The following is a 72,089-nucleotide window of genomic DNA, read 5'->3' as shown; positions in this document are numbered from 1 at the left end:
TTTGTGCCCTCGAAATCATGAGCAGGTGCCAAAGTCGACCAATGTGCGGCCATTTTGGAATTCTTACAAGTCTGTCCTTAAAAAAACGTAAATACTACAGCTCAGACTATTTATGACTAGGTCATGGTGGTGATTGTGATTCCACAAAATAACTGTGCATTTTAGTAGTATCGCCATACCAATATTGATCGATGTGCTTCCTAGAAGAAAAAAAATAACAACAAACCTTGTGTGATCAACTGTGTGGACAAGTGCAAATATCTGTATCATTCACATCATCTGTCCAATTTGATACGGTTTGCAAAGGGTTGTGTTTAATGGTGTTTTTTTCTCTCTCATTCAGTGATGCGCTTACTGCTAGTGCAACCTTAACGACAACGGTGCAGTCAATTTAATATTCAGTTTTATATTTTATGTGGCAGTTTGTTGACAATATGGTCAACGATGCACTGCAGTAATTCTCGTGGTTAACTATCAGTTGAGATTGAAAAGTTTTATTTTTTGCTAAAATTGTAAGGTGTCAGATATGTTATTACTTAAATATGTTATGAAAGTTGCACATTACAGGTATCAACTTGAAATTTTCTGATCAACGTGCTAAGAGGTTACATCAAAAAGTGTTCAATCTTGCGGTGATTCCACATTTTTAATGCATATACCCTCAGGAACATAAAACCTCGCCCATGATGGCCGAGTGTTACATTTTCATTATTTTATGATGTGGCTTTTTGCACCACCATTTGTTGTGGTAGAATGTTCGGTCATATTTCGTTAGCTTATCCGCGGTTTTTGGATTGAGGGGCTAGGAGCAGAGACAACAGCAGAATTATTCGCCACTGCCCGAGCAGGAATGAATAACTGACACATAACTGCAGCATACCAAAGCCAGATAACATACCAAGACGAGGTATTGATCGGTTATCCAGGTATTGAAAATAACTTATTTTGCTATTTTCTAGGTATTGATAAAATACCTCGACGAGTTATTGGCTTGGTGTTGACGACTGTTGGAGGTATTATTCAATTATGGGAAAATCACTATTTGTATGAAAAAATCGCCCATTATTATTTAGGTATGCCATACCTGATATCATTATTCATGTGTTATGCACAGAATACACACCAGTTATTATTTTAGGTATTTTACCTCTTATGCAGGGCTTCTTAATACCTCATTCAGGTTGTGGGTATTTGGTTTTCCATACCTGAGTTTGTTATTCTTCAGATATTTTCTCATGCTCGGGTGCACTTGCAAGTAACCACCAAGTATTTAAAGCTTCACTGATGCAGCAATTTATACATGATGGAGATGAACCGTGGTGTCAAAACAGTAACACATCGTCTGTTTAGGCTTAAAGTTAGGTTTTGATCCGCATTAGAGAAGTTTGTCTGTACGCTCAGTACAATGCAACAATGTAGCAATTGTAACCATCAGTAATAATAGATCATGTACATAAGCGCATTCATCACACAGTACAATGCACCAAAGGGTTCAATAGTCAGCCAATCAGTATTTAACCACTGCCATGTTCTAGTCCAAGTCATTATCAAGTATCAATCTATCAGAGTATCAATCCTAGTATCAGTTTGTATATAGTACCAATCTATCAGTGTATCAATATAGTATCAATGTGATTAGTATCGTATCATAAGTATCCGTCCAAGAAACACGTCCCACGTCCGCTGTAATAGTTCCGTCATCGAAATACAAGTTACCGTGTTAATGTTCAGTTAAGTACTTGTGTAATATATCAGACCACTAAGTTCCGTGTAAACCAGACCCGATTATTCCGACCAATAAACGAAGTATTCAGACAGACCGCGTACTATTCAGTGATTATCATTTGTGGAACTCCAGTGATTAATCAGATACCGATAGATCAGTACAGACGCTCTTATGTGCGCGTTCCAGGACATTTACATAGCTGCTTAGAAGAAAAAAAAAAACAGGAATTACATTGATAATGCTGATCACAGCTTACAGCACAGAAATTTTACAGTGTACAGTGTTGAAATGAATGCTGATTATTAGCAGCTATACAATGGAAAGGTTCTCCAAATTTGCATTGCCAAAATTAGTAAGAGAGATGGCAAAAGTAGAACGGCCTCTCCTAGGTACCACCTTAAAGTGACCTAACTCGATGTCCTCGAGTTCGGACTAAATTTTGATTGAAATGCAACAGACCGGTTGTAATCTGTCGCGCGCTCTTGGCGACAGTCAGTGTTGTGGCTGGAATTTTTGATGAAGTGACTTTCAATGAGTTTGCAGTCTGTCAGTAGCAGCGCAAGACTATACCAATTTTAGCTGTGACATCTACATAGTTGCATGCAACAGATTCGTCAGAACTGCTCGAAGTAAATTTTGGTCGCAGAGTATGGTTCCTTTTGCCGCTTGGTTGGCAACTTGGTTGTTTGTGGGAGCATAAGGTAGAGCCATTTCGTCAGTTGAGTTTGTAGTTAATGGGATGCAAAAATGGTGACCACTGTTCAAGACCAATTGAATAGGTTTAGAGCTGGATTCGGAAACAATTTATTTGGAACCTGGGTTTCAACCAGAATTTGTGTTATAAATCTTCCCAAAGGAAGAAATTATAAAACTTGTATATTTTTAATTTGAATTTCCAATTGTTCTATGATTTCTGAAAAAAAAACTACTCTCAGAGAAGTTGGGTAAATTTCTGTTACAGGAGCTGGAAAAGCTGCATCCTTAAAAGAAAGTACACATTGTACGAGTAATTTTTACGCTGATAACACAACTGCAAAGGATCTCTTGGACTCATGTTTGAGACTCAATAGATTAGCGCACGTAACTACGTATATTGCGCACGTGGACAGATACGTATTTTGACCTCAACCAAATTTTCAATGTTTATTCATAAATATTATAATATCGTGAAAATATATACAAATTTACTATTTCCGCGTAACGGTTAATGGGAAACAAACACATTGGTCTAAATGCGTAGTAAAGCTGAAAACGCTTTTCCAAGATCAACAATATCTTTTCTCCATAGCGCTAGAAAAACTTCTCCCGGAAGAGCTAAAAATCTCGTTTTGAAAAATATAGATCATTGTTTTTTTTCAGGAAAGCTAGAAAAACTTTTCTTGGGAACACTTGTTTGGTTACTCTTAGAAAAACTACATAAAAACAATTCTGGAAAATCTCCTTTTAAAAAACGAAACGCGTTTGTCAGATAATCTGAGAAGTGTATTTGCAAAAAAAACCTTGTTCCCGAATAGTTGGAAAATCTTCTTGGAATAGTTGGAATCTAAGAAATGGTAAAGTTTTTCTCATAAAGTCTATTCATTTCAGAAATGCTAATAAAAGCTCTTTTTAAAACTGCTAGAACGACTTTAAAACTTGTCTCAATCCAACTAAAATTGCTTCTTCTAGAAGATCTGGAAAAACTTCTCTCGAAAGAGCAGAAAAGTTGCATTAAAAAAAAACTGGCAATCCTTCCTGCAGAAGGAAGAAGAGTATTTTCCAAGATAAAGCTTCTGGTAGAAGTTGAAGAAAGCAATTTCCAAATCATAAAACTCTTCATAAAAGCTTAAACAAACTTCTCTTTTCTAGAACAGAAAAACATGTGTATCAGATGAGCTGGAAAAGTTCTTCTTGGAAGATCAGAAAAAAAAACATCTCATTGAATTAATAGGAAAACACTTTTTTTAAGAGAGAAACCTTTCTTAAAAGAGCTGGGAAATCGTGCCTGGAAAAAAGATAGAAAAGCTTCTCTAAGAAAACTTATACCAGAAAAGAATAGAGAAGCTTCTCTTAGAAACTGAGACGAGCGGTTACCGGTTGAAGCTTCTTTAAAAAAGATCAGGATATGGAAAAGCATCTGTGGGAGAGCTAGAAAAACATTTCCATGGAACTCTCATTCTTTCTATCAAGTATGTTTAAAAAGCTGCTCCCAGAAGCCGCGAAGAGCAATGCGCAATATGCACAAAAATAGTGGAGTCATCGAGATTACTCCAAGTTACTTACGTCGAAAAAAGTCGGGCACAAGGTTACAAGGAAAATTCCGGGGGGGTTTTTGAAATCATAACATAACATCATGACGGAGAAGGGGGGATGGCTCAGAAATGTGCAGACTGCTAGGTCACAGATAACCAAGGAAAAAATCATGAATTCGGACAATATGTCAATGTCCAACCGAGGTAATCGAGGATCATCATGGTAGTGATCACTTGCCCATTATAACCACCACAAAGCATAATAGTGAAAGGTCAGACCAACCAATTCAGGTTCCTTTTGACCTTACAAGGAATATCGATTGGCAAAAATATGCAGAAGCGGTATCTTTTGGCATCGAATCATTCAACCCCCTCACACCTTTGGATGAGTATTGATTCCTGTCTGAACTGATATACAAGAGTGCATTAGAATCACAAAAACGACGAGTTTCAAGTGCAACCTTCAAAAGAAGACCAGCCACACTAGGCTGGGATGATGATTGTACCCAGTTGTATCTTAAAAAACCTGGTGCTTTTAAAGTTTTTCGTTTGCATGGTACTTCAGATCTTTATCAAGAGTATGCTAAGCTCGAAAGACAGCTGAAGAACCTGCTGAAAGCGAAAAAGCGTAGTTATTGGCGACACTTCATTGAGGGCCTCTCTAGAGAAACTTCAATGACAACGCTTTGAAGAGTGGCTCGCAACATGCGAAACCACTGTTCTTCTAATGAGAGTAACGAATACTCCAACCGTTGGATATACAGCATCGTGAAAAGGGTCTGCCCAGACTTAGTCCCAGCTGAACCGCTCTCTTGGGAAACTTCCTCAGGAGACGGCTCTCTGGACAGATCATTCTCCATGCTGGAGTTCTCTATGGCTCTTCTTTCTTCAAACAATTTTGCTCCGGGACGCGATATGATAAAGTTCAATCTTCTAAAGAATCTCCCAGATATCGCGAAAAGACGATTACTGGACATGTTCAACTCATTCATGGAGAACAACATCGTTCCGCATGAATGGAGACAGGTCAAAGTAATAGCTATTCAAAAACCTGGTAAACCAGCGTCTGATCATAATTCATACCGCCCAATTGCTATGTTATCATGTTTAAGGACATTGTTAGAAAAATGATCCTATCGTGACTCGATCATTGGGTCGAATCGAATAACTTGCTTTCAAATACACAGTTCGGCTTTCGCAAGGGCAAAGGAACAAACGATTGTCTAGCGTTGCTTTCAAGTTGAAAGTTTCAATAAAAAAAAACCGATATTCAACTGGCCTTTGCGGAAAAGGAGCAACTGGCTTCAGTTTTTTGGACATTAAGGGCGCCTTTGATTCAGTTTCCATAGGCATATTGTCAGAAAAACTGCACAATAGTGGACTTCCAAGAATTTTTAAATTAATTTCTTGTATAATTTGTTGTCAGAAAAACATATGAGTTTCAATCTCAGGCAACCGACAACTTCCCGAATTAGCTGCATGGGCCTTCTCCAAGGCTCATGTTTAAGTCCATTGCTTTATAATTTTTACGTGAAAGACATAGATAGTTGCTTGGAAGGACAATGCATGCTAAGACAACTTGCAGATGATGCTGTGGTTTCTCTAAAAGGCCCACATGCAGATATGTTGCAAAGACCATTGCAAAATTCTCTAAATAATCTGTCAATCTGGGCAAGAGATTTGGGGATCGAGTTTGCTCCGCAAAAAACTCAATTGGTTGTGTTTTCTAGAAAGCGGAACCCAGCCCAACTGAAACTCAATCTTTTGGGAATAGAAATCGACCAATCTTTGACTTCGAAATACCTTGGGGTCTGGTTTGATTCAAAAGGCACTTGGGGTACCCAAATCAAGTATTTGGTGCAAAAATGCCAACAAAGGATCAATTTTCTACGCACAATTACCGAAACATGGGGGGGGGGGGGGGTGCTTACCCGGAAGACATCATTAAACTTTACAAAACGACTATTCTCAATATCGTTGTTTGCGTATTGCCCTCGGCTGCATGCACTCAACGCATAATGCGGGCCTAGATGTCCTAGCAGGGGTGAAACCTCTCCAGAACCGTTTCTGGGAGCTCTCGCTAAGGTTACTTATCAAGTGTTTAGTGAGCAACACACGTGTTATTGAAAACTTCGAAGAAATGCTCAGTTTGAACACTCAGTCAAAATTCATGAGAATCTATCTGTTCTACATGTCGTTTGACATAAGCCTACCAAGTTATAACCCTACTCGTGTACACTTCACTAATGACAGTTCATACCCAAGCAACACACATGTTATATAACAGTTACGGCAGCGCAAGTTTTGGTTGTATAGAAGTTTATTTCACGTAATTATAACCAAGGTAGCGACCATTCATTTGCAAAGATTTACATTCATTTGCTATTTTCTCAGTTCAGAAGTATGCTATCGAAAAACAATGTATGGATGAATTTTACCTTGTAGTTTTATCTGAAAGTTTGCCGAATAACATTGGGGTCGCAAACGTATACCAAAGTCGTGAGCGAGCTCTGAAGGCAACTCTCCACGCGGTGAATGTAAATTTCATTCACGCTGTGGAAAGTTGCCTTCACAGCTCGCTCACGACTTTGGAAGGCGTGTGCGCCCCAATGTTATTCGGCAAACCTTCAGATAAAACTACAAGGTTAAATTCATCCATACATTGTTTTTCGATAGCATGCTTCTGAACTGAGATAATAGCAAATGAATGTAAATCTTTGCAAATGAATGGTTGCAACCTTGATTCTAACACAATGTAGAAATAACGTCGAATTAACTTCTATACAACCAAAACTTGCGCTGTCGTAACTCTTATATAACATGTGTGTTGCTTGGGTACCAGATCAACTTCGGCGTATATCCATTCCTCGCATGTTTAACGAAAAGTACCAAAATGTCAATTCCTGTAAGAGATTTTTCCCTGATGGGTCTCGAATAAATGCATCCACTGGCTTCGGTGTCTTCAATGAAAACTCCACCGCCTTCCGGAAACTTCAAGAACCTTGTTCTGTTTATGTTGCTGAGCTGGCAGCAATTGACTTCGCTTTGGGGATGATTTCCAACATGCCCGCAGACCATTTCTTCATCTTCTCGGATAGCCTTAGTTCTATTAAGGCACTCCGGTCGATGAAACCTGTAAAACATCCATCTTACTTTCTTACAAAAATAAGGGAGCAGATGGGTGCACTGGTCGAAAGATCATACAAGATTACCTTTGTATGGGTCCCCTCACATTGCTCAATTTATGGCAATGAGAAGGCGGACTCTCTCGCAAAGGTGGGTGCACAAGAAGGCGAGATCTATGATAGAAGAATTTCACATGGTGATTTTTTTTCCATTTAGTTCGTCAGAGTTCTCTTCAAAGTTGGCAACATGATTGGCGAGATGGTCAACTGGGACTGTGGTTACATTACGGTTTGGATGTATGTCGAGACTTCATACGCGTGATGTCAAGACTCATGTCCAACCTTTACTCGCTAGGCGTACATCTGCATAGAATAAATCATGCGCTCGACAATGTTTGTACTAAGTGCGGTTCCGGTTATGATGACATCGACTACGTAGTTTGGCAATGCCCGGATAATGACGCCTCCAGAGTGCTACTATTGGACACCCTTGAGGCCCGAGGTAGACAACCCTTTGTTCCAGTAAGAGAAGTGTAGGTAACCCGCGATCTCCCCTATATGCAATCCATTTATGAATTTCTCCGCTCATCTGGTATAAAACCTTAATTCGCTTGTGTTTTCTTCTCCAGTTTTTTTTTCTCTGTTTTGTCCTCCTCGTGTTATCGAGCTGCTCTTGGCCATCCGGAAGTCCAAGCCCTTCAACAAGCTGGTACCAACACCACAAAGCATCGAACACGCTAGAAAAATGCGATTAGCCCCCGGATGAGCTGCAGTGAAACCTTTGGTACAGTCCTCACCCTGTCCATCCTTCAAAATGTGACCTTCTAATCTCGAGCTGCCACGAGTACCCTGGCCTCTACCCATCACTAACAAACATGATTGAAAAGTTATTATCTTGTACATAGTATATTATTAAGTGCAAAAAGAGATCTTCGGCTCCGTAAAGCGTTAGAGTAAAGTGGGGCAAAAGTTCGAGTGGGGCAAGAGTTTCTTTTGAAGTTTTTGAGATCAATTCAAATTATTTCTTTTGGGTGTCAAGGTTGTTCGAACCAGGAAAAGAGCCTTTCACTCCAAAAATTATGAAAATTGATCAATATTTCGAAAAGTTATGACAAAATGTTGGTTTTTGATCAAAAAATTGTAACATGAGATGGTTCTTCCAACGCATGAAATGGAATTGTAATGAAATCGAATCCGATATTTTATTTTGGGGCGTAGCCAGGTATATTTTGAAGATGCTTTAGCATGTATAACTTTTTGCAAAAAATATTTGGAAATCATATTTTACACATAGTGGGGCAACCCGGGTAGAGGTAAAATACTGACGATCAAAACATGATATTGGTTTGATTGATATAAGAGATAAAAGATCTGAAAATAATATCTGGAAAATGTTCCTGGAACATCTGAACAATATCAAAATTTGATATTTCAAGATCATACGAATAGCTCGCTGCTATTGGTAAGATCTTACAAAATCTAAATATGATTTGATGATGATGTTCCAGGAGTAAATTTTTGATTTTATTTTTAGATCTTTTATCTCTTATGTCAATCAAACCCATATCACTTTTTGATCTCCACATCAAAATATGATATTATTGAGCTCTTTTCCTCTACTCGGGAAAAGTTCGAATTGTGGGGCAAAAGTTCGAGTCATGTGGCAACTTTAGGTATAAACCTAAACTTCTGCAAAATGTACATATTATCTCTAAGAGTGATGGAATTAGTGAGAAAATTCGATTAAAGTTAAAAAAATGTTGTTTTATCTGAATTTGGCGGAAAACTACTAGCTTTTGGTGTAGTAAATTTAACCCTGATTTGGGTAAAATCCAGATCGAATTTTAAAGTGTATTCCAGTTCCAGCATCAAATATTAAGTGGTTTCATGTATTCCTATTACCAAAGTGTCAAAATAGTGTGCTACGGTTAGAGAAATTCCAGAAACACTAGATTCGAACTTTTGCCCCAGTGGTGAAGCAAGAGTTCGAATAAAGCACACACATACAAAAAGTCTTGTAACTCAAAATTGAAAAGACATTTGGCGTAACTTTGTTCAGCAAAATTTTATCTGATTGATGGTAGAATCACCACACGATATTTATTTATTTTTATCTCCTTCGATTTTTTGAAATAGGTTGAATTTTCAACTAGGGTCGAACTTTTGCCCCACCTTACTCTATATGCGATTCGCGATTGAGCCTCAAATAAATGAACTAGATAAAAAAATAAGTACGTGAAAATTGCTAATGCTACATGACAACCAGAAACAATAGGAGTTGATCAGGATTAGGTCCATGTATAAACCTTTGAAATCATATGCAATATTTAATTTTCGGAGATTAAAATGGTAAATATTTGTTGAATATCAACTATAAACTCTAATGACGGGAAGAACAAACAACATCAGGGTTCACTGGTTTAAGCCCATGCTTTTTTTCAATAAAAATCATTTAGCTGTGGACAGATCATACAGTCGAACAACTTTCCACTGTTAACGGCAGCACAGTCCTATAGTTTCGGTTTGTGCGGAATGTGCGCGTGTTTAAATCACTGTTCGTGACTTTTACGCCGGAATGCGACCGCACGCTGATCAAACTAACCACCACCACCACCACCACCATCATATCAACGGGTACCTCCCTGTCAGCTGGACCGCCCCATTAGGGTTTTATTAATTTTGAATTTGTTTCCTGTCTGGTGAGTAGGTATGTTGGCGAGGTGCGAGGTGGATGAAGGCATGACTATTTTTTTCGCTTTCGCCGCCACAATGAATTGGATAAAACAGTCATTTCGGTTTTGCTAGAATGCCATTAAAAATATAATTATTGCGTTGTTCGGTTTTATGGTATAAGTGGAATACTTTATCAAGAGAGAGAGGCGAGCTTATATAATTCGTAAATCTTATAACCAACAAGGACTATACAAAACAAAATAAACAAAGCGTGATTCTTCTCTGTAAATTTGAAAGTATCAGCTACTTTATCTTGAATACCCAGGTAACAATTTGATGCTGTATAAAAGTTTCTCCAACTATTTTAAATCAGCCTTCATTTGATCAAAAGCTGAGCACAAGAGGTACAATCCTTTATTCAGCTCCTTAACATCTGATTTTGATGATTTTATTCAACCTTAAACCGATTTGAGGTTATTGGAAGGCTGATTTAAAGCTTAATATGCGCTCAATCAGTAATAAAATAAATTTATTAATTGTGTAAAAATAAAATAAAAAACACTTTCATGTGCCTATCTCTACCGTTAGCTGCGTCTATTTCCAGAAGATATGTTTAGGATTGTATAAATTAATCTGTGGGAAAACCGGGAATTGATCTCGGACCTCCTGATTTACAGCCACTCACCTTAGCACCTACACCAATTGGATTCACATCCTCGAAAACAAGAGCATCACTTGTTGTATCTGAATAGTCAAGAACATTAGTTGATCTTAGTCTGTATTGAGGCTGAAGAAGCGATGTGGACTTCACGGAAACCATGCTTGGATCAGCTGTCAAGAATTATTTGATTAATGGTTGAACAACAGATGATTAATTCTGCATATTGGTGTATGTTTAAAGCTGGTTTCTCAGATGAATAATATTCTATTCAACATGATATTCAGCCATATATGTATTGCTGATTAAAGAGGTTGAACAAGTCATACTTCAGACCAATATTCAGCTGGCATTGTGTTCAGCCATTGACACCATTAACCAGCTATTGTTCAGGTAATACTCTCACTGTTCAACATTCATTGTTACTTGGGTAATTCTCGTGAATTCAGTTGCCTCGCAGTTCAATCTGCACCGCATACAGATGCGCCAAAATACGCACTCGTTTCATTTACCGTGATAATTTAATTCCGAAAACATCACATCTACTAAATTTACCAATTAACGTGCATGAATCATGAAAATATGTCAGCAAAGCATTTGTTCCAATGTATCCAATTTACTCCCTGCGCTGCAAACGATAATTGTGTCGCCCAATGTGATCCTGCTTTGCCCTCCTTCACGCGGGCGGATGGTCCGACACTAGGTCCGCATTTGAACAAATGATTGGCCATTATTTTCACCATCCACCGGAGCTTTTCGCATTTCGCGTCATTAGTTTTAAGCCCTCGCTGCTGCCTTTGAACGCGTCGAAGGGGACCCTGCTCTATTATTTACTACGAGCTACTAGCGCGGGTGTTCATAGAAACTCGCTGCATAGTTTGCGTTAATTTGGGGGGAGATCGGGGTGAAATGGGCTTCTCGAAGAAGTTATGTAAGTAGAGAAGATGGCTCATTACCACATTTGCAAGTTCAATGACACATTTTACCCCATTCTACCTCTGATACAAAACTTCCAACAATAGGACCAAAGCGAGCGGACCAGGTTTTCTATTATTTCCCATGAAAACGGCTGCAGTTTGTCCGCATCCTGCAGTCCGGATAGAAAATTAGTTGCACTAGGCATAATTATTACAATCGTTCCGCGTTTGTTCTGACATTTGCTGTTGTTGTTGTTACAGGCTGGGGTTGTTGTCGTCGTTGCCGTTTGTTGTTCGGTTGATTGGATGGTGTTGCGTTGGTTGGTCTGTTCTGCATCAAAGCGCTTTTTGTTTTCTCTCGCTGTCGAATGGGGTACATTTGTACAGAGGCTTTGTACGAGGAAGGGGGGACATGTGTTTTGATGATACAAAATGTCCGATATTTTTTGAAATACATAATTATATTAATTGCATTCGAGGACCTTGTCAGGCCCCAAACTTGAGCCTGCAAGTTTATGGACTTCCCCTATCGCCGTTTGCCATAGAACCACATGCCTATTCATTCTACACAGTGTTCCTCAAAGCGTTTTACCGAAAAAATAATCAACCATGAAACCTCTGCTCATCAGACACGTTAATCATTATTTTTGAAATTCCAGTTACCCTTGTGGATAAGGCTATGGATAACACTTTCGTGACGAACCAACACTATTGTGCTGTTGAGCAGTAACAAATTTGCATATTTTTTTCATCTGTTTGGACTTTGTTTTATGTGATGTAAAATGTTTCAATAATTCAGCCTATTGTCACCTATTTTTTATTTTCAATTTATCTAGGTAGTCAAAACTAGAAATCGAAAGATTAAGAGTAGTTCTTTCAAATGAGGAATTATAACTGTTGTTTAGTTGGGAAATCTAAGAGTTCTGGAGAGTCAAAGTGGAGCCATTTTCATGAAGATATTAATTTTTTGCCCTCCGTCCCGAAAGGGATAAGGCTGTGATCCTAGGAGAAAATTATTGAGAGACTCCTAGAGAAATCTCTAGAGAAATTTCCGGACAGGGATGGCACTTCGTACTGAAAATGCGCATAATGCAGCTTAGCTTCATATTAAAATCGAGCACATTTGCACACACACTGAGCAGCATGCCATCCCTGCCTATGGAGATATTTGCGAAGGATTTCTGGAGGGCCCCTAGAGGAACTGCTAAAGCAATTTTCGAAGGAGTTTTTGAACGAATCTCTAGATAAACCTTAACCCTTTGGAGCCGAAGAAATGGCTGTATAAATTCACACATTCAATAAAACACAATACTATTTTTGACAAAGTTGTTGCAAATTGATTCCTTTATTAAGGAAAAATGAAAATATTTGTATTTGAGACTTCACTGAAAACCAAGAACATCCTAAACACCATAAATTTTGGAGAAACGAAGTAATTGACATACCAGTTGTTCTGAAAGCTGAATGTGGATTTGGGTTACGTTCATATGTATTCATTTAACATTCATCAGTAATATCAAAATGTGTTTTATATTCTGGGATTTTCTAGATGTTCAAAACTGTCCTGTAGTAAAGTACTTCAAATCTACAAGAATAGTTTTTTGCGTTTTCGTCATAAATAATAGCATTAAAGAATCTACTGGGATCTGTGAAGCTCTTGAAATCTACAATGTCACTATAGATATAGAAGTACCTTGGAGTTCAGAAGTTCAGGTTTACACTCGTAACAGTAGTCATATCTGTTATACTGAGTAACATTGCATAATCAATCACGGATACAGGACCCATCTGAAGTCTACTGGATATTATTACAAACTTTTGTGATATTCAGGGTCGTCCAAACTGTCTCATAATGAAGTCCTTTCAATATTAATGTGCTTTCGCCATGAATAATAGCATTGCATAATCTGCTGGGTTTCGTAAAGCTCTTGAAATCTCAAATGTGATTAAGATACACTATAGGGATATTCCGGATCAGCCAAAATATCTTGGAGTTCAGAACTTCAGGTCTACATTCGTAACAGTAACAGAGATGCCAGATAGTTTTCCGAAAAATCTGTATCGCACTTTTCCAAAATCTGTATGTATCCCATACAAAAATAAAATAGCCTCTCTTGCTCAAAAATCTGTATTCCATATAAAACGTAATCTGTACGGATGCTCAAAAATCTGTATAATACAGATAAATCTATATATATGGCATCCCTGAACAGCAGCCATATCTGAGTAACGTTGCATAATCAATCGCAGTGACTGGGCCAACCTAAAGTCTACTATATATTATCATGAAGGTTTGGGACATTAAGGGTCGGCCAAAATATCCTGAAGTTTAGCTCTTGGCAGAAACAGTAGTTATTTTCACAATGAACTGAAACAGTACACATCCAACTGTAATCTGTAATCCCCCTGGCATTTCATAAGTCATTCCAAGATAGTTTTGAGATATTCCAGGTCAATCAAACTACTTCGAAGACCATAGCTTCAGTTCTACACTTGTAATAATAGCTTTTGCCAGTACTTTAAATAGTGTTACATGTATTTACCATAGTAGTTCGAGGAACAATAAGCGTTGTTATATATTTTTGGGATATTATGGATCATGCTTACTGTTATGGAGCTTAGTTGATAAAAACAATTACTGTAAAATGAGATGGTTTCGTTTTAAATAGTACAAACCAAATAATATCCATAAACCTTTTAGCTCTCAATTATCACTTCATGATAAATTTGTAATAATTTAGGTCATCCAATGCTTTATGAAGTACACAACTTTATATCTCCACTCAATGCTAGCCTGCTTTACTAAATCCACCCAATTCTTTTTTTTTGCACGGGTCTGGTTTTTTTGCTATAACTCAGTCAGTTTTAAACCGATTCTCATGAAATTTTGTTCACATGTAGGCACGGGTAGTACTATCCGTGTACAAACTTTCAAGAGAATCGGTTGAAAATTAACTGAGTTATAGCAAAAACCAGACCCGTGCAAAAAAAAAAAAGAATCGGGTGTAATGATACATACATAATGAACCATATTTACTAATATTCTTCTAAGACTATTTGCATTGTTCCTTTGAAACATTCATGAGCACTTCCACATTTATTAACTGAGAGCTTCCTTTGCCAATGACCAACCGGGAGTTGAATCCGTCACCCTAACCCGAATTTGGTACTATTTGGGGTTCTCTAAAACCTTTTTGAGCATAGGTCATCTGATTTTCATGTTTAACTTGTGCGTTTAAATGAAATTCATGCTTCTACCACAGTCTTATGAGTTGAGATCATTGTTTGCTTGAGAATCTCTTTGAACTCCCTTGAGTATAGGTCATCACATCTATAAGCGTTATCAGTCTGGAACGTGATGATTCCCTTCTAAAATTGCCTGAAATGCGTAAAAACGCCTCTAAAATGCCCCTGAAGCTAAGAGCTGTGATCCAATTGTGTCAAAAAATGGCCCCCCTGAAATCCATCTGCAACGCTCCTGAGATCCTCAGATATCCCCAAAAACACATCTGAAAGTCGCTGAAAATTTTTTGAAACTTCCTGATATGCCTCCGAAAACCCCCTCAGACTCCTAGTAACGCCAATGGGATGATCAGTAACCTCAGAAAACTACCCTGTTACACCTCTGAAAACGTTCTTATTCTGTTTGAAATGCTGTCAAAAACTCTCTGGATCCCCGTTGGACCTCCTTCAACGCACCCGAGCTCTACCAAAACCCCCAAAAACTTCCTTGAAGTTCTCCTGTAACGCCTCTGAACCCCGCTAAATATGCTCCGAAATCCCATGAAACTCTCTCAGAACTTAATAATTGGGTTGCATTGGCTTTTCTCGGTGTGTACACACCAAAAATCGAAATGAGCTTTCAGCAAACTGATTTGCTGAAGATAAATCAGCAATCAAAATTTTTGCTGAAAAATCAGTGGTTTGCATTTATGTACTGATAATCAGCAAACTCGTGAGGAGTGCTGAAATTTCAGTGAATTCCGTCCGCCGTCAGCTCCATCGCAAAAAAAAGTCATGGCTGCTACAACATTGAATTTTTGAGTCCGCGAAAAACTTGGTGGAAAACGGCGATAATAGTGAGTATTCATCTACATTTCAAACGCATTTGTTACCGAACATGTGTGGTAAGTAGTTCCGTACAATTTAATGGATAAACTTTTATATTTTCCATTTTAGTGCGACAAATGACAGAAGCATTCTGGCTGAGTAAACATCGGGACATGTTCATCGTTCGTGCTATAATTTCAACTTAGACCCAACTAAATGCTGCTTAATATACTTGTGGAATGAACAATTATCAAAAACGATATGAAATAAACCGAATCGGCATGCTGCTTGATATAAAAAAGTATCTTTAACTAAAAATGTTTATTTTTTGTATTTCGATTGAATTTGCTGAATTTCATCAGCATACTGCTGTCAAATTAGGCGTCGCGACGCGTCGGTCGATTTTACTGGTTCTTCGGTAATGTCTACTGATGATTCAGCAAACACCAGTAAGCCAGTTTGACATTTGACATTGCTGAAAATTTCAGCAATTTGCTTTGCTGAAAAGTTTACTGATAATTCAGCTAGGCAAAATTCAGCAAAATTTTGCTGAGTTTCAGCGAAAAAAATTTGGTGTGTAATTTAGCTAGGCAAAATTCAGCAAAATTTTGCTGAGTTTCAGCGAAAAAAATTTGGTGTGTAGGACAGACGAAACGCATGCTGGAGGTACGGATGGCGGAACACCGCAACGACTGCAGGAACCGAAATCCAAAATCGGGTTTGGCGGTACACACCATCGAAGAGGGCCACGTGTTCAACTTCGAGAAAACGACAGTACTGGAGCGCATCGAACACCCGGAGGTAAGGATGATCGCGGAGGTATTTCACATAAAAAAGCAAGGCGATCAGCAAACAGTGAACCTCCAACGAGAATGCGGCAATTTTAACTCCACGTACAACGGACTATTGGCTCGGCTTCGTGAGGAACCATGAACACGAACGCAGACACGAACGGCGCAAAACACGAACAGTACCGATAACGAAACGAACGAAGTGCATGCTGAGTAGGATGTTCCCCTGGTAGTATAGTAAGATAAAATTAGTGACAGACCAAGCTGTAAGGTCGCATTCAGCATGTTGTAAGTGTCCCCCCTTTTTTGTAAGAATTTGACGAAAATTGTAATTGTCTAATAAATGTATTGTAGGCGTCTGAGGAAGGCTGAAGAATAGAAGGCCGAAACGCGTAACGTATAAAACGCTGTTTTAATATAACCTGTCACCGAGAAAAGCCAATGCAACCCAATTATTATATATTGCACGGTGATTACTCAAGTTTATTATATCTCTCTGAACTTCTCAACCTGAGCCCTCCAAAACCCATCCGAAAACCTCCTAAGACGATCTAAAATGCCTTGAAGCACCCTCGACTCTCCCTTTCTGAAATTCTAAATCTCCCTCCCAAATCTAAAACTTATAGGGTAAATGTACCAATAGTGGTGCTATTAGTAGCTCCTTGTACTAAAATAATTGAATAAAATTGATAATACCACAAAATAAAAAGTCTGAAAACGTTAATCGATAGTTTTTCACTTAAATTTGCTAAGAAAAATGTAAAAACCATTGTTTATTTCAGTTTTTGCTAATAAATCACTTGCACCAACTATAGGTACATGGTTCCTATTATGGAGGTAAAATTTAACATTGGTTCCTATAGTGGCGCATCCCATTGAATTCTTATGGCACCCACCACTATAGGAACACTACCACCAATATAGGTGCAAAGGAGCAAAAAAGTTAAGGAAAATAATAATTTAAAATAGGTTTTCCGCCAAATCCTGAACACAAAACTGAATTGATGTTATTAATTAGGTATGATGCATCTATTAAAAATGCCATTTGTAAGCTTTTTGGCCAAAATAGTGCTGAATTGCCACTACCACCACTATTGGTACTACCTCCACTAAGGGAGCTTTTACCCTATTATGGCTGGCCTTGTACCGACTTTCCGAACCCTGTAAGCAGCATACCCTCTTCGAATGAGTGCAATCAGTTTCGTACCTTTTATATATTTAAATGGGGTGGAACTGATTACACTCATTCGAATAGCGACGTTTTAACTAGCGTCGCTTTTTTCAGCACCGGGTGTACTGCGCTGTATGCGTTCAATGATGCACTCTCATATATTTATGTACATCACTTCCGATGTATGTTGTAAACAACCCAAAATTACAAAAAAAAATCTCAGAAAAAGTTTCTGATTTCCGAATGATTCCATTATATATCCTAATCACAAGCCCTTCTTAAACTTTTTTACAAACTTGCAATCCATTTGGACATTTTTCAATCTGTATTAACGAGATTTTCAGCCCTAGGCTAGTTCATTTCGGGACCCACGCTTTACTCCCATTCCGAAGGAAGAACTAACATTTTGCGAGTTTATCGGGATTCGGTCCTAGGTCCTCGGCGGGAAAGGCTGCGCTGTAACCATCACACCAGGGTCCGCTACCCATCACATTATTTTATTATTGAGTTTACTTTCGATCTCCAAGTAGTGTTCCGGAAGGATTTTTAAGTGATTTGCTTAACGAATTTAAAAAATTTAAAACACTTCCGAAGAAATCTTTGTAAAAATTTACGAATTTCGAAAAAAAAAAATCTTCAGAAAAACTCTTGAAAAAAGTTCAGCGAAAATCTTAGGCGAAATGCCTGGACTGATTGATAAATAAATGTCTACAAAAACTTCTGAGAAGTTCTGTGGAGTAGGATCTAGAGAGATTAAGAAATATTTCTAATAAATATCTTTAAACAAAATTTTGGAAAATTAACTTTGATAAAATCAGTTGTATTGATCGTCTCAGAACCTCAAGAATCTTTGGTATAGTTTTTGAAAAAAAAATGAAAAAATTCCTGATGGAATCCTTGAAGAAATTCATCAAAATACTGTAATAATATTTTTTAATGATTTCTGGGAAAATCATCAAATTTCTAAGGAAATTTTTGGAGGAATTACTAAATTCTCAAATTGACTTCCATTATAAATAAATAAAGTAGATTAAGAAAAAGGATAAATTAGAAGTAACTATATGAATATCTCGGTGCTTTTTTTTCGGAATCTATGAATCTGCAGGAATTTATAGGGAAATCTCAGCGACTGTTTCGTTTTCAAATACTGAGGACATAGAATTGATAAAATAATATTAGATTGCCACTGTTAGTAGACTGTGAAATTGGTCTTGGTGTAATTTCTTAAAGAATCTCGGTTTTTTAAAGGATTATTGGAGAAACTTCGGAATACATATTTGTATGAAGGAATTTTGATGGAATCTCCGGATAAATTTTTGAAAACAAATCACGGAAGAAATTCATGGAGAGATTTGTGAAGCAATATACATATGCTGAATCACCTAAAATAATTCTTGTGAAATTTATTTCTTTAAAAATTCATGAAGAGTTTCAGAAAATTCTAAAAATTTTAAAAGTATTTCCATGCAAAATAATCTGACACAGTTCTTTGAAATATTTCAGAAAGAATTTGTGGAGGAATACCTGAGGAATCCCTGGACGAATTTCTACAGCAAAATTTAAATAAAATTTCGTAATAAGTCTCATAAGGATTTTTTGAAAAAATCATTGATGAGAAGCTGGGCAGAAAATTCTGGCGGAAATCATGGTTGATTTTTTGAAAAAAAAAAGAATGAAAAATTTCTGAAAGATATTTTTAAAACTCCTTGAAAAATTCATAAAAAATATCTGGGGGAACTTCTGAAATAATCCCAATAATAATCATCGGAAGATATTCAAAGATTTTCTGGAAGACTTTCTTCTGAAATTTCAGAAGAAATCCATAGTGGAATTTTGGAAGAAATCTTTGCTGGAATTTCGTAAGCAATCCCTGAAGAAAATCTTAGAATGAATCCTTCAATTAAGTAAAAAGAAAATGGAGTTAAATACTGTTCCGTTTAGTTCCAACTATGTATTTGCATCTTATGACAGGTTGGTATTTCGAATTCAACTGAAGAGTCGCCTTCAGTATCTCGCACTAGATTCAAGTATCGAGTTGAGGTCGATCTGTCAAAGGATGCAAATACATAGTTGGAATCAAATGGAACCTGACTCAACTCAATGTTATTTTTACTTACAGGTATTCCACTTCCACGCTCAGGATCATCATCAGAATCGTTTGATTTTTTTTTTGGTAAGAATCCGTGAAGATCCTGGGGAAATTTGTGGAGGAATCATTAGAGTAAATTATGAATGAATCCATGGACGAATTTGCGAAGAAATTTTTGAATAATGTTCTGAAAAAATCTGAATGAAGGATTTTCTAGAGGAATTCATGGCAAAATTTTTGAAAAATATTCACAGAAATTTATGGACGAATTTCTAAAACAACACATGCACGATTTTCTAAAAGAATTGTTTTTTGTGGAATATCCCGAGGAAGCTCTGAAAGAATTTCTGAAGATTTTAGAGTTCTTCGTAAAATTTTAGAGGAACCCTTGAAGAAATTTCTATTGGTGCAGACAATTTCCGAATGATTCGTCGGAAGATTTTTTGTCTATTTCCTTGGATTCCTGGTAGAATTTCTGGATGAATCGTAAGTGAAATTTCCGAAGGAATCCCTTAGGAAATATGTGAAGAAATTTTTGGAAGATTTTCTGAGAAACTCCCAGAACTCCCAGAATTTTCTTAATTAATCACTGGAAAAAATCTGGATAAATAGCTAGAGCAATATCTTAAGGAATCCCTGAACGTATTCCTGTAAGAATTCGTGCAGGAATTTTTGGAAACAATTTATGCAGAATTTTGCCAGAATGAATGGTTGGAAGATTTTTTGCGAAAATAACCCGTCAAGGAATCCTTTTGGAAATTTTCGAAGGAATCATGGGAGAAATATCCAAAACAATCTCTGGAGGAATTTCTAAAATAATTTTTGAAATATGTTTGGTAAAACCGCTGGAAGTATCTTTGAGGAGATTCCTAAAGAAATCCTTGGATAAATTTGTGAAAAAATATCCAGAGGAATTTCTGCCGGAGACCCTATGAGAATTTCCCAAAAAATACCGGATGAAATATTTTTTTTAATTTTTGACACCATAGGTAAATCTTGAGGGGTCTTGGTAGAGTTTATAAAAAAAATCTTCAAAAAAAAAAACGCTGGAAACTCCTCCTAAAATACTTCTGAAGAGAAATTATTGAACGTATCATAGGTAAAATTCCTGATAAAATTAACAGAAAAAGTTCTAGACGAAATTGAGTCAAGTACGTAAATGAATAGGGGTCTCCAGTTTGCCTAGTGGTAAGGCTAAGGATCGCCAATCCGGAGACGGCGGGTTCGATTCCCGTTCTGGTCGGGAAAATTTTCTCGACTCCCTCGATTCGGCATGCAATGGCAGGCGAATATAGCCCTTCAACTGTGGAAGTGCTCAAAGAACACCAAGTTAAAAAATGGCAGGCCAAGTCCCAGTGGAAACGTAGAGCCACACAGAAGAAGAAGAAGAATCTGAATGAATTTATAAGGAAACTTAAGAGGGATGCAAATCTCTGGAGGCGGAGTTTTTGAAAATATCTGTAGGAGAAAGAAAAGTTTCATCAATCCATGGAGTAATTTAAAATGAAATTTATTGAGGGTATTCTGAAGAAATAAATCAGAAGAAATCAATTGTAAAACTCTCAAAAGAAGTTCTGAAGAATGTTTTAGGAGATTACTGGATAATTTCTTGGAGAATTGGAAGAATTCTAGAAGAAATCTCTTAAATGACGCATGCACTCTTGCAATATGTAAAGAAGTAATTCCTCCACATTAATTCATGGTTCAAAGATTATCTAGAGATATTAATGATATTTTTTTGAAGCGATTTTTAATTTCTACAACCGAGTTTCTTTAAAAACAATGTTAAAGCTTTAGAAGAATTCCAGAAGGATGCTGTTTAAGAAATTCTGAAGTGCTGTAAAACTACTAAAGGATCAATTGAGAAATCTCTGAATTTGTTCATACAAAGAAGTTACCGTAAAACGGGGTATCATTGATCGGCTTGACCGACCTCATGAAATGTTCAAACAAGCATATTACATTGAATCAGTTTCTGCTATCGAATGGTATATCGTAATCTGCTATTATTTAGGTATTAAAAGACATGCAAATTATGAAAATTGAATTCAATAAACATTGAAATAAATCGGTTTTTCCATAACTGTGTTTCATAACGCAATGGGATACATTGTCAAACATTCATGCTTGGCGTGAATACTAGATACAATAGGAGTTTCGAAATCACTGTTTTACTTTAATATGGTATCCTAGAGTTGGAATTGATAAACGAAACTTTTATGAAAAAGCTCTTTTTTAACGAAATATGCGATTTATTAAAAGTAGGCTATCGATTCCTTAAGCCATTGCCTAGCTTTAGGCGTTACTCGCGGTTTAGAGGATTTTAATCCTAAAATAACCCAATAAGTACATAACTTATAAGAATTTGGACAACATATTCGAAATCAGCGACCCCGAATTTAGTAAGAAAGGGTATTTTCAACACAAACGAACATTGATCACTGACATGATCAATGTTACCCCAAATCAACAAAATCAAAAATTAGATTAAAAAGCCCATTTAAACATGTTTTAAAGTTTTACAATACGTTTTCGAGTAGCTTAACACATACTCAGAGGGCCAGTACTTGTTTTAAAAATATAAAACATGCATCGTTTGCTTTAACAAGAGAATTATTCAAGAAAGATCGTAAATTCTGATCAATGTTACCCCGAATTACGGTACATCGAAATACCCAGAAAAAATACCGTGGACACAGCTTTAGTCCCTTATCCGGCGCATTTCAGTAGAACTATTATGTCTTCAACAAGTTTTTAGCATAACATTGCTATAACACTCATGTGATACTGAGTGCTGATGCCAGTAAAGAAAAAGTGCGTTCATCACAATATGCATAATTCTTGCTCAGCGGGAAATTGCTATATTCTTCTTCTTTATTATGGCTCTACGTCCCCACTGGGACATGGCATGCCTAGCTTTGACTTAGTGTTCTTTGAGCACTTCCACAGTTATTAATTGAAGGGCTTTCTTTGCCTGCCATTGCTTGAATTTGTATTTTTTTCCAACTGGAACGGGAATCGAACCCGCTGTCTCCGGATTGGCGATCCGATCCATAGCCTTAACCACTAGGCTAACTGGAAACCCCCCCATTATTTTTTCAAAAAATATACGTAAATTTCGCATCAATATCTTTTGTAGATGTTGTGGTGTTGGGAAATTTAGAAATAGGCTTATTATATGGCATTTGAGCGTGAGCATACATTTTATGAAGATTTTCTTCTGATAATCACGATCTGGGGAACACTGTGACCTATTTTAATACACTACGTCCAACTTACCATCGTGAAAGCGTACACCCCTCCAACCCCAAACGGCCGACCTAATTCTCCTAAGCGCGTGACAACTAAATATACACATCCACCTTTCGGCAGCTGGCCTCGCTCGGCCACCCCTCGCTCCATCTCTATTGTGTTCAACTGATTTTCAGTCTGAAATATTTAAAATAGGCTAACAGTGCCAGCGCGTAGAACAGGTGCAGCACTGCGGCCGTTGAATAATTGATCCGATTCCACCAGTACCAACCGCACCAGCTGCTCCCTCCGCTACTGCTACTGTTGCAGCAGTTCCCACTGGAGCTGCTGGAATCACCGCCGGAGCCACCACTTTCGCCCGGTCGCCTCCTCCCCAGTAGAATCGTCCAGTAGTGCTGCCGGCTGGCGGCTCCCGATGCTTCCAGGTTCTCCCGCGTCACTTGCTCGTGACACCGGCCGATGGCGAAGATGTCCACCTTGCTCATCTTCCAACCGTTGTACTCCAGCGGCGAGATGCAGTAGTTCTTGGTGAGGAAATCCTCCCCGTTCGAGTAGGACCCGTTTGCCAGCGGGCTCTCCAAGAGGGTGTGAATGTGGCACCCGCAGGGGAAATAGTTACCCACTACGTGCAGCTGGCTCAGGCCCTCCAGCGTTATACTGCCCGGCTCGGGCGTTTCCAGCAGGTGATTGCCCTGCAGTCGCAGCGATTTGATGTGATTGGCATACGTGATGTTGAGCTCTTGGATGGCATCAATCTTGTTGTTGAGGATGCTGAGCGTTTCAACGTGGTCCAGTCCGTCGAAGGCGTTTGCACTGATGACACCAAGGTCCGATTCCTGAAGGGAAAGGAGTCGGACGTTGATTAAACCTCGGAAGGTGAACGCACTGACTTCGGTGAGGTCCATGAAGGACAGTTTTAGGTGGCCGACCTGCGGGGGGAACGGGAGATGAAATGAAAAACGTGATTATTGTTCGATTCCTTGATTGATTGTTACAGAAGCTTATACAGCTGAATTTTTATATCGTGTGCATGTGATTTTTGTGTTAGGCGCTGTCATACATTACTTTGACTCAGTTTTGACTATCACATGATTTCTCTAAATTTAAATGGAGCGTAGACTTTGACCAGACCTCTGATTTTCAGAATTCAGATTAATCCAGAAATCCCTCCTTAATTTCCGCTAAGAATTACTTTTTGAATAACGTTAAGATTTTTTGCAGCAATTTCCGATAAAATTTCTACAGAAATTCCTGAGAAATTTTCAATTAGAAAACTGAAAAAAATACTGGAGGAATCTCTGTGGAACTCCTGAGGAAATTCTTGGATAAAATCATGCGAAATTTTGTGGAAGTTTTCTAAACATTTCTGATATAATTCCTGCAGAAACTCCTGGAGAAATTCCTCGAAAATGTCTGGCGGACTTCCTGGGAATTTTTTTGAAAGATTTTTTGTATAAATTCCTAATGGTAATCCTGGGGAATTACTGAAGGTATTCCTGTGGAAATTTCAAGATTAATAACCGGAGAAATTTCTGAAAAAAATCTGAACAAATTGCTGGAGGGTAGTTTTGTAGAAATTCTTGGGGATCATTTTTAAGGAATTCGTAAGGAAAATTCCTGAAGGATTTCTTTCAAAGAAAAAAAAAAACAACATGAAGATATTTAGTAATGGAAATTCTGAGAAATTTTCTGGAGGAATCTCTTGGGAGTTTGTTGATGGAATTTCCTGGAAAATATCAGGAAATATACCTGGAAAATATCCAGGAATAAATCTTAAGATATTTTTGAGAGAATACCTTCTGAAATTCCAAATGGAAAACTTGGAGAAATTCCTACAGAAACTACTGGAAAAGGTTCTTGTAAAATTCCTGAAGAATTTTAAGGGAAAAATTCAGGAGGAACTCTTGGGGAAATTATTGAGCGCATTCCTGAGCACATGAATCTCTCTAGATGTTCTTGTGGGGATTTTTTAAGGGAATTCCTTTACTATTTTCTAACAAAATTTTAAAAAATTCTTGGATGAATTTCGGAAGAACTTTTGATGGAATTCCTGGAAAGTTTCTTGGAGGGACTACTGAGAAACTTCCTGATCGAATTCCTGGAAAATCTCCGAAAGATATTCTCTTGTGAATATATTAAGGCATTACTGGAAAAATTCTGAATGAATTCCAATGGAAAATTATCAAAGAAACTCCTGGATAAATATCCGTGAAAAAAAAAAAAACAATACGGGAAAATCGCAAATGAAAATCCTTTGGGAATTCCTGAACGGATTCCTGGGAAATTTCAATAAGAGGGCAATTGTTATCGGAAATCCTTGGGAAATTTCTGGAATCTTTGTGAATATCTTGAAGGAATTTTTGGGAAACTATCGTCAGAATTCCTGAAAAGAAATTTTGAGGAGCTTGTTCAACTTTTGAATAAATCCTGGGAAAATTTCTAGAAGAATCTTTGGAGAATTCAAGAAGGTGTTTCTGGGTCAATTCCTAGAGAAATTCCTGGGAATTACCCTGGAAAAAAATCCAGAGTTAATGCTGACAGAATTCCTACTGAAATTCCTAATGGAAATTCTGGCGAGATTGCTAGGGAAGGAATTTAAGGGAAAATTCCTGGAGTTTTTGTTTTTTTTTTGAAATTATTGAAGGAATCTTTCTAGGCGTTTTGAGAAACTTCCTTAAAGAATTTCTTTTGGTAATCTATGAAAAAATGTTTTTTTTTTACAGAAATTCTTGAAAGGATCTCTTGAGAATACATTAAAGCATTTCCTGAGGAAAATTTTGACAGGATTGCTTAAAAAAATCTTGGAGGAGCTTTTTCCGTTTCCGAAATAAAAATTGTGAAAATCCCAATTGAAAATCCTTTGGAAATTTCTGAAGGGATTGCTGGGGAAATTTCTAGAAGAGAGCATTTGCTATCGGAAATCCATGGAAAATTCCTGGAGGAATCTTTTGGAAAATCTGGGAAATTTCCGTCAGAATTCCTGTAAAAAAAATTGAGGAGCTTCTGGTTTAACTTTTGAAAGAAATCCTGAGAAAATTTCAGGAAAAATCTTTGGAGAATTCATGAAGATATTTCTGGGTCAATTCCTAGAGGAATTCCTGGGAATATCCCCTGGAAAAAAAAAACCAGAGATTATTCTGAAAGAATTTCTACTTATGGAAATCCTGGAGAAATTTCTGCGGTAATTCCTGAAGGAATTTAAGGGAAAACTTCTGGAGTTATTTTTTGGAAATTACTGAAGAAATCTGTCTAGACGTTCTTGTGGAAGTTTTTCGAAGAATTCCTTATGTATTTTCCTAGGAAATTTCTAAAAATTCTTGGAGGAATCTCGGAAGAGCTTTTGAAGAAATTTCTGGAAATATTACTATAGAAGTTCTTGGAAAATTTATTGGAGGAATTGCTGAGAAACTTTTTGAAAGAATTCCAGAGGAATCTCTGAAAGAAATCCTTTTTTTTTCTTGGGAGCACATTAAGGCATTTCTGGGGAAATTTCTGAGGACATTTCGACAGGATTGCTGAAGTAATTCTTGGAGGAAATTTTTCCTTTTTATCAAAGGAACTCCTGAATAAGTTTTCGTAAAAAAATAGAAAAATTTCAAATGAAAATCCTTTGTGAATTCCTGAAGGGATTCCTGGGAAAATTTCTAGAAGAGGGCATTTGCTATCGTAAAGCCTTGGGAAATTCCTGGAGGAATCTTGGGGAAAATCTTGAAGGAATTTCTGGGAAATTTCCACCAGAGTTCCTGAAGAAAAAATCGTGGAGTTTCTGGTTTAACTTTTGAAAGAAATTCTGGGAAAATTACTAGAAGAATCTTTGGAGAATTCATGAAGGTATTTCTGGGTGAATTCCTAGTGGAATTCTTGGGAATTACCCTAGAAAAACTCCAGAGATAATTCTGAAAGATTTCCCACTGAAATGCCCAATGGAAATACTGGAGGAATTGCTACAGTTATTACTAGAGAAGTTTCTGAAGAAGTTCTTGGGGAAATTTCTGAAGGAATTTAAGGGAAATTTAAGGGAGGTATTTTTGGGGAAATTTCTGAAGGAATCTCTCCAGAAATTAATTTTTGTGCAGATTTTTGAGGGATTGCCTTAATAATTTTCTCAAGAAATTTCTGAAAAATCGTGAAGGAATCCCGGAAAAACTTTCTGGAAATGTTATGTAACTATAGAAATTTCTGGAAAATTTCTGGAAAATGTATTGAAAAAAATCTGAGAAATTTCCCGAAAAAAATCCTGAGGAATCTCTGAAAAAATGCTTTTTTCCTACAAAAAATCCTGAAATAATCTCTTGGGAATACATGAAAGCCTTCATGGGGGAATTCCTGAAGAAAATTTTGACAAAATTGCTGAAGAAAATTCTTGGAGGATATTTTGGGTAAATTTTCGAAGTAATCCAATAGGAAACTATTAAAGGAACTCCTGAATAAATTTCCGTAAAAAGGATAAGAGAAAATCCAAAATGAAAATTATTTGAGAATTCCTGAAGGGTTTGCTGAGGAAATTTCTTAAAGAGGGCATATGCTTTCGAAAATTCTTGAGAAATTTCTGGAGGAATCTTTGAGGATATATTGGAGGTTTTTCTGGGGAATTTCCGACAAAATTCCTGGGAAAATTTCTGGGGAGATACTGAAGGAATTACTGGAGAATTGCATGAATTGCTGGAGGATTTTTTGGAAGAAATTCTTGGGGAGTTTCCTGAACGATTTAAAAAAAGTGAGGATATTTCCTAATGAAAACCCTGAGGAATTTTCCGGAGAAATCTCTCGGGAGTTGGTGAGGGAATTTCTTGGAAAATACCTGATAAAATTCAATGGAAATATCCTGGAAAAAATCCTGAGATAATTCTGAAAAATTCTTTCGGAAATTCCTAACGGAAATCCTACTGAAATTCCTACAGTAATTGCGAAAGGAATTTCTAAAGAAGTTTCAGGGGTAATTTATGAAGGAAATTCAGAAAACATTTCAGGAAGAAGTCTTGTGGAAATTTATGAAAGAATTGCTGTAGGCGTTCTTGTGGGTAATTGTTGGGGCAATTCTTTAACTATTTTGTAAGGAAATTTCTGAAAATTCTTGAAGGAATTTCTGGGAAGTATCCAGAAAAAAACCTTTTCTGAAATTTCGAATAAAAATCTTGCAGAAGTTTCTACAGTAATGACTACAGAAGGAGTTCTTATGGAAATTTCTGATAGAATTTCTAGGTACATTTTCAAAAATAAATTCAAGGGAAATTTCTGACGGAATCTCTCCAGATGATCTTGTGGGGATTCTGGTCCCCTCAATTCTTTAATTTTTTTTTCAACAGAAATCATGAGGAAATTTCTGAAAGAATCTCTGGGACATACATGAAGGCATTTTTGAAGAAATTATTGAGAAAAAAAAAATCCTCAAAATTGTTGAATACATTCTTGGAGGAGCTTTTGGGTAAATTTCTGAAAAAGAAATCCAATGAAAATTCTGAATCAAAATCATTTTTGATATCCTGAAAACTTTGGAAAATTTCAGGAAAATCTTAAAATAATTTCTGGGAATTTTCCAACAAAATTCACGAGAAAAAATGTCGAGGAGCTTCTGGTAAATTTTTTGAAAAAAATACTGGCAAATCTGTGGAGAATTATTGAAGGTATTTCTGAGTCAATTCCTGGGAATTACCCTGGGAAAACTCCAGAGACAACTATGCAAGTATTGCTACTGAAATGCCTAAAGGAAATCCTGGAAAAGTTGCTACTGTAAATACTGAAGAAATTTCTGCAGAAGTTGCTGGAAGGAATTTCAGGGAATGTTTCTGGAGGAATTCCTGTGCAAAAAAAAATCAGGTTAAATTTCTGACGGAATCTCTTTAGATGTTCTTGTGGGGATTTTAAGAGGAATTCCTTAACTATTTTCTTAGGAAAATTCTTGGAGGAATTGTGAAAGAACTCTTAGAGGTCCTTCTATATAATATTTCTATGGAAATTGCTGGAATGTTTTTTGGAGGGATTTCTGAGAAAATTCCTGAAGGAATTCCTGGGGAACTGTGAAAAAAAAAAAATCATTCTTAAAAGGTTCTCTGGAAAATACAGGAGGGTATTTTTGGGGAAATTCCTGAGGAAAAATTCGACATAAATGCTAAAGAAATTCTTGGAGGAGCTTTTAGGTGAATTTCTGAAAGAATTCCAATGGAATATTATTTACGAAACGCCTGAATAAATTTTCATAAAAAGATTATGAAAAAATCCCATAGGAAAATCCTTTTGGAATTCCTGAAAGGAGTCCAGGAGAAGTTTCTAGAAAAGTTCATGAAGATATTTCTGGTAGAATTTTTGGGAAATTCCAGAGGGCATTTCCCATCGGATATTCCAGGGAAATTTCTGGAGGAATCTTTGGGGAAATTTTGAAGGAATTTCACGGGAAATTTCCGACAGATTTCCTGGGAATTTTTTTCGAGAAGCTTTTGGTTCAATTTTTGAACGAACTCCTGAGAAAATTTCTACAGGAAACTGTGAAGAATTTTTGTCGGTGCTTCTGCGCCAATTACCAGAGGAATTCCTGAGAAATTTCTCAAAAACTTCCCGAGGTGAAATTCAGAAAGAACTTCCTTTGTAATGGACATTCTTAGGAGATTCCTGGGAAAATATTTAAATTAATAACGGAGAAAATTTGTCAAGAAGTTTCTTGAAAAACTCCTGGGACAATGACTGGGAAAATTTCTGGAGAAATTCGTGGGGATTATTGAAAGGAATTAGTAAGGAAATTAGGGGCCGAGGCGGTAAACGCACGGGTATTCAGCACGACCATGCTGAGGGTGACGGGTTCGATTCCCGGTCGGTCCAGGATCTTTTCGTAAAGGAAATTTACTTGACTTCCTTGGGCATAGAGTATCTTCGTGCCTGCCACACGATATACGCATGCAAAAGCTGAGAAGCAGGCTTTGTCCCAATGAGGACGTTACGCCAAGAGAGAGAGAGACCGTATCAGGGGGTGTAAAGAACACCCTTAGATCAAAACGCATTTCAGGGACTTTCTGAAATGCCTCCAAAATCCCCCCTAAAGCCCATATGAACCCCATGTAACGCACCCGAGACCCTCAGAAACCCCCAAAAACACCTGCATAACGCTTCCGAAACCTGACGAAAATCCTCTGAAACTTACTGAAATGCCTCAAAAATCCCCCTCGGACCGCATGCAATCTATTTGATTACCTCCGAAACTCACCAAAACCTCTCTGTAACGCTTGTCTCTGAATCCCGCCGAAACTGCTCTGAATCATCCTGAAATGCCTCAAAAATCCCCCTTAAATCCCCTCGGACCTCATGTAACGCCTCTGAATCCCGCCATAAATTCTCTGAAACTTCTTAAAAAGTTTCCGGAATCCCCCTATAACCCATCGGACCCTACGTTACGCACCTGAGACTCTTCGAAACCCCCAAAATACTATGTGGAGAACCCTCTGAAACCAGCCCAAAATACTATGAGACTTCCTGAAATGCCTCCGAACCCCCCTAAGACCCACTCGGACCCCATGTAAGGCAGAAAGTCCCAAAATCGCCTACGTAACGCTTCCGAAACCCGGTGAAAATCCTGTGAAACTTACTGAAATGCCTCCGGAATCCCCGTCAGACCCCTCGGACGCATGTACTTGATACCCTCTGAAACTCACCAAAACCTCTCCGTAGCGCTTGCGTAACGCCTTTGAATCCCGCAGAAATGCTCGGAAACAACCTGAAATGCCTCAAAAATCCCCCTTAACCCTAGTAGGGTGTTGGGGCCAATATGACCCAGACAGGCACGCTAATCGTGCACTACGCCATCGTGTTGCAAAAAACCTAACATCTGAGGAGGGTTTAACCCCCTCGGACCCCATGTAACGTACCGAGACCCTCCGAGACTACCGAAAATGCCTCATTAACACCTCTGAATCCCGCCAAAAATGCTCTGAAACTTCCTAAAATGCTTCCGGAATCCCCCCGAAACCCTTTCGGACCCTACGTTACGCACCTGAGACTCTTCGAAACCCCCAAAAACGTTGCGGAGGCACCTCTGAAACCAGCCTAAAATGCTTTGAGACTTCCATAAATGCCCCCGAAACACCCTTAAGACCCACTCGGACCCCATGTAACGCACGTGTGATCCGCCTAATCCTCCGAAAACGTACCTGAAACGCCTTCAAAGCCTGTCGAAAACCCTCCGAAACTCTCTGCAATGCTTTCGAAAACCTCCTCAGACCCCCGAAACCCCCTCCTGATACCCCGCTAAAACCCCTTGGGACCCCTTGAAACGCCTCTACAACCTTCGTTTACTCTCCTATATGGCCAACCCCTGTCCGTTCCGAGTATTAGTGCATAAATTAAAATTGCGTAGAAATAACATGCATAAAAAGAGATTTTAGTGTATCGTCATTCACGTGCTATTATCTCTTCATATTTTAGTGTGGGAGGTTCATTGCTAGTTGAAGTACCTTAAGGAGTACTTCATATTGTATTGTATACAAGTTCCCGCATCGTTCCAATTAACTCACCGTATCCAGTGCGTTGAACGCGTCCTGCGAAATGTTGCGAATCCCCGCGGGCAGCGTCAGCCGATCGACCGAGCCCAGGTTGGAGAATGCATTCTTCTCGACCAGCACCGTCGGGTTGTCGGCCAAATTGAGCAGCATGATGCCGGCCGACCCGGCGAACGCGTACGCCTCGATGCGCAGAATCTTGTTGTGCGAAAGGGTTATCTGCGATACGTTTTGCAGCCCGGCGAAGGCAAACGATGCCACCGTCGCGAGTGGAGTGTGCTGGATCGAGAGCTCTCGCAGCCGCGGAAGCCCCCGGAAGGCAAACGGTTTTATCGTGCTAATGTTGTTTCGGTCGAGCGAGAGCTTTTTGAGTGCCTTCAGCCCCAGGAACGCGTCGCTTTTAATTATCGGAAAGATGTTCTTCTGCAGCGAGAGGACCTCCACCGTGGGGGGCATGTGGGCGAGGGGGATTTCCCGCAGTGAACCACTGTTGCACATGACCTGTTGGGTGAAAGGAGAAGAGAATACGGAATTCGTTAGCGTTAGAGCATCAACGATGTTTTTGAGTGTTGTACTTATTGAACTTCTACTGTATTATGTTCCATATGATCAAATTCATTTTTCTATAACATTTTCAAGATAACAATTATTGCCAACTTTTGATGTACTTGACAAGGTCCAACCCAACCAACCAAAAGACAAACCTCTTGAGAGAGAATAACAAAAAAACTAAAAATAAATTTCGCTCGTACTGAGCTTTGCTCAACGAAGCTCGAGTGCCTATCATACCAGAAATCCGACACTCTGCTGGTGATTCACCTTTGCTGCGCTACCAAGGAATCGTTCATGAATCACACGCTACTGTTGAGGTAAACTGAACCAAATGATAGCGAGTGATTCAAGTTAAAGGTCACGAATTCAGACGTTACGTAGTTTATGAACAGTTCCTAGCATAAGGTCGGCAAGCAACGAACCAGCACCACCCACTCAATTCTTGACATTTTCCTGAACTTTTTTTTCTCATCTCTGCTTTTGTTTCAAGTTGCTTCTCTGGTTGTTTTCCATCCACATCAGGTTTCTCGCGTGATACACACACGTGCGGCTCCGCTTTCGTACGTGACGAACTCGGGCCTCCTCCTGTTTATGTGCTGCGTTGCGAGTCGAGGAGAGACTTCCCTGTCCCTCTGTCAGATGAATATCTGTCTCGGGAGACCGCTTTGCCGGCTCCCAGGACAGGCGCCTTTTATGGAAAAGATATGTTTTCGTCCCTTCTTTTTTGTGGGGCTGTGTGTGGCATAAACAGTTCGGATTTGTTTTTACCTACAAACCTAGTACAGACCGACCGACCGAAGACCGACACCAAACCAACCATATCAAGAGTGCAACGTGAGAAGTCTGAAGTGCCTACACCTCATCGTCAACTCACATGGCTGTGGTGATGGCGATGGCGATGGTGTGTACTTCAGTTCTGGGTGCCTGAAAATGACTGCTTTTGTTTGCCATGCCACGATACGATCCATATGCGCCTATACACTACATTACGTCCGGGTCTCGTCATCACCAGCAGCAGGCTTGACGACGATGAGATGGTGAAGCTTTTTGCGATGGTGCAGCAAAACCATTCGGTTGGTTGGTTGCTCTTTCTCCGGGGAGTAGATGTGTTTAATTTTTCGCAAATTTTGAAATGGAAACTGTGCTCGTGAAAGTGGAAACGATATAGGATGAGTGCCCTTTTTTCTTTTGTTGAAAGAATGGAGTTTCAAAGTTTGTTCCCGACAAATGAGGTACGAGGTTTAGTGTTTCTCCGGACGTTTCTGTGCGACGATTGCGTTTAACGCCTACAAGGTGACGAAAAAGAAAAATCAACCCATTGAATGGCCATTCGTAGCACTTCTTCCAGAACAGCCTTCATTATTATTATTTTGAACTGGTTGATTTCATCCGCAGAGCACCGGTATGGTATATGTAGGCGACTCCAATCCCTTGAACCACCTCTGGATCGCATCTGAACAAGCCATTCTACGGGTCCACGCGCCACCTCTTCTGTAGATCCAAGACGATGTGGGTGATATCCCCATGGCGCCTGCCAACCCAACTATCTACCCTCGGGATCAACCAACTTGTGGATCCCTCTTCCTTTGGTGGAACTGTCCCACGCGCGGGCTGCCATTTGACAATGGAGGCCAATCTGGAAGTCCTGCGTATGCCTCTTGTGTCGCGCATTTCGAAGCACTCTTCCCTGATAAGGATACCGATAGGCACGATACCAGCGATGATGCAGAGTGCATCGTCTGACACGGTACGGTACGCGCTCGCAACCCTCAGGAACATTAGCCTATAAGTACGTTTCAGCTTACCACACGGTAGCTTTCGGTACTTAGCGCCGTGCCCTAAGCTGGGCCGCCTTAGCATGGACATAGCGATACTAGCCAGAAGATTGCGCTTACTGGCAATTGGCATACAGTGCAGAGCTATTAGACGTTATCCGGGACAGTGCAGGCGTAATCAACGTGGCTACCGAAGGTGAGCTTATCGTCGATCATCGCACCCAAGTGTTTGACGGAGTGCTTTGAAGTGATAGTGTAATCGGCCCTACACTGATCACCGCTTGCTGCTCCGACTTTCGGTTGTTCACAACCACCACCTCGGTTTTGTTATGAGCCAACTCTAGTTTCCTGGATCTCATTCACGCCTCCACAACATTGATCGAGTGGGCAGTAGTCAACTCCACTTCTTTTATCGATTCACCGTCGATTTCCAGTGTAATGTCGTCAGCGAAGCCTCCACCGGGTACTCTAACCTCAACACCTCGTCATCCATGACATTCCATAACATCGGACCCAGGATGGAACCTTGCAGGACTCCTGAGCAGGCTTGTCCGCACTGAGCGCATGAAAATTCTGCTCTTTGGATTTACACCATGAAGCACATCATAAATTAGAAATCTTTTCATCTTATCAGATAGAAGAATGTTGAAATATTGTAAATGTCATTTCGAACTGTCGAAAAACCGCACCGCAGAGCCACACGGAGCGCGCAAAGAGATTTTCACCCGGGTGAAAACACTCCGGTGAATTTCACTTTGAACGGCCCGTGCGGCGCTGCGGTGCAGTTTTTTGACAGTTTGAAATGACATTTAGAATATTTCAACATCCTTCTATCTGATAAGATGAAAAGATTTCGAATTTGTGATGTGCTTAATGGTGTAAATCCAAAGAGCAAAATTTTTATGCGCTCAGTGCGGACAAGCCTGCTCCTGAGGTTATGTGAAGGCACGTCCGACCCACCTCCGTGTCGTAGACTAGTACACGATTCTGAAAATAACTTCCGAGAATCTTGTACAGGTACTCCGGTATCCCCAGACGCAAGAGCGCATCGGCAATAGCAGACCAGCTGGCGCTATTAAACGCATTCCTTACATCCAGAGTCACTACCGCGCAGAAGCGGATTCCCCTCCTCTTAGGCTCGAGTGCTTTCTCGGCGGTTTTTGTAACCGACAAGATAGCGGTGGACCTCCTCTTCCGGAAGCCGTACTGGTTGCTCGAAAGACTATTTTCGCCCTCCGTGAACCTCAACATTCTATTGAATAGATCTTTTCGAGCACCTTCCCCGCCGTGTTAATCAAGCCAGACGCAGGAGCGCATCGTCAATAGCCGCCAAACTGGCGCTTTTGAACGCGTTCCATCTTAGATGAACAAAAGTGAGTCTACGTAGTTTATGAACAGCGCCAAAGTATTTGGATTGTTCAGTCTTGATGACAAGTCCGTCAACCTTCTCAAGCTAGGCACCGGAACTCCTTCGATTCTTAGCGCAGGTGACCCTAAGCTCCTGCACTTCCTGCGGTTTCTACATCTTCCGCTAAACTATGGGCCAAGGAGCGTCCTCACCCTAATCCGCCCAAACTTGTGGTTGCTGAGGACCAATCAGTGGGCACAACCCCCTCTTCCCTTCGATCCGGCGCGGACCGACCTTTTCAGGCCCACCCTTCTTAGCTTTAGAGGATGCCTGATTGGCGGCTTACCTGCATTACTGCCGGCTGTCGGTGTTAACAATCGCCTGGTCTTGCGGGCGCCGTCTTTTTTTTCCTTCTAAACCATAGGGGGATAATCTGCTAAACAGACACCCTAACAGAAGATTAGGGTAGTGTAGGTCTGAGGCCGTCTTCTACAACAAAAGTAAAAGCCAGGACTACTCTCTCCTCGTACCCACTAAACCATTCCTATGGTCGTCAAACCCTACGTCCCTCCGGAACCACCAAGAAGGTATTGCTTCAGAGAGGGGCTAGTGCATATCGCACCCTCAAGGTTAGCTGCGTAGCCTAGCAGCAACGAACATCGATGACTCGCTCTGGAGAGTCCATCACGGTAGCATGCTGGCGCTTAGCCAGTTTCCCGAGTGGTCCTCGCCACTCCCTTTGTCCTCAGAAGGCGGGCAAGGTCAACCCCGCCCGCGCCCAACTGCTTTGCAGACATCAAGAACTGATGCCCACGTGCAACCCGATCTGACCTGCTGAAGGCAAGGGTATCACTACCCTTTAGGCCCTATCAGCTGCACCAGAAGGTTGCTGACAGCAAGGTCTCCACTTGCCACGACCCTTGCCGGGGACTTTTTTCCAATCGCGGGCTCGGATCCAACCCAGTAGACCGACGCCATGACAGCACCGCTGCCGGGACTTCCTCTCCGCGGCCATTTAATCGCTGTAAGGGTCGATCTCGACCGCAGGGCACCGGTATGACCTACGAAGCCGACTCCGAAGCCCTGGACCACCTCTTGTATTGCATCTGGACTAGCTACTCTCCGAGACCACGCGCCGCCTCCTCTGTAGCTCCCAGACGATATGGGTGATAGCCGTTGGAACGGCGTTCCAGCCAAACTCATCCCTACACATCCTCTGGATCAAGTTGTCCGGGTTTGTGTCCTCACCGCATGTGGCAAGCATGCGGTCACGCATTGTGCGAAAACACGGGCACACGAACAAAACGTGTTCCGCCGTTTCCTCTAAGACATTGCACACTGGGCATTCGGGAGAATCCGTATGCCCGAAACGGTCTAGATACTGTCGGAAGCAACCATGACCTGTAAGGACCTGGGTCAGGTGGAATGAAACTTCCCCATGGCGCCTAATAATCCAACTATCTACCCTCGGTATCAACCTATGGGTCCACCTTCCTTTGGTGGAACTGTCCCAAGCGCGCTGCCATTTGACCATAGAGGCCATCCTGGCAGTCCTGCGTATGCCTCTTGGGCCGCGCATTTCGAAGCACTCTATGTCCTCACTGATAAGAATGCTGATAGGCACCATACCAGTAATGACGCAGAGAGCGTGGTGTGACAGTACGTTATGCGCTCGCAACCCTCAGGCACATAAGCCTGTAAGTACTTTCCAGCTTCCGTCGGTAGCATTCAGTACTTAACGCGGTGCCCCACGCCGGGCCGCCATACCTAAGTATGGACGTAGCAACACTAGCCAGAAGCTTGCGATTACTGGCGTACACCGCAGAGCTATTGGACATCATCCGGGACAGTACCGCAATAGCTGTGGATGCTCTTTTACAGGCATAATCGACGTGGCTACCGAAAGTAAGCTTATCGTCGCGTCGATCATCACACCCAAGTGTTTGACGGAGCGCTTTGACAGGATAGTGCACTCTCCTACACTGATCTCCGTCTGCTGCTCCGACTTCAGGTTATTAACATCCGTCACCTCTGTCTGTGGTGAGCCAGCTCCAGTTTCCTGGACCGCATCCACGCCTCCACAACTTTGATCGAGTGGTTGGTAGTCAACTTTACCTCCTCAATCGTTTCACCGTAGACTTCGAGCGTAATGTCGTCGGCAAACCCGACAATCACCACTCCCACTGGGTACTCTAACCTCAACACTTCGTCGTACATGACATTCCATAACACCGGACCCAGGATGGAACCTTGTGGGACTCCTGAGGTTATGTGAAAGCACATCCGACCCACCTCCGTGTCGTAAACTAGTACTTGATTCTGAAAGTAACTTTCGAGAATCTTGTACAGTTACTCCGGTATCCCCAGACGCATAAGCGCATCGGCAATAGCAGACCAGCTGGCGCTATTATACGCATTCCTTACATCCAGAGTCACTACCGCGCAAAAGCGAGTTCCTCTTAGGCTCGAGTGCTTTCTCGTCGGTTTTTGTAACCGACAAGATAGCGTCTACGGTGGACCTCTCCTTCCGGAAGCCGTACTGGTGGCTCGAAAGACCATTTACGCCCTCGGTGAACCTCAACATTCTTTTGAGGATGATCTTTTCGAGCACCTTCTCCGCCGTGTCAATCAAGCATATTGGTCTATATGCCGACGGGTCTCCGGGTGGTTTCCCCGCCTTTGGCAATAGTACCAGGCTCTGCCTCTTCCAAGCTTCTGGGAAAACTCCCTCGTCCAGGCAATAGCTACAGCTTCTGCAATAGCTACTTTTAAGGCCAGGTTCGGAGCTCTTTCCGGACCTGGGGCCTTACCTACGCTAAGGGACTTAGCTATCCCCGCAAGTTCCACATCGGTGACCCTCTCCTCATCGCCAGCCCCTGTCCCCGGCTTTCCTACGAAAGGAGGCCAAGAACTAGGATCATGACACGGAAAAAGTCCTCCAATGATCCCCTCCAACATCTCTGGAGATTGCTCTGTAGGAGCCATCACACCTCTCGTCTTGGCCATAACGATCCTGTAGGCGTCACCCCACGGGTTCGTATTGGCACTCTGACAGAGACCCTCAAAGCAGGCCTTTTTGCTTGCTCTTATCTCGGTCTTCAGCGCGGCTTTTGCAGCGGCGAACACCATCCGCCGTTCGTTTCGCTCTTCTTCTGATCGTGCTCACTGCATCCGCCGCCTAGCCCGTAGGCAGGCACGGCGCAGGTCCGCAATCGCGTCGGTCCACCAGTAAGCCGGTGGCCTCCCATTTCTAGGGTGGACTCGCCTAGGCATGGTCGCATCACACGCACGTGAGAGCACCGCTACCAGCATGTTGGCGTCTAAACCAAGTAAGTTTCGCTCACGGCGGAGCTCCTACCTAAATAAATACCCCTCCGTCAAAGTATGATGTCTTGCACCTGCGAGGGCTTGACCTTGGCCTACCCGCCGCTTCTTCTACTCGCTGCCTGCTGTTGTTGTAGTCGATACTGTAGCGAACCGCCAGGTGGTCGCTGTGAGTGTAGCCATCATCTACTCTCCAGTTCGAACAACTTGTTAAGCCAGGACTACAAAAGATCGCGTCAATAATTGACTCCGCTCCAATTCGACTATAGGTACTCTTGGTACCGACATTAGCTAAGTCGACATTTAAGATGGCCAGTGTATCTAGCAGGATCTGACCCCGCTGGTTCGTGAAACGGCTTCCCCATTCCACAGCCCAGGCATTAAAGTCACCCGCTATTACCACCGGCCTTCGCCCTGTTAGCACGGTCGTTAAGCGGTCCAGCATTTGCGTGAACCGCTCGATCGGCCACCGCGGAGGCGTATAACAGCTACAGAACAAGACCCCGTTTTCTTTGGCGACCACGAAGCCCTCATAGGTAGTAGACACCAACTCCTGGACGGGGTATTCACCCGTCGCCGCTATTTTTCTGGACCGCTTTCCGCTATGATGGCGATATCCGTCTCCCGCTCAGAAACAGTTTTGGACATGAATGCCAACTTATCTGGTAAAGCGTCTTTAATAACCGGTACTGGTACCGATCAGGCTAAGGCTGGGGTGGCCTCTGTTGTACATAGTAGCCGCCTCCATTCCACTCGGTCCATGGCTGTTTGTCTCCAGTTCCGCACTCTGCGTAGGGTCCGCAGATCGTCCTCCACTTGGTCGACCCACCTAGCTCGCTGCGCTCCACGTCTTCTTGTACCGGTCGGATGACTCTCGAGAACCATTTTAGTCGGGTTGTTATCCGACATCCTGATGACGTGATCCGCCCACCGTAGCCTCCCGATTTTCGCGGTATGGACGATGGTTGGTTCTCCCAGCAGCTGATGCAGCTCGTGGTTCATTCGCCTTCTCCAAGTCCCGTCTTCCATCTGCACTCCGCCGTAGATGGTACGCAACACCTTCCGTTCGAAAACTTCAAGGGCTCGTTGGTCCTCTGCACGTAGGGTCCATGTTTCGTGCCCATAGAGGACGACCGGTCAAATCAGCGTTTTGTAAATAAATTCGGGGTGGCGGGTGTGGTGATTCCTCCCTGGAGCCCTTTGCCATCATGTAATGACTAATCCGATTCGCCTGGCTTCACTCTTGTGTCGGATGTACGTTTCCGCCATCCTCTCAAATTTACGGGCTAAAATATCTTCAGCGAAACTAAGCAGCTGAACGGACTTCGTGAAAATCATTCCCCTCGTATTTATCATAATTACTCTCCTAATTACACCCTCTAAAGCAATGTTGAACAGCAAGCACAAAAGGCCATCACCTTGCCGTAACCCTCTGCGAGATTCAAAGGGACTCAAGAGTGTCCCTGATACTTGAACTACACACATCACACGATCCATCGTCGCCTTGATCAATCGTATCAGTTTATCCGGGAATAATCTGCCATAGCTGTTCTCGATCGATTTGAAATCCATGAACAAGTAATGTGTGGGCACGTTGTATTCGCGGCATTTCTGGAACAACTGGCGGATGGTGAACATCTGGTCCGTTGTAGCGAGTTCACCCATTAATCCAGCCTGATATTGCCCCACGAACTCTCTTGCATTGGGTGATAGACGGCGGCATAAAATTTGAGAGAGTATCTTGTAGGCAGCGCTCAGTAGTGTGATCGCGCGGTAGTTCCCGCAATCCAACTTGTCGCCCTTTTTGTAGATGGGACATACGATACCTTCCATCCATTCCTCCGGTAATACTTCCTCCTCCCAAATCTTGGTAATGACCCAGTGTAGTGCTCTAATCAGTGCTTGTCCACCGTATTTTAGAAGCTCGCTTGGTAGTTGATCTGCTCCAGCGGCTTTGTTGTTTTTCAACCGGCCAACCTCCTCCTCAATCTCTTGGAGGTCAGGGGCCGGAAGTCTTTCGTCCTGTGTACATACTCCTAGATCTGTTATCACGCCACTTTCGGTACTTGCAACGTCACCATTGAGGTGCTCATCGTAATACTGCCGCCACCTCACGCTCGTGAGAATATTTCCGAGATTATCTCGGAGCATGTCAGCTTGTGGCACAAAGCCTCTGCGCGAGCGGTTCAGCTTCTCGTAGAACTTTCGTGTGTCCTTAGCGCGGTACAGCTCTTCCATCGCTTCGCGATCTCGTTCTTGCTGCTGGCGCTTCTTCATCCGGAAGACTGAGTTCTGCCTGTTCCGCGCCTGTCTGTAACGTGCCTCATTCGCTCTCGTACGGTGCTGCAGCATTCTCGCCCATGCTGTATTCTTCTCGTTTTTCAACTGTTAACATTCGCCGTCGTACCAGTCGTTTCTGTGATTCGTGAAGCCTAGTGCTGTAGCCGAGGTACTACCTATGGCAGATCGGATGTCCCTCCAACCATATTCAAGTGTAGCTGCGCCAAGCTGCTCTTCCGTTGGTAGGGCCTCTGCTAACTGCTGCGCGTAGTCTTGAGCCACTTCTACGTTACGAAGTTGCTCGATGTTGAGCCGCGGCGTTCGACTTCGACGCGTGGTGATAACTGTCGAAAGTTTTGAGCGCATGCATACAGCGACTAAGTAGTGATCCGAATCTATATTCGCACTGCGGTATGTGCGGACGTTGGTTATATCAGAGAAGAATTTACCGTCGATTAGAACATGGTCGATTTAGTTTTCTGTTTGATGGTCGGGTGATCTCCAGGTGGCTTTGTCGATATCTTTGCGGGGGAAGAAGGTGCTACGGACTACCATACCACGTGAGGCTGCAAAGTTTTGGTTACCCAAACTACTCTGGAATTAATTTTCTTAAGATCTACGACATCTACCATCGTTTGTGTTCACTTTGTTCAAGAAATTTATTCACGTCGATGTCCATTAGGCCTCGCAATGCTACGAGCAACTCGATATTGTGGTAGTTGGACATTCCGTGAAATACAAATGGCACCTAATACACTTTAAAGTTTGGGTTACGATATCTACATACTGTATCATGCTGTAAGCCTCAGTGCACTACTATAATGTTTTTGGTGCATTCATGGGATATTTCAGGCTTTCCAAACTATTCTGGGATTAGGACTTTCGAGGTCTACAGGCTCTACTCTTGTTTCTCTTCACTCCATCGGCATAATTCTTTAACGATTGTGTCTGTTGCACCTCCTTATATTACGAGTATGTATCTCTATGTTTTGCTATGTGGGTGTGCACTGGCATACAAATGGACCCAATGTGTTTTGAAGTAAGGGTCGCAATATCTGTAAATCTTGGGATATTTTTATTGTAGCGAATTCTCACGGAATACAAACTACACTACTATTATAGCCCCATAGTGCAATTCTGATAACTTAGCAACATTCACTTGGTAGAAAAACTTGTAATTAGAAGGCACGAAATTTTGCTAATTGGCAAATCGAGAGTTGAAATTTGTGAAAAAAATCGCGTTCTGGTGGGATTCGAACCCACGACTCCGTATTCGCTAGACCGGTCTTGCGTAAAATGCCAGTAAAATGGGCAATATGTATCATTGTATTCAATTGGTAATCTAGGTAATCCAAACTATTCTGGAATTGGGATCTTTAAGTCCTGGAAGCTCTACTTTTATATCCCATTACTTTAACGGTGTAGTTCCTGCAAAAAAACCTTCAGAAATTCCTCCAAGACTTTCGCCAAGAATTCCTCAAAGAATCCTCCAAGAATTTCAGCAAATAATTCCATCATGAAATCCAGAAATTCTTACAAGAATCCTTTCTAGAATTCCTTCAAGAACTCCACCAGATTTTTTTCCAAGAATTTTGCCGGATATTCCACTTAAATTTCTGGCAAGAATTCCGCAAAGAATCCCTCTAGGTATTCCATCAAGAATCTCCTTCAAAGAAATTCTCAAAGCATTCCTCCAAGAATTTCTCCAGCAATTTTTTCAAGAATCCTTCTAGGAATTTCTCCGAAAATTCTTCAAAGATTTTCTCTAAGAATTCTTCAAGGAATATCTCCAGAAATTCATCAAAGAATTTCTACAGAAACCTGCACGCAATCCTCTAGAAATTTTCCCCAAAATTACTCCAAGGATTCATCCGAGAATACTTTCAAGCATTTCTCTAGAAATTCCTCCAATTCGTGAATAAATTTTTCAAGAAATTTCTACAGAAATTACTTCAGAAAATCCTCTAGGAATTTCTCCAGGGATTTTCTAAGAATTTTTTTCATGAATTACTCCAAAAATTCCTCCATGAATACCCCCAGGATCATTAGGTAAACCTTGAGAAATTCCTCACGAAAATACTCCTGGGACTACTCTAAGAATTCGTCTAAGAAATTCAGTAATTCCTCCAAAACGTTCTTAAAAACTTACGCCAAAAATTTATCCCGAAATTACTCCAGGAACTTCAGGAATTTCTTAATATTTTTTTCTTGTAATTCCACCAGGATATCCTCTAGAAATTCCACCACGAAGTTCTCCACAATTTCGTCCAGCAATTCCTCTTATAATATCTTCAGGAGTTCTCCCAAGAATTCTCCAGAAATTCCACCAAAAATTCTTCAAGGAATTTCTCCAAGACATCTGCCTAGAATTCTTCCAAGAATCCCTCCAGGAATTCCTCCTAAACTTTCTACATGATCTTGCCCAAGAATTTCACCTGGGATCACTCTAAGACTTTTGCCAAAAATCCCTTTAAGAATTTCGCCAGAAATGCCTACAGGGATTTTTTCAAGAAATTCCTTTAATAACTCATTCAAAATATCATCAAGAAATTCCTTCGTGAACTCCTCCAAGATAATTCAGGAAACCTCAAGAATTTCCTCAAGAAAATATTCCTGGTACAACTCCAGGGATTCCCCCGAGAATTCCCTCAGGGAATCCTCCAGGAACTGCTCCGAGACTTCTTCCAAGAATTCCTTCAAGAATTTCTCAATGAATTACTATAAGAATTCCTCAGAAATATTCTCCAAAAAAATCCTCCAGATTTTTTTTTAAAGAATTTCTCCAGATGTTTCTCATAAACTTCTGCTACGAATTCCTCCAAGGAACTCAAATGAGAATTCCTCCAAGAGCTGCTCCAATTATTCTGTCGAAAAAATCCTCTAAGAATCCCTACATGAATTTGGCCAGGAATTTCTTTATAAGTCCTTCTAGGAATACCGCCAGAAATTTTTCAATAAATAACTTTAGGAATTCTTTCAGGAAATCCTTCAGGAATTCCTCCAGAAATGGATACAAGAATCACCCCAGGAATTCGTCCAACAATTCCTTCACATAATACTCCAAGAATACCTCTAGGAATTCCTCCAAGACATCCACACAGAATTCCTCCAACATTTTCTTCCAGAATTCTCTTCTATGAATTCGTTCAGGAATACCGCCAAGACTTCTTTCAAGAATTCCACCAAGGATCCCTCTAGAAATTCCTCCCGGAATTTCTTGATGGATTCTTTTAGGAATACCTTAGGGAAATATTTCAGGAATTCTTGAAGAATTCCTACAAGAATACTTCCCGGAATTTATTCAAGAATTTCTTGAACAAATTTCTGGAGAAACTCCTGGAATATTTTGTGGAAGAATGCATGTTGGATTTTTAAAGAATTTCATAGAAAAAAATCTTAGAGGAATTTCTGAAAGATTTCCATGAGTAATTCCTGGGAGAACTTTTAAATTTCAAATTCCTGGAGTATTTCCTGTAAGAATTCTTGAAATAATGTCTGGAAGAATTCCTAAAATAATTCCTGGAGGAATTCACGCGAGGAATAATTAAAGTATTTCTCAGAACAATTCCTGAAGTAACAATTTCTGTAGAAATTCCTTTCCTGGGGGAATTGCTGGATTCTAGAATAATTCTTGGAGAAATTTCTAGGAAATTTCTTGTAGGAATTCTTGGAATATATCCCGAAACCATTCCTACAGTAATTCCTGTAGTAATTCTAGGAGAAATTTGTAGAGTTATGCCTAGAGAAATTCTTGGAGTAATTCCTGGGGGAATTCCTGCAACAATTCTGGAAGGAATTCCTGAAATATTTGCTGGTGAAATTTCTGGAATATATCCTGGAGGAATTCCTGAAGGAACCCGTGGAGAAAACTCTGGAGAAATCCTTGGCGGAATTTGTGGAAGAATCCCTAGAGGATTTCCTGAAGAAATCCCTGTATAATAGTTGTTGGGAGAAATCCTGGATGAATTCCTGAATGAGCTCTGGAGGAATTACTGGATGAGTCCATGGAGGAATCCCTGAAAGAATTTATAGAGGAATTACTGGAGGAATCACTAGAAGAATCCCTGGAAGAAATTCCTGGGGAAATTCCTGGAGGAATCCCTGGGTAACTTCCTGGAGGAATTCCAGGAAAAATTTCTGGAAGAACCCTTGAGAAAATTCTGAAGGAGTTTTCAGAGAACTTCTAGGAAAATCCTTAAGGACTCCCGAGGAATTCTCGGGAAACTCCCGTGGAATCGTGGAGTTTCAGAGGCACTCCTGAAGGAATTCAAGAGGAACGCCTGGAGGAACTCTTAGGTAATATCCAATACTCCAAAACACAAAATCAATGGCCTATTCCATGGTTTCCCAAACTCTGGGTCACGACCCCCCAGGGAGATTGCCGGCCTTCATCCAGGGGGTCGTGAGGGACAGTAAACTATTTTACTGTAACAGACAACAAATGAGGGAATTTTTATGGGGGGTCGCGAAAACTACGTCTGCTGGCAAAAGGGGGTCGCACGACCTGAAAGTTTGGGAACCTATGGCCTTTTCCAATCCTCAGAAAAAAAATACGAATAACGACCCGAAACGTGTGATCAGAGTGAAATATAACGTTTTAGCTGGTCTTCTGACTGCAAAGGGCGAAAATCATACCATATAAATTTTCACAGTCAATAGCCCCCAAACTACTGGTTTTTTTTTTAATTATCGTACAAATTGGTACCAAGGTTCTCTGAGAGAGGAATCCGTGAAGAAACTCCAGGAGGAATTTCGCAAAGATGCCCTGACGGAATCCTGGAAAAAAGTTCTTGGAGAAATGACACAAGAAATCTTTTAAGAATTTCACAAGGAACTCTTCGAGGAAATACAGATAGAACTCCTAAAGTAGTAAAAATTAGAATTCCTGGTGGAATTTCGAAAAATCTGGAGGAAACCCAAAAGAAAATTTGGGAAGAATTTCATAACAAAAAACCCGCTTGAAATTTCTGGATGGCTGTCAGAAGGTTCGAGATTTCAGAAGAAACTGCTGAAGGAACTTCTGGAAGTGTGGAGTGTGAACAATGATTAGTGACATTCCCCTCTAGTGTCCTTCCCCTAGCAAGCGTCGGTAACAGCAATCATCATGACGAGGTGGGCAGTGTGTGTGATGCTACCTTATTGAGGAGTGGAGCTTCGGCGGAGCAAGTCGCCTGCATCGCGAGATTCCGTAAGTGATTAAACTGGAGTTTGCTTAGATGGCTGGGAACTAATTGCTCCGGTGAGTTACGCAATATTCACAGGAAGGATCTCAGAAAGAGCTCCTGGAGGAAACTCAAAAGAAAGATTATTCAAAAGGAGGATTCCCAGAAGAAACTCTTTGAGGAATCACAGAAGGAACTCTTGGAGAAATCCGAGAGGAATCCAAGAAGGAGGGATTGTGAAAATACGGGTATCTAAAAGGGAATCCGAGAAACTTCGTAAGAATTTCAATATGCAATCCTGAAGGATTCCTCCATAAAAAAAAAACTTTAGGATTTGTAGAAGAAATACCTGGAACCTCCGAAGGCACATCTGGAGGAATCGAGGATAGATATATAGGAGGAATACTAAAAAGAATTCTATAATCTCAAAAGACACTGCAATAGGCAAACTATACATACTCGCTGGTATTTTTGAGTGGCTGAAGTTCATCCAATAGCCCATCAGAATTTCGCTCTGAGAATCAAGAGCACTCCTCCTTGAAGTCTCATAATTCAATTGGAACCCTAGTCAAGTCCAGAAACTTGGATTCTTTTCAGAAACCCAAAAGCCCGAATCGTAGACAACAGGGCAGGAAACGTCAGAGCTTTTGTTAATTTTCTCATAGCAACAGCAGCGTGCGAGGGGCACATTTAATTGGCTCCGTAGCTTAAAGGTAAAGTAGCACCCATATAAGGAATAGAAAGTCGCGAGTTCGATCACCACCGGGGAACGGGGATTTTTTTTGCAATTCATATTTCAAATTGACCTTCGAGCCCGTGTTTCTCTTGTGCTGATTACATGGACATGGACCTCAAGCGTTTCAACACCTTAGAAACAAGTACAAAGGGTCAAATATTCACTGCACTTAGGGGAGACTGAGGAGACTTGATCCCTGGGGAGACTTGTTCCCCCCATATTTGCTCGGAATCAAAAACATTTTTCTCTTAGCATATTTTTTCCAAAGCTACTCCTGAACAAACGACTATGTTTTGGCTACAAGTGATTTCGATTGTACATTGCATTATTTTTTAACGGCTGATGGTTTGTTTTCAGTCCTTCAGAAATCTTTTAGGCGATTCCGAAAAATCTCAATAACTTTGTGAAAATTGAACCAAATCGTGTCAAAATTTAACAGCACACAGTTTAAATAAAATACTTCCAAACTTATTAATCCAAATAAGGTTGTTGTTAACATATTTTAATAAATTCAGCTTAGTATACACAACAGTGACATGGGGAGACATGATCCCTCGAGGATTACACACACATTATGCATGTGAAAAATAAAATTCTATTCGGAAGCCTCTATTTACTTGAAATTCTAGTCTATTGAACGATAAAATGTGTCAGATAATTATAACTTTAGTACAAACCAAGAAAAGGGGGATCAAGTCTCCCCGTTTTGAAAATACGGCATATCCTTAAAAATTTAAGGAAATCTTACAATTTCAAACACTCCATATTCATCGAAAATACAAGAAAACTCGAAAATAAAATGAATAGGAAGACTCTGGAATTATTATCCCTTTTAATAAATCATGTGCTCAAAGGGGGATCAAGTGTCACCCATTTTTGAAAAATACATCATAAGACATGCCTCCATAAAAACACAGTTTTGAAAACTTTAACAATAATTTGAAGGCCTTCTGTTGTGTATTAACTTGCTATAGATGTTTACCTGCCATTTTGTACGGAAATCGGATCTAGTTTTGTGTTTTTTCTTGAAGTTTCAGGTAAATTAAGAAAAAGGGATCAAGTCTCCCCAGTCTCCCCTACCGAAAATTTTGGAAGGTTTGGCATTCAATCGAGCCCCACACACACATCCTGGGAACGGGAGATGAAAAAGGAAGGCAAATTACTCCCTCCCCCACTCTTGTTCAGGTATATCGTTATTTCGCCCTGAATAATAAATGAGCCGGAGCCAAATCGGATAGCCTTTTTATCGCCCTTTATGAGGTGAATTGTGTTTTTGTTGCCACCATTTTGTTCTCCTCCCCCCCCCCTTGTTCAGAAAGGCGGCGGAAGGTAAAATACGGAAAACATCGTCTGTTATGCGGAAGGAACCCATTTGCCGTTGGGTTGGGAGGTTGTAACACTTCAGCCGGCACGCTTCTCGGTTTCCGTGCACAAGAAGAACGGGTTTCAAGCATCACATCGTCGTCGTCGTCGTCGACTGGTCTTAATTCTGATGAGCGCCAAAGCCAAAACCAAACTACAAAGTACAAAGGGAGTAAATTTCCGAGAATGAGCCATCGCATTAGGGCTCGGGATGGAGTTGCTTAGAAGAGGAAGGATCTCGTAGTCAAGAGGGAAAATGCTGTGCTGGTAAAGGGATAGCCACCCGGAAGGACCGTGATTAGATGGGAACGAATCAACATTTCAAATTATGACATCTGTTGTTGTGTCGTCCACTCTCACAACAGCCAGCCGGCAGGATCAAAGCCGAAGTGGGGAATAACACCACCGGTCCTAGGGAGCGGAAGGCTTTGTGTGAAAACTTTTCCAATTTGGGTAAATCGCTTCAAAAAGGATTGAGGTTCACCGGACGGACGAACTGGCTAGCTGTAACCGAGGAGGCAGCAGCCATCGCCAAGCATCATCAGGCAGGTTGAATCTTTCGGATTGCTGCAATCTAATATTGGGTAGAGTAAAGCCAGAAAATCGTTTTCGCAATCGATCGACCTTGAAGAATTGGGATAGACTTACTTAGAGTTTATGAAGCTTGATGCCATTACTCTCGATTCCGGATGGAACGTAATAACCATATACTGTCTATCGGAATCGATTCCAATCGAAATTATGCTGATACCATGGAAAAGCCAATCATGGGCCTTGATATCACTACCAACGTACTTACATGAGACGGAATGTTTGACGTCACATAATCACAATCATTTTTGGATATACATAATTCAACAAGTAGATATAAATTCAAGCTAACCAAATAACAGAATAACAGAATAACAGAATAACAGAATAACAGAATAACAGAATAACAGAATAACAGAATAACAGAATAACAGAATAACAGAATAACAGAATAACAGAATAACAGAATAACAGAATAACAGAATAACAGAATAACAGAATAACAGAATAACAGAATAACAGAATAACAGAATAACAGAATAACAGAATAACAGAATAACAGAATAACAGAATAACAGAATAACAGAATAACAGAATAACAGAATAACAGAATAACAGAATAACAGAATAACAGAATAACAGAATAACAGAATAACAGAATAACAGAATAACAGAATAACAGAATAACAGAATAACAGAATAACAGAATAACAGAATAACAGAATAACAGAATAACAGAATAACAGAATAACAGAATAACAGAATAACAGAATAACAGAATAACAGAATAACAGAATAACAGAATAACAGAATAACAGAATAACAGAATAACAGAATAACAGAATAACAGAATAACAGAATAACAGAATAACAGAATAACAGAATAACAGAATAACAGAATAACAGAATAACAGAATAACAGAATAACAGAATAACAGAATAACAGAATAACAGAATAACAGAATAACAGAATAACAGAATAACAGAATAACAGAATAACAGAATAACAGAATAACAGAATAACAGAATAACAGAATAACAGAATAACAGAATAACAGAATAACAGAATAACAGAATAACAGAATAACAGAATAACAGAATAACAGAATAACAGAATAACAGAATAACAGAATAACATAATAACAGAATAACACAATAACAGAATAACAGAAAGTATGGTACGCAAATACACTGCTATTTGTAGCTAGCGTGCAGTTAAATTAGGGGATTTAGGAATGTTGTACCTCAAAGCTACCTCTCCCGGCAAATTATGGTTTATAACTTCAAGCTTAATATTTGGTGAAAATGTTCGCGAAATGATGCGATTTGCTTTCGACAACGAATACGTTTTCACCCTTCCTTGCTTTATCAAACCCACCTTCGGTACGAAAAGTACACGAATAGACTCGAAGCTGATCAGCATTGCTAGATGTTCCTTTTCGCCGTTGTTAAGCTGTTGCGTTCCAGCCAAGCCTGTCTTTTCATTGCTTTCGATGCTTTTTGATGAGCTTATACGAGGCATCATAGGCTGGAAACTTTATTGATATGGTGTCGGTACTTGAGAATGTTGCTTCTGTGTGCATGTCGAGCTGTCGTGTCGTTGCTTCTAAAACCAACCCATTCAGTGTAGTTCAGCTGTTTGGGCGGGCATGTGGCGCCTCTGACAGATGTGTGCAAAATCGTTTGTGAGTTTCATCATATTTGTTTTGTCACCTCTTTGCCTCTGGTCATTGCTCAGCAATGTACAGTTCAATCGCACGCGATAAAAATACAATTGATAATTTGATTGATCACTCGTGAGGTGATAATTTGCATCAATGTATATAACTTTTGAGTTCATGGCAGCAACGCACTCTAGATTCATTTCATTGCGTGTTTGATGAATTTCTTCCCATATCATCCAAATTTCAAAGTGATTTCAAACTCATGACCCAGATGACACAGGAAATTCCTGACTTTAGCAAAATTCTTCAGTGGTTGTATTGCCCTCCAACGGTGAACATTAATCAAATCCACCTGACGCTAGCGTGTATTTGCACTTTTCCACTACTTGATGCAGCATAGTTTAGACGTAGAAGAACGAAAACAAAATTTCTCAAATAAATGCTTAACGGTATACAAAAAACCCTAATTAATCCACCTAGCGGTGATGGTGCCTTTCTCGTGCTTTCGAAAACACATTCCAACACAACTCAAGTGACATTACATACGTTTAACAGAAACCCATTTCATTTATGGTCTGAAACTGCTTTCCTGCTAACCGTTCATCAGGTTACCGGAAATGCCGCTGTTTGATGTGTCGCATGAATGAGTTATGTTCAATTTTATATTTGGCCACTTCCGGCGGGACACCCAGAACTGGTTCCGGAACACTACCAGTTTAGATATGGTCTTACACTGTTTTCCTGCTAACCGTTCATCAGATTATCGAAAATGCCGTGGTTTGATGTGTTGCATGCATGGCACAGTGGGGAAAAACCGACCCAAAAAGGCACCTAATTATTGCGGCTGATTGCGATCTTTGAAGTCCATCTTTTCCGAATGGAAAAATGTCAAGGAATCGATTGGTGATAGTTTCATTCACCGGAATTGAGTGTAAGTGTCCATTTTGCCCCATTTTCCCTAAAAAACACTGTTTTTCTTAATTAAATAAAGGTTTTAACTGATTGCGGCTAACCAACCATTTTTTTATTGATGCAGAATTGACAGGTGCATTCTATGGGGCATACCTCGTTCTGTGTCTTTGACTGGAAGTGCCCATTTTTCCGCACTATCCCCCAAAAATACTGTTTTTCTGGACTAAAAAATAGTTTCAACTGATTGCGGCTAACCAACCATTTTTTTTCTTGGTGTAGAATTGACAGGTGTATTATATGGGACATACCTTGATTTGTGTCACTGACTGAAAGTGCCCATTTTGCCTCATTTTCCCCTAAAATACTGTTTTTCTGAATTAAAATATAGTTTCAACTGACTGTGGCCAACCAACCAATTTTTACCTGATGTAGAACTAACCGGCGCATACTTTAGGGTGCACTTCGATATATGTCATTGACTGGAATGCCCATTTTGCCTCATTTTCCCTGAAAAATACTGTTTTTCTGAATTAAAAATTAGTAGGGTCTTGTACCATTTGGGCAGGTGTACCTATTTTGGGCACTTGCCGCTATAACTAAGTCAATTTTAATCCGATTGATTTGAAATTTTGTCCAGAGTTAGGCACGTACAGTATCTAACTCTGTACAAAAATTCTAATCAATCGGTTTGAAATTGACTTAGTTATAGCGACAAGTGCCCAAAATAGGTACACCTGCCCAAATGGTACAATACCCTATCAACTGATTGCTGCTTACCTACCATTTTTTTCTCGATGCAGAATTGACAGGTACATTTCATGAGGCTCACCTCGATCCGTGTCTTTGACTGGAAGTGCCCATTTTGCTCCATTTCCCCCTAAAAATACTGTTTTTCTGGATTAAAAAATAGTTTTAACTGTTGCGGCTAACCAACCAATTTTTACCTGATGTAGAATTAACCCGCGCATACTTTGGGTCACACCTGTGTCATTAGCATACCTTGGGTCATATCTGTGTCATTAGCCACAATCAGTTGATACAATTGTTTAATTCAGAAAAATAGTATTTTAGGGGAAGATAAGGCAAAATGGGTACTTTCAGTCAATGACACAGATCAAGGTGTGACCCAAAGTATGCGTCGGTTAATTTTACATCAGGTAAAAATTGGTTGGTTAGCCGCAACAGTTAAAACTATTTTTTAATCCAGAAAAACAGTGTTTTTAGGGGAAAATGGGGCGAAATGGGCACTTCCAGTCAATGACACGGATCGAGGTGAGCCTCATGAAATGTACCTGTCAAATCTGCATCGAGAAAAAAATGGTTGGTAAGCAGCAATCAGTTGATACTAATTTTTAATTCAGAAAAACAGTATTTTTCGGGGAAAATGAGGCAAAATGGGCACTTCCAGTCAATGACATATATCGAAGTGCACCCTAAAGTATGCGCCGGTTAGTTTTACATCAGGTAAAAATTGGTTGGTTGGCCACAGTCAGTTGAAACTATATTTTAATTCAGAAAAACAGTATTTTAGGGGAAAATGAGGCAAAATGGGCACTTTCAGTCAATGACACAAATCAAGGTATGTCCCATAGAATACACCTGTCAATTCTACATCAAGAAAAAAATGGTTGGTTAGCCGCAATCAGTTGAAACTATTTTTTAGTCCAGAAAAACAGTATTTTTGGGGGATAGTGGGGAAAAATGGGCACTTCCAGTCAAAGACACAGAACGAGGTATGCCCCATAGAATGCACCTGTCAATTCTGCATCAATAAAAAAATGGTTGGTTAGCCGCAATCAGTTAAAACCTTTATTTAATTAAGAAAAACAGTGTTTTTTAGGGAAAATGGGGCAAAATGGACACTTACACTCAATTCCGGTGAATGAAACTATCACCAATCGATTCCTTGACATTTTTCCATTCGGAAAAGATGGACTTCAAAGATCGCAATCAGCCGCAATAATTAGGTGCCTTTTTGGGTCGGTTTTTCCCCACTGTGCATGGGTTTGATTCTCTTTTATATTTAGCCACTTCCGGCGGGACATCCGGAACCGGTTCCGGAACATTACCGGCTCAGATATGATCTGACACTATTTTCCTGCTAACCGTTCATCAGGTTACCGAAAATGCCACTGTTTGATGTGTCGCAACGAATGAGTTATGTTCAATTTTATATTTGGCCACTTCCGGCGGGACACCCAGAACCGGTTCCGGAACACTACTAGTTCAGATATGGTCTTATACTGGTTTCATTCTAACCGTTCACCAGATTATCGAAAATGCCGTGGTTTGATGTGTCGCACGCATGGGTTTGGTTCTCTTTTACATATGGCCACTTCCGGCGGGACATCCGGAACCGGTTCCGGAACACTACCGGTTCAGATATGGTCTGAAATTATATTTCTGCTTACCATTTATCAGATGATCGAAAATGCCGTGGTATGATATGTAGCATGCGTGGGTTTGTTGCATTTTCATGTCTGGCACCTCCCAGGGGTACCGGTCCGGAACACCTAAATGGCCATAACTCCGGAACGGCTGGACCGATCTGAACCATTTTCAATAGGAAACAATGGGACTATATGCCGCGTCGAATGAACCATCGGTCATTAAAATCGGTTGAAGTTTACTGCCAAAAAGTGATGTGAGTTTTTTGTACACACACATACACACATACACACGCACGCACACACATACACACACACACACACACACACACACACACACACACACACACACACACACACACACACACACACACACACACACACACACACACACACACACACACACACACACACACACACACACACACACACACACACACACACACACACACACACACACACACACACACACAGACATCATCTCAATTCGTCGAGCTGAGTCGATTGGTATATGTGACTCGACCCTCCGGGCCTTCTATCAAAAAGTCATTTTTGGAGTGAACATATAGCCTTTCCAGTACACTTAGTGTACGAGAAAGGCAAAAAACAATCTTTGAAGGAGAATTCCTGAAGAAGTCCTGAATAATTCTTGGAGGAATTTAAAAAAATCCGAATTAATTCTTGATTGAATCCTTGGATAAATTCCTGAAGGATTCCTTTTTGGAATTTCAATTTGAAAGTTCTTGGAGGATGCTCTGCTGGGGTATTTTAAGAATGTTATGGAATTTTTACGGAGCAATTTCTGGAGGAAATTTCTAGGAAATGCCCGAATTTATCCCAATATTGTTGGAGGATGAATTTGACAATACATCTTTGAATTTCTAAGGAATTTTTGAAGAAAATTTTGAAAAAAATATTAAAGAAATTCTTGGGAAGATTCCTGAAGTAATCCCTTCAGAAATACAAGATATAAAACTTTGGAGGAAATTCCGAAACAATATTTGATAGAACTTCTGAAATTCTTGAAGTTACATTTGCATATGGAGGAGCTCTATCAGAAATTTTTGTGACAATCCTTGGAGGAGTCTTTGCAGACAAAATTGAAGGGATTACTGCTGCCATTCTTGAAGGAACTATTGAAAGTACATTAGGAGGAACTCTTTAATAAATCTTTTAAATTATTTGATAAGTAATCTGAGCAATAACTAGTGAATTTATACTTGATTAAATGTTACAGAAATTCTTAAAGAATATCCTGCAGGATTTTTGGAAGATTTTCAGAAGGATTTCTTAGTGAAGGCCTGAGAAGACTCTTTGGACAAAATTCTAAAGGAGTCCGTATAAAAATCCTGATAAAACTCTTTGGAGGACCTTTTGTGATAATTTCTAGGAAAATGTTCGGAGGTTACGGCTTTCAGTCTTGGAAGGAATAACTCAAAAGTTCCTAAAACAGTCTCTGAGAAAATTGTTGGAGCAACCATTGAATGAAGTTCTACAAAAATAGTCGAGTCTGGTCGAGGTAAGGAGAAAAGTGAACAAGCTCTGCGAGTTGCCAAAGACAAACGCAATGTGTATTTAAAGATTAAGAAGCTGGTGATGAACATCAAGTCTGCTCTTTTAGTTCCGGAACGTGAGAAGATGGAGTTAAGAGTGAAACAGACGAGAGGTCTCTGCTGGAAGCCAAAGAACGAGCTAGAACAGTCTCCGGAATACTAGCCATCTCTAAGCAGCAGAAGATGAAGTCCCGAAGAAGCAAGCATGAGAATGCCAGAAATCGGGTAGATGATGGATTGGGGCACTGTAGACATCCAGCAGCAAGAAGCAAAAGAAGGAAGAAGAAAAGCAAACATAAGCAGAAAGAACTTTGTCTGCCTCCAAAGGAGAAGGAAAAGAGCGATGCGTTTATGATCATAGCGAACGAAAAGACGACGTACGCTGCGCTTTAAAGAAGATTGAGCGGGGACCCGGGGCTGAAAGAGTTAGGCGAGATCATGGTTAAGACCAGTCGCACACAAAAAAAAAGAGATGCTGTTCCAGCTCAAGGCGGCCGGCAATTGAATGCAAGAGTACATAGTCTGCTTGCAGCTCTGGCGCAGTTGGATGTAAAACTGCGCAATATAGAAACAGTCAGCACATCCCGAAAAGACTGTCGCGAACCCACCATCGACGTTACGTTCTGTATTCTATCGAGGATAAAAGATATGAACTGGAGGGTGAGCAGAAGTGGAAGATGAAGGACTTCGACGAGGGGGCTTTTATCGAGGCACTTCGGCGAAACAGCAGCGATGCGGCACACCTTGACACCTTGACCTTGAGAGTTGGCCGTAGCGTAAGCAAAGGCATGTGATACGGCAATTCCGAAGAAGATAGAAAGACGTCCAGTTTACTGGTGGAATTCGATGACGCTCAGTATCCTCCGTAACTCGCCTCAGAGCCGGCTTCAGAGAGCACGAACTGTTGCCGACAGAGAAAAGCACAGGAGTTGCCTTTAAACGAGGTTCCTAGCTGTGTTAGACGAACTCTTACAAGGAGCTGTGTCAGGAAACTGACGCTAACCCCTGAGAAAATGCCAACTACATTGTAGAAATGTGCTCAGACCAACTGAATGGTAATGTAGAGGATTTATATCCAAGACACAATACAACAATGCGTCCACCTACGCCGTACAGCATAGGCGATGCGGAGTTTACTGCAAATCGACTGGTCTTTAATGAGAAGCTCGTTATCGTGACGAAAGAACTTCCCAGTCCGGATGATGTGCCTTAATGGCTTAAAAGGCAGTGATTCTGGAGTATTCAGATATGTTCAGGTCACTGTTGCAGACATGTCCGAAGGATGGTAATTTTCCAAATATATGGATGCTTAGCTTAGCTTAGCTTAGACTGACTGCACATATCTATGGTTGCTACTCCGTGATTGACCCAAATATATGGATGGTCAAAAAACTGGTGCTACTGCCAAAACCTGGGAAGCAGACGGCATCGTTTAGGCCTATGTGGCCTGTTGGATGTGCTTTAAAACCTGTAGATGGTCATCCTTGAAAGGTTGACGGAATGTGCCGAAAGTGAGAGGAGGCTATCAACGGTAGATGTAAATCAGCTGAAAAGGTGTTCAAACAGAGAAGATCCATTCCTGACAACGTCGTCATAACGGATACAGGCGAAACAATTGAAGAAGTAGAAATGCTTTTGTCCAGATCTATTAAAATCGTCGTGCTTACTTTACTTTTTTTGTCTGCGAAATGGCGGCAATGGCGGTCAATTCAGTAGTGAGAATTATGCCAAACGAAAGCAAACCAAGAACCAGTTAGAGACGTCCTCTGGCACAAATGTTGCAACGGCAATATTCAAGTATGGAGTGCTCGTTTAAGCAATGGAGACAAAAATGAAGAGAAGCAGTGGGAAGCTAAACAGTTTGTTTCGACCAATGGCAATGCGAGTCACGAGCGCCTACAGAACAATTTCGTCGGCGACTGTATGCATTAACGCTTGGATGTTGCCCATCTGCATCATCCTTGAGAAAGAAGTCGAGTTCTATCAGCGAAGGAACGCTGGAAATGCGAGAACATCAGCTAGAGCCTCATTGGCTAAGTGGCAGAAAATGCAAGACCCACCGACTTATCCCAAATGTGTCAGCGTGGACGAACAGGAAGCTCGGAGAGGATAACTTCCATCTAACGTAGTCTCTGTTCGAACACGGCTGTTTCTGGAAGTACATGTTCCGGTTTGGGCAACCGGCTTTTTCTCTTTGTCCGGAATGTGTGAACGTGGAGGGGACACCGGAGCTCATCGTCTTCGAATGTGTTAGGTTCACAAAGATGCGCTGTAACATGCGTGGCGTGACGGTCGACAACATTGTTGCAAAAATGTGTGTCGCGAGGAAGACACACAGAACGCTTCTGTCAACAGAGTAGTAACGGATATGGTGTCTGTAATGCAGACGTAGTGACGCGAGGACCCATGCGCGCCAGACCACAATCGGAAGAGGCTTGATTCATCGCCGGGGACTTGACCGCATAGTCCGTAACATAGTACTTGTTCTCGATCGTCGGACCATCGGTGAACTAGAAATCTACCACCAACCAGAATCACCGGATCTACCTTGGAACCTGCCTGATCGGGTGAACTTGCGGAAAAGTACCGGAGCTTGGTCGACGGGGAGGGTACAACATGTGTCCGATCGCTAAATGACGTATGTCCTTGGTGCCGGTGGGCTCTAATAACATAGATGTAGCGTGCTCGTAGCACATAACAGCTTTCTATGAAGTAATATTGTATAGTAATGTTGGAGAAGATAGTGATGGAGTGAACATCTCCAGGATGATGTACCTGTTGTTCTTAAGAATATAAAACCATAACTATTAGGACCCGTATAGCCGAAGCGATAAACACGCGGGTATTCGGAAAGACCATGATGAGAATCATAGCGTATAAAAGTCCAGGAACTTTTCGTCAAAGAAATTTCCTTAACTATCTTGGTCTTTGAGTAACTTTGTGCCTGCCAGATGCTGTACATATCATGCAAAATGGTCATTGGCAGAGGAATCTTTCAGTTAATAAGCGTGGAAGTGCTAATAGAATATATGAGAAGCATGCTTTAACGCCAATAAGAATTAGATGAGTTATGTAAGTTTTCTCTCCAAAATCAATGTTTGTACTGAAGTAACAGCGTTTCGATGCAACTTAATTATACGAGGAAAGCTTAACGTATGAACTACAGTAAATATTGCATCTCACCTGAGTCTGTGACACGCAGATGCACCCCACCGGGCACCGCTTGACGGAGAACTGCTCACAGTCGTGAAATCGCCATAGGACTCCGATGAACACCAACACGCGCCAGACGACGTTCATAGCTTTTCCTGGTTACCAGCAGAGGTTCGGCTGCCTACTGGTTCAGAGAGGGGATGGATGGGTGGGAAGGGGTATGATTCCGTCGGTGTCGGGAACTTATCTACTGCGGTGTTTTCTACGAGAGTTCTTCTAGGATAGGTTCAATTATCTCCTCCGAGTTTTCGATCAGTGAAGATTATCTGCAATTGAATAGAGAATAGAAGTGATACCATTAGAACCCTCAGTCACAATCTTCGGATTTAGTGAAATCGAACGAAAGAAGTTACTTAAGCTACCACTATGGGGTATGAGTGCAAACTGCACCGGATAATAATCATAATGAATAACTTTTCCCATTCATACAAACATTGTTTTGCACATTATCACATTCAAAACCACACAATTAACAAAAGTACGCTTTAGTATTTCGTTTGCAGCTGGCACTCTATCTCTAATAACGCAAAGCGGTTGTCCGGCATTCTTGCAGCATACCCTGCCCACCATATCCTTCCGACTATGGCCACCTTCTGGAACTGGATGTAAAAGATTGTCCTCAACACTCGTTGCTTGTATGCTCCATCTCTAATACCTACAGGTCCTCTTCGAGTGTGGCCCTGGTCCCATGAATGCATGGAATATTTTGCATTCTTTCCAAATAACGGACACCTATGCAATTTCCAGGAAATTCCCTGAAGAGATACTTCTCCTTTTGAGCACATTTGTAGTGTTTATGACCTGCATTACCATACACTTCTACTCCAGCATTCTAGTATATTTCAATTTTGGGGTTCAGTCGCCCTCAAGAGAATTCATTTCACCTTAGTCTTCCCTGTTAACACAGCGAAATGCAAACGAGTTTCGATTCGCGCGTATCTGCTCAACTCGGAATAATTTTCTTTTCTTCGTCAAGCACGTTCCCCAAAAATCTACATTCCGACACTTTTTCGAAACTTGTAGGTACACCCGTTCATCGCTTACGGCTTCTTTTGTCCATTGCATTTCCGGGACGTGTAGATATCATCAGCGACAACTACCTAGTAGTACCTAGTCTAGTAGAAGGTACGATGACGACGACGCTATGACGCCTCGGAAGAACACGACTTTGTTCCCGCCACCTCCACCACACCGCGTCGGTACAACTTCGTTTGTATTTATTCAAATTCATTTCTCAACCCCTTCCAAGCAAGTTCCCCAGTTCCGTTGGCGAGTAGCACCAAGACGGTGATGATGAGGACAACGCCAGCGTCGTCATCGTCGCCGTCGTCTTCATCGGACCGTGCTCGTTAACGAGTCCAAAAGCAAGCTCCGCCGCGAATCCCCACTACTTTTCATCGCGCAGTCGAACACCCGCGGCGTCGCGTCCAGGACAATAATGTAGAGACGGCGTGGCATAGCATGGCTCTGGCTGCCCGGAGTTTCATCTTTCGGTTGGCCGGTTCTCGGGAGCGAGTGAAGAAGTTTAAATTAAATTGGAACTCTGTCAACATTTTCATCGCTTGTCGTCGTCATTGCCGCCGGGAGGGATTCGTCATTGGGTGGTTTCGGTTGAAGGTGCTGAGACCGATGGCGATGGCGTGGTGCTATTGCGCCAATTTTTGTGGAGTAGTCGCGGTCTTCGTCGTGCGAGAAGTGGTTCCCAGCGAATTATTGACTGGGTTGCAATTGATTATGTTGAAATCGTGTGACTTCATATTGCTAAATTGGAATGTAGGTCACCATTTGTTATATTCATATTCCACACTACTACTATGGGGCTGTCCATAAACCACGTGGTCATTTTTTTGGGACTTCTCAACCCACACCCCCCCCCCCCCCCACCCCGCGTGGTCATTAGTCCATACAAAAATTTTTTTTCGTCCATACAAAATGGTCATTGCCGCCCCCCCCCTCCTGACCACGTGGTTTATGGACAGCCCCTATAGAGTTGGAGTGACCACCACAGCTTTGGTGTTCACAAGTTTCTCATGTTGCGATTATTGCTACTGAAGTTCGTGCAGTATTCCTCCACCAACTTCTCCTGAATTTCTCCCAGAAATATTTTTAGAATTTCCTCAGGGAGTTTTTTGGCTCTACTTCATTTGGCATAATGCCGTTTGGCATAATAAGAAGAACAGCCTTCTTAGAAAGAATATGTATAATCCTCGTTATGCCAAATGGCTTTTATGCCAAATGGCATTATGCCAAATAGGGTAGAGCCAGTTTTTTTTAGGAATTCTTCTGAAAATTTTTCAAAAAAAAAATCTTTAAGGAATTTCTCTAAGCGTTTCTGAAGGAGTTCTTCCAATGATTTATTCAAAAGATGCTATTCCAGGAGACATTTTTTCACAGAGATTTGGAGATTCTTCTATTGATTGATTGATTGATTGATTAATTTGTCTTTATTTAAGAGATTTTCAGCCCTTGGCCCTAGAGATTCTTCTAGATATTCCTTCAGAAATTCCTGTAAGGGTTTCCTGCAAAAATTGAGATATTTTTTTCAGGAACTCTTTCAGAAAATATTGTTGGAATTTCTCCAGGTTTCTGGTATTGTTCCATATGTTCTGATTAATCAAAGCGAGTTGTTATCTAACCCGACGTTTCGACATTTTGAATGGTGTCTTCTTCAGGAAAAAGTTACGTTTTTCGGTTCTTGTTCCATGTGGTTTTGTCAACCAATTTGTCAAAAAGTTTTTGGCGCCAATTTGTCTTTCCTTCCAGATGATTCTCTAGAAGTTCCTCCAGGTATTTATCCGGAGATTGCTTAAAGTTTACTCTGATCTTTTTTAAGGAATTCTTTCATTTTACTGATGATACTTCAGATATTACATCAAAGATTCTCTCAATCATTTCGACAAGAACTACTCCAGATTATATTCTTTTTATATATTTATATTTTCAAGAAATTCTTCTATGATTGCAGCAGAACCTGCACGGGGTTCTCCTATTCTTCTAGGTATTATTCCAAAAAAAATCATTTTTTCAGAAATTTGTTAAGAAGTTCGTTGAAAAAAATACTCCAGACTTTTTTTGTTTGGATTTTATTCAGAAATATCTTCCTCAAGATTTTTTCTGTGATTTTTATACGATTATCCCTTGGGGAACTGTTTAAGAAATTCTTCTATGAAATACTGCACACGTATCTCCAGGAGTTCTTCCAAGGATTCTTTGAGAAAATCTTGCAGGGATCCCTCAGAAATTCATTGGGATTTTTATTCAAGAATTCCACCACTACCGTGCAATTTATGTAGGGTTTTCAGCAGACATTTTTCAAGAAATTGGTTCGCTAATTTCGCTGCGGATTTCTTTGGGAATCTCTCCAGAAATTTCTAAACATTTTTTTTGTTGAAGCTACACTCAGAGTTCCCCCTAGTATGCTATGTTTATTTCTTTTAGGAATTGAGGAGATATCTTAAGGAGCTTCTCATGTAGTTTCTTCAGGTATTTTCTCAGGCATTCATCCAGAAATGTCTCCAGCGACGACTTCAGAAACAGTTTCAGGTATTTTTGTCCGGGAATCGTTTTAGACATTTTCAAGATTTTTGTCTAGGAATTTCCAGGAAAGGACTACTTGAGACAATCATCCAGGAATTTCCTCTAAAGATTCTTTCAAAAAATCTTCCTATAATTTAATGTGCATGCAATTTCTGGAAGAATAAAAAAAAAATCTGGAGGAATATGTGAAACAATTGTTACAGGATTTTTTCGAAGAACCCCAGGAGACTATCGGAAGGAGCCACAAAAACAATTTCTTAAAAAAAATCCTCGTTGGAATTTCTGCACGAATTTCTTATGGAATTCTTGGAGGAACGCTTGGAATCATTTTCGGAGGAATCTCTGTTGCATTTTTTAGAAATTTTAAGATGAATTTCTGAATAATTTAGGGCGGAAACTTTTAAAGAAATCCTCACTGGAATTCCTGATTTTTTTTTGAATTTTAAAGAAGCCCTTGAAGAAATTTTTGAAAGAAGCCCTGATAAAATATCAGAAAGATTTGAGCAGGAATTTTGGAAATAAATCACTTAAGGAATTTTCGAGAAAATCTCCAGTAGAAGATCTGCAGAATTCTAAGAAACTACTATTGATAAACCTGTTGAAGAATATCTGAAGAAATATCTAGGAAGTAACTTCTAAGAAAATTCTTGGTGAAATCATTTAACAGAGGTCTCGAAACCACTTCCCAAATACCCCCAAGAGCTAGCCATTTTACAAATTTTGTGAATCCATGCCGTGGGACATATCAAAATATGCATAATTTGGTTCCGGTTGTTGATTCTCGAATTATCTATGTCCAAGCAATCCGATATATCGTAATTTTCAGAATTTTGGCCATATCAAATACCAAAAACAGGACTACCAGTAGGACTTTCGAAAACTTATCAACATGAATTTCTTCGAGAATTTCCCCCAAGAAAAACTATGGGAGTGAAAAAACAAAACAACCTCTGGGGGTTCTTTCGAAAATACCTTATCAAGATACTTTGGAGACTTCTTCAGAAATATTCCAAAAAAATATCTACGAGAATTTCTTGCACAGCGAAGACTTTTTCGTGTAAGGCTTTTCAGAAGTTCCTCGGCCGAGGTTTTGTCACTACAAAACTCTAGCTTTCTGAATTCATCCAAGGCTGTATTCTAGAAATACTATATTTGTGTGTGTGTGTGTGTGTGTGTGTGTGTGTGTGTGTGTGTGTGTGTGTGTGTGTGTGTGTGTGTGTGTTTTTTTTTTTTCCTCCCAACCTCCCCAGCAGAGAAAACCGATTGGAAAAACTCTGCTACACCTTGATGCCTCGATCCCCCTGGTACCACTGATATGCGACTGCTTCAGGGGGGGCAATGCGCTCATGCGCTCTTCTGCTACTGTGCTCATGCACTTTTTGTCGCTCCTAATCTATACTCATACACGTCTCGTATTTTGCTTACTCCGGTTGGTGTTGGCTCGCCATTAAGCGGACAACATGCTTAGTTTCAAATTTGTTATTCTACACGTTCTAATGTTAGTACCTAACATCGCCATTCAGCGACACATAGGTACAACATACACACAATTTGTTATTCTAATACCACGCAAGGCATTCGGATCCTACTAACTTGCTCCGAACGGTGTCCTCCCCGTGCCGCCGTTGCGCCATTTAGCACTCCAGCTTTCCGCGCACGACTCGTGTAGTCCCCGACGGTGGATCTACCCTACGCCGACAAAGAGTTCCCCGGCAGTGGAACATCTTCCGAAACCGTTTCTTCCCAGACAGGTGCCGAGGTCTCTCCTGCGATTCCGGTTGGAGACTGGCTTCCGGTTCACAGGCGCCCCGACGACCAAATTCCGGTGCTTCTTCGCGATAGACTCGGTCTCTGTGTGTGTGTGTGTGTGTGTGTGTGTGTGTGTGTGTGTGTGTGTGTGTGTGTGTGTGTGTGTGTGTGTGTGTGTGTGTGTGTGTGTGTGTGTGTGTGTGTGTGTGTGTGTTTTTTTTTTTTTTTTTTTTTTTTTTTTTTTTTTTTTTTTTTTTTTTTTTTTTTTTTTTTTATTCTAGGAGTCCAAAAATCTTCTAAAGACGCTGTGTGGGATTCGAATGTGCGCCTACCCACTAAAAACACTCTCCTAGTTCACCTCCACCCTCAATTCCCCTCCGGTACCACCATGCAGTATTTCTTCGGAGGGGAGGCGTTATGTGCCTTGTGCACCATCACCAATTTGTTATTCTAGTCTTTTTCATGCTATGCGCACCGCTTCGTTAGTATGCTGTTAATATTCCAGTATCGCCACTAAGCGACATACATGCTATTTTTCAAATTTGTTATTCTAATCGTGCCAATCAGCACTCGAGGTTTTCGCGCACGACTCGGATAGTCCCCGACGGTGGATATACCCTACCCGACGAAGAGTTTCCCGACACTGAAACTTCTCCCGCTACCGACTTCCCGGGCAGATGCCAAGGTCGGTCCTGCGATTCCGGTTGGAGACGGCTTCCGGTTCACAGGCGCCCTGACGACCATGCTCCGGTGCTTCTTCCCGATCGCTCTACTCTGACAGTCCCCGGCGGTGGATCTGTATTACTCCGACAGAGAAGTCCCCGGCGAAAGACGTTCTCCCGTTACCGCCCGTGTGCCATTGAGCACAATGACTTCACGCGCACTACTCGGATACTCCCCGGCAGTGGATCTATCCTACTCCGACAGAGAGTTCCCCGACGTAGGAAGTTCTCCCGAATACCGACCGAGAGCCAGTAAGCTCCACACCTTAATTGCTCACGACACCGGTAGTCCCAGACGGCGGATTTACCACACGCGGACGGAACTACTACGCTTACCCCGGATTGTTTCTTCTATCGTTCATTTGCAGCTCTCGCCACTTCCGCTGGAGAAATGACATCATCTTCGTTACCGCGGAGTTCACCGCGTTCCAACAGGCTTCGTCGTGGCACATTCTGGCCACGATGTTGTCGGCACTTAGACCAGCACCGCAGATTGCTGCCATCTCACTGCGCTCCACAGCAAAGCGGGGACACTCGAAAAGGACGTGTTCCGGTGATTCCTCTACATCTCCGTACTCGGGGCAGAACGGCGACCCTGCGTGTCCGAACCGATGCAGGTATTTCTTAAAGCAGCCATGACCTGACAAGAACTGCGTCAAATGGAAATTGACTTCTCCGTGAGCTCTGTTCACCCATTTCGTCAGATTTGGAATAAGCCGGTGGGTCCACCTTCCCTTCGTTGTGGTATTCCACTCGTGTTGCCACTTCGCCATCGTGACGACTCGCGCTGCCTTCCGAGCTCCTCTAGCGCCCCTGGCCTCGTAGCACTCTTTGTCCTCTTCCAGAACGAAGACGATAGGGACCATTCCGGCGATCACGCACACCGCATCCGATGATATCGTGCGATAGGCGCTCGCCACTCTCATGGCCATCAGTCTGTGCGTGCTGCAGAGCTGAACGCGATTCCTCCTAGTTTTTGTTGCGGTCGCCCAAGCCGGACCAGCGTACCTTAGGATCGATGTGGACACGCTAGCTAGTAACCGCCTCTTGCTACTGCTGATTGCCGAGTTGTTCGGCATGATCCTCGACAATGCTGTGATCGCCTTTGCTGCTTTTCCGCAGGCATAATCGACGTGGCTATTGAAATTTAACCGGTCGTCGATCATAACGCCGAGATGCTTCAATTCCCGCTTGGAGTCTATGGCATGTTCCCCGACTATGATTGCAGCCTTCTGCACCACCTTGCAGTTGCTGATCAGCACCAGCTCCGTTTTCTGGTGGGCTATGGATAGTTTCTTCCTCTGCATCCAGTTCTCAACAGCATCTACCGCCTCCGTAGCAAGTATCTCCACTGCTTCTAGGGACTCGCCAACTACCACCAACGTGATATCGTCCGCGAATCCGACGATTTTGACGCCTGTCGGTAGCTGCAGTGTCAGCACCCCGTTGTACATTGCGTTCCACAACGTCGGACCTAGGATAGACCCCTGTGGGACGCCTGCACTTATCGTGACGTTCTTTTGCCCTGCACTAGTATGGTAGCACAGAGTCCGGTTTTCGAAGTAGCTACTGAGAATCCTGCAGAGGTAGTCCGGAACCTTCATCTCGTGCAGCGCTGTAGCGATGGCTTCCCAGCTTGCGCTGTTAAATGCATTCTTCACATCGATCGTGACGACGGCACAGAAGCGGTTACCCCGTCGTTTTTTCGTCCTTGCTTTGTCGGCTGTAGCAACAACCGCCTGGATAGCATCTATCGTTGACTTCCCTCTTCGGAATCCGAATTGCATCCCCGACAGACCATGCTCTCCTTCCGTGAAAGTTGTCAGCCTATTGAGGATGACTCTTTCTAGCAGCTTGCCGAGCGTATCCAGCAAGCATATCGGCCGGAATGAACCTGGTTCACCGGGGGGCTTGCCTGGTTTCGGTAGCAGTACCAGTTTTTGCCTTTTCCACTGAGACGGGAAACAACCCTCATCTAGGCAGATCTGCAGAGATGTCCGGAACATATCTGGGTTGGCCTCGACAGCTGTTCTCAACGCTATGTTGGGGATACCATCCGGGCCGGGCGCTTTCTTCGCTTTCATTTTCTTGGCCGCTGCTATCAGCTCGTCGTTGGTGATACTCACTCTCTCCTCGCCTGTATGGCCGTATGGAGTCGGTGGCCATATCGTAGGCTCGTGTTGAGGGAACAACCCTTCGACGATAACTTGCAGCTTCTCTGGGCATGTCTCAGCGGGTACCGCTGGGCCTCTGATTTTGGCCATCGCCACTCTGTATGCATCTCCCCATGGGTTTGCATCAGCATCCCGGCACAACTCCTTAAAGCTTGTTTTCTTGCTCCGCTTGATCTCCTCCTTCAGAGCAGCTTTTGCGGCTCGCAGCACTACTCTACGTTCTTCTCTCTCACCGTCGGTTCTAGCTCTTTGCATTCGTCTCCTGGCTTTGAGGCAGGCTTTTCGGAGGTCCCGAAGCGCTTCATTCCACCAGTATGCCGGACGACGTCTATGGTTCGGCTCGAACTTTCTAGGCATGGTTGTGTCGCACACACGCACCAGCACTGCCGTTAGCTCCTCCGGCCTTAGATTCGACCCCGGATCTTCTCTTCTGAGAGCTTCGACGAACAGCTCCTTGTTGAACTGCTTCGTCTTCCACATTCGATCGCGAGGTTGACTGCCAGTTAGTGTACTCCCTGGCCGTGATCCAATACTATACCGGACCTCCTGGTGGTCGCTGTGAGTGTATCCGTCGCAAACTCTCCAGTTCATGTTTCGCGCCAGCACGGGACTACAGAAGGTGATGTCGATTATTGATTCTCGACCATCCCTTCGGTAGGTGCTGGTGCTTCCTACGTTGGCCAAGTCCACGTCGAGCTTTGCTAGCGCTTCTAGCAGAACACGCCCTCTTGGGTTGGTGAGGCGGCTGCCCCACTCAATCGCCCAGGCATTAAAGTCACCGGCGATTACGACCGGTCTCCGGTCGGCTAGCTTGTCGGTTATCTCGTCTAGCATCTGGTTGAACTGTTCTGTAGTCCACCGAGGAGGTGCGTAGCAGCTACAAACAAAAACTCCGTTAATTTTGGCGATCACGAAGCCTTCGTTTGCCTGGTACACTACTTCCTGGATGGGATACTTCCCCATCGTCCATATAGCAGCTGTCTTCGCCTTATCTGCGATCCAGTTACCGTCTCCAGCTGGTATACGATACGGCTCAGAAAGGATAGCCACATCGCACTTCGACTCCGATACGGATTGCCACAGCAACTGTTGTGCTGTGTCGCAATGGTTGAGGTTTAGTTGAGTTACCTCCACTGCAGTTTAGTACCTCTCGCCTGCTTAAAGGCCGGACATCTAGGGCCTCCCGTCGCGTGTCTGTTGCGACTTTTGTCGACACAAAACAGACATCTTTGCTCGTTGTTGCAGTCTTGCGCCTTGTGACCTTCCTGACCGCACCACCTGCACAGCTTACTCCTGTCGATTCCTTTGCAGTTCCGCGCCAGGTGGCCGTATTCCAGACACCTGTAGCACCCTTCCGGTCGCTGGGAGAACCTCAGTGGGCAAACTGAACAACCGACTTTGATTTTGCCGATTGTCATCGCTTTGTTGGCTGCGTCTACTGGAAGCTTTATCGACGCTGCCTGCGTTCCAAACGGTCCTCTTCTCAAGCGTACCGTCATTTCCACGGCTTCCAAGTTACATTGATCCCTCATGGCGAGTCTCACTTCCTCCTCGGTGGTGATCTCGTCCAAATCCTTGCATTGGAGCGTCGCTTCGGGACACATGGCTTTCACGTGCACCTTTTCGCCCATTACTCTCTCTGTAAGCTCTTTATACGCTGAGCTTCTGTTTTTCGAGTCTCTTTTCAACTCGAAGATCATGTCTCCTGCCTGGGTTCGTCTGATCTTCTGGACGTCATCACCAAACTCCTTGAGTTGCGGATCCGTTCTCATGGCCCGCAAGACGTCGGCGTACGTGTCTTCGCTGGTTTTAACGATGACCGCTTCACCTTTCTTCCTCCTCCTGATAGGTTTTTGCGTTTTAGCGCTATCCTTTTTGTTTCTGTCCTTCCTGTTCCGGACCTCGCGCCAGGGGGAATCACCCTTTCCGCCGCTAATCACTTCGTTCGTCGGTCTTGCATCCGCATTCTTTTGTTTTTTGGGTGCTGCGAGCCTTTCATCTCCAGGTGATGATCTGGTTCTCTTTGGGGTGAATGCTGGTGTGCTATCCATCCCCAATGGCTTTCCTTTCGTCTTGGTACCTCTACCGGGGGCTGTTCCGGTTTTCGCCTGTTGTAGTACCGCTGCTGCCAGGGCGTTCTTAGTCGCCGCCAACTCGGTTTCAGCAGCTTCCGCTCTCTGCATCAGCCTTCTCCAGTCTTTGATGGCTGACCCAAGGCTACCTTGGATCCTTGCAACGAGGTCCTTGATATCCTTGTGCACGTTGTGCCTTTTGTCAACGAACTCACGGAGTTCGTCCGCTACAGTTTTCGCAGCTTCCACCTTTGATTGTTTTGGAAGCACATTCCATGCGCTTCGCAGCTGCCGTTGCTGCTGCTTCTCGTTCTGTTCTTGTTCGCGCTGCTGTTGGTCACACAGCTCCTGCTCTCGCTTCTGCTGCTCGTGCAGCTCTTGTTCCCGCTCCTGTTGCTCCAGCTGCTGTTGTTGCATCTGCTGGTTCTGTTCTGTCGGCGACCTCGCCAGGCCGCTTCTTGCGAACGGATTCTCCGCACCTTTGCCGTTGATGTTGTTGTTGTCGTTATCTTTATCCATGCTTTTCGGGTCCCCCCTCCGAGCCGCTATCTCCACTCGTCGTAAGTAGTCGTCTATTGATCTCATGGTTGTCTATGTAACAGGGAGGCCATGATAAGGTTGTCACGGTCCTTCATGGGGTACCGTGATCAGAGCCGATCGACGCTAGTCAGGAATCTTCAACTGAGCCTACTTTCCACCAGCTAAGGTGGCGAGTTTTGAACGTACTAGGAGGCCTGCCACGGTTTTAACGGGACGGGGGCAAACGTACCATTAGCCCAAATGCCGTTTCAGAACGGTGTCACCCATTCTTAGTAAGGAAGTGGAATAATACGCAAACCAGCTCCATAGCGTCGTGTTGATTAAATCCTTGGGAAATCCTAGTCTTTGCAGCCAGTATACCGTAATTAGGACCTAACTGGTATCGGTCCTAATGTGCTCAGCGGCACGCCTTCTTTTGAGCCACCTATGGAGTTAGGCGCTCGGTCACTTTTCCACCTCCTAGAGGGTGTAGGGGGCAGAGAAAGTGCCAACTGGTGGTTTTTCATTGGCGCTAGGGAACAAGCCCCTAGCTCCCACCTCTGTGTGTGTGTGTGTGTGTGTGTGTGTGTGTGTGTGTGTGTGTGTGTGTGTGTGTGTGTGTGTGTGTGTGTGTGTGTGTGTGTGTGTGTGTGTGTGTGTGTGTGTGTGTGTGTGTGTGTGTGCGTGTTTTTTTTCATTGAATTCCTTTACAAGCCTTCCCAGAGTTCGCTCTAAGCGTTCTTCCTAGAATTTGGAACTAATTATGTACATTTTCCGGGAATGTTTCCATGGAGTGCTTCATTTCCAAGAATCTCACCTGGAATACTTCCAAAGATCCCCTCAAAGTGAATCCATGCATATTCCTACATTCTCCAGGGACTACTTTAAGATTTATTAAGGAATTCTTTCAAGAACATCTCTAGGATTCCTGCTAAGAGTGTGTGCGCAAATTTTCCTGATTTTTTTCCTCAGATTTTTTTTCTATAAATTGTTTAGAAGCCATTTAAATGAACTGTGCCATATTTTCGAGAATTCTTCGAGGAATTTTTCAACCATTTCATCAGAAATTTTTCTACAAGTTTATCAAAAAAAATTGTTGAATTATTCGCTTAGTAATTCCTTAAAAGATTTCTTCAGAAACTCATTCTGCCAATTTTTTTTAAAGAAATCATACGAGATAGTTTTGGTCTACTCCTTAGCTATCAAAGGGATAATTTAAAAAACTTTTACATGAATTACATGAATTCTTACGAAGAGTCCTCTGAAATTTAAACCACGGGTTTGTCAAGGAATTATCCGAGGTTTCTTCAAGAATAAAATAGTTTTCCAGCAATTCTTTGAAAGGGCTTCTCTCAATAATATTTCTGGCGATTTTCCAGATTTTTTTCTATGAATTTCTCTCTTTCGCAGATTTTTTCAGAATTTTTTCAAAGATTTTTCTGGATTTTTTTCAATGATTTCTCCAGGACTTTCTACAAAGATTGTTTTTTATATTTTTCAATGAGATATCTTTTTCGAAGATATCTAGGATTTATTTTAAATATCTAACCAGGATGTTTTTAAGGATTCCTCTAGAAATTAATCAAAAGTTGCCTCCAGAGATTTCTAAAGAAACTCTTGGAAGAATTGTTATAAGTGTCTCTGGAAGAACTCATTGAAGAAATCATTGGAAGAATTCCTGGAGGAATTCTTAAAAAAAATCCTTAAAAGATCCATTAGGGTAATTGCTGGAGGGTTCCAGGATAAACCCTTAGAGGTATGAAGGTATTCACCAAGGTTTCCTGAGAAATTCGTGGAGGAAACCTGGAAGAAACTCATGGGGAATTCTCCACAGAAATATCCGAAGAAATCCGTGGATTAACTTATATAAAATTTATCCAAACAATACCCAAAGAATCCTACGAAGTATTTAAAAAAAAATATTTTCGAGGGAATTCCTAATGAAATCCTTGAATATTTTCTAGTGAAATATTTTCAATAGTCCTTGAAGGAGTATGTTGCAAAAATTTTGAAGACTTTCTATATCATTCTGTGAAAAAGTTTCTGTAGGAATTCTCTAAGAACACTCGAATGACCATTTCAAGAATTATTGGAGATATTCTTGGAGTTTTTTTTGGGTATTTGTAATTCTAGGAGTTCTTGGGAGGATTTCTGGAAGAATTCTTGAAGACGTTCTTGGATGTTTTTGTGGGGAAATCCAGAGAGTAGTCATTATAATAATATCTAGCGGAATCCTAGAGGAGTTCTTTAAAAAATCTTGAAGAATACGTGGAAAAAATGTTAGAGGGCTTTTTGGTGGAAATAAGATCCTGGAATAATTCTTCTAGAATTCCTTGGAAGAACCATTGTAGAAATCCTAGAAAAAATTCTTGGAGGTAAATACGGAGTAAATTCTAGAAAATTGGTAGAATCTTCAAATACATTGTTAGAAGCCTTCCCGTAGAAAATACTTAGGATGATTTGTTTAAGAATTCTGCAAACGACAGTATTCTTGGAGAAATCTTTGGAATGATAGTTGGAATCATTTTTTTTTTTTTGTTTTTATTAATGTGTATTTTAACTAAAATCTAATTCTACACTTCGGGGAATCATTTTTATTTAGAACATTATGGAGAAACTCTTTGGAGAAATGTTTGAAAAGTTTCTGGAAGTATCTTTTTAGTAATTTATGGAGGAAGCCCGCCAAACAATTGTTCAAATTATTCTCGAAAAAGTACTTGAAAAATTCTGGAGAAATCCGTGGAAGGATTTCTGGAAGAGTTCCAGGGAAAATAGTTTCAAAAAATACTTGTGGAAATCGTTGAAGAAAATCTTGAAAGAGTCTTCACGGGAGAACCTGGAAGAATAAATGGAAGAATTTATGTATCATCCAGGAAAAAAATCTTGGATGAATCATTTGAGTAATTTCCTAAGGATTTAAAATATACTAAAAAAAAATACCAAGGGTTTTCCAGAGAAATTCCAGGAGGAATCCTAAAATAAACTCTTGAAAGATTCGCCACAGAAATGGCCGGTGTATTGGGGGGATTCCTGGTGAAATCCTTAAGGGAATTCAAATGGAACCACTTTAATAGCCCTTGGAGGAGTTTTTACAATAATTCTTCGATGACTTTGAAAAAAAATCTGAAGGAATCCTTTTAATTTTCTTTGGAAGAATTTCTGGAAGGATTTTTGCAAAAAAAATCCCAAAAGAGTTCCTGAACGATTCTTTCTTTTTAAAAATGAAAGAGATCTCCGATGAACTCTTCAAATAATACCGGAAAAAATGTGGAAAAAAATTGTTCAGAAAAATTTTGATAGAAATTTTTGAAAAATTTGAAAATTCTGAAAAAAACCTGCTAGAACTCCTAG

The 72,089-nt window shown here is 41.4% G+C and overlaps 1 protein-coding gene across 1 annotated transcript; it reads right to left on the bottom strand.

Moving 5' to 3' along the window:
* Positions 1-22,756: 22,756 nt before the first annotated feature.
* On the bottom strand, positions 22,757-58,214 carry LOC109398451 (chondroadherin). The gene is made up of 3 exons (XM_019670808.3): positions 57,936-58,214; positions 31,182-31,667; positions 22,757-23,612 (listed from the first exon to the last, which is right to left on the bottom strand). The coding sequence occupies exons 1-3, from the start codon at positions 58,050-58,052 to the stop codon at positions 22,845-22,847; spliced, it is 1,371 nt and encodes a 456-aa protein (XP_019526353.2). The 5' UTR covers positions 58,053-58,214; the 3' UTR covers positions 22,757-22,844.
* Positions 58,215-72,089: the final 13,875 nt, after the last annotated feature.

Source organism: Aedes albopictus, chromosome 1, assembly GCF_035046485.1.
Source record: "Aedes albopictus strain Foshan chromosome 1, AalbF5, whole genome shotgun sequence".
Taxonomy (NCBI): domain Eukaryota; kingdom Metazoa; phylum Arthropoda; class Insecta; order Diptera; family Culicidae; genus Aedes; species Aedes albopictus.
Note: the sequence above shows the minus strand (reverse complement) of the source record. Positions and strands in the feature narration are given on the sequence as shown.

Bases quoted from the DNA above. Each gene is read 5' to 3' on its own strand.
- LOC109398451 (XM_019670808.3), bottom strand. From the start codon at position 58,052: ATGAACGTCGTCTGGCGCGTGTTGGTGTTCATCGGAGTCCTATGGCGA. The intron at 31,668-57,935 runs GTGAGATGCAAT...TTCACCCAACAG, and splicing joins TCTGCGTGTCACAGACTCAG to GTCATGTGCAACAGTGGTTC. The intron at 23,613-31,181 runs GTGAGTTAATTG...TTCCCCCCGCAG, and splicing joins CGTTCAACGCACTGGATACG to GTCGGCCACCTAAAACTGTC.